This window comes from Misgurnus anguillicaudatus, chromosome 3, assembly GCF_027580225.2.
Source record: "Misgurnus anguillicaudatus chromosome 3, ASM2758022v2, whole genome shotgun sequence".
Classification (NCBI taxonomy): domain Eukaryota; kingdom Metazoa; phylum Chordata; class Actinopteri; order Cypriniformes; family Cobitidae; genus Misgurnus; species Misgurnus anguillicaudatus.
Window position 1 is genome coordinate 7,226,413 of NC_073339.2, and position 72,089 is coordinate 7,298,501.

Here is a 72,089-nt window from a genome sequence, read left to right on the forward strand (position 1 = left end):
TTGGCCCACACAGAAGTACGTGATATAAAGTTTAGAAAAGGTAAAGAGATGAAAAAAGGTAAAGAGATGAAACTCCCAGAGCTTGGGCCAGAATTATATGTGAATGGTATTTGAAGTTATTGAGGACAGTGACTTTCGACAAAATAGATGACCTACATAGATTTTTTTTATTGATAAAGGAAACTTTTACTACAATATTTCATGGCAACCCAATGAAAAAGTGGTCAAAAACTTTATGGAAGAGTATCCACCAAAATGCTAAATGTACAGAAAATAAATAAATAAATAATGTGCTCGATAAAGCCATCTTTACATCAAGCCTGTCAGGTCCAGTGTACGACAAACCATTCACGGATTTACTTAACAAGATAAAGTACAGGTAAACAAACACAATGCTCCTGACAATACTGTCTAGTAATAGACATAAATAATCAGTTCCTGTAAAGAGGTCATTTCCGAACAAATACTGATGTATTATAAATCAAAACATTAAAAAACATTGATTGAAATCTCTATTAACAATCAAATGGTCCTAGTTTTCTGTTTACACGACTGGCCCTTGAGGTCTATATGACCACAAAATTGAAAGCATAATTGTAAGAAAAATATACATTTTCAATAAATACAAATAATATATCTTTTTTTTTGTTTACTTCTCATCTATACAATAAAGCTGTGTTTTGAGAGATTTGAACTACTTTTGTACCCATTTAACATAAAAATCCTTAACTACACCATTAGCTTGCATTTTTTTAAATAAAAAAAATCACTTAAATGATTATCCAAATTTAATTTAAATTGTTTCTGGATATTGATCTATGTGTTAGGTGTACCTTTTGCTGGTTAGAGATAAACCTAAAAGAATTACCGTTTAAGAAAAAAATAACTTTGACCAGCAGAGGGCCATAGAAAGCCATTCATTTTACTGGATATGGCCAACTGCTCACATCACTACTTTAGTGATACATTTTGTAAATATAAACATTAGAAAGGACATTAAAAATAAATGTTATTTCAAATAGTAGATTTTTTTGTAGTTATTTTATGCATTTTGAAATGTCTGTTTTTACAAAATGCTATGTGTGAGATGGAGCATGTGTGTGTGTGTGTGCGAGTGTACATGTGCATGCATTTGGTCACACCCCTTTATATCTTTTTTGACTGACTTTATTTGCCAAATTCTATACAAATACTCTCTGTAGCAGTCATACCTGTGTGTGTGTTTGTATGTGTTTGTGTGAGCATGTGTTCTCTACATTGCATTTGTGCACAAGTACCAGGGCATTTCTGTTTGGAAATTTTCTGATTTATGCTGGATTTATTTATATTTTTTTGACAAATTAAAAAATATTTTAAAAAAATAGCATTTCCCATTCAATTTTCAATTGGGTTAATGTTGCAAAAACCAGATTAATAATTTTTTACATTCCTTCAAAACAACTGAATCAAGCCGAGTTTTTTTTTTGTATGTTTGTTTAGATAAATTATTTAGGAAAAGTTACAAAATTTTATATCTCTGAGATGAAGGGAACCTTTTTTTTAACTAATGAAATGTCGTTTGGGGTCAAATAGACCCCAAGGACCAATAGAGGGTTAAGTCATTGCCCATTTCATGCTAAAAAGCTTGTGAGCTCACCTCATTGTTTCCAAATAAAAAGTCTCTAAGGGTCAAAAGAGGATGTTGTGTTTTTGATGCAAAAAAAGCAGCTCCGGAAATTAAGAATTAAAGGAAGTATAAACTACGGAAGTATGACCCCTTTAATAAACTGACATTAAACAGGACAGGCAGTGACCAATAAACCGACATTGTCATATTGTTTGTGCCATGTCTGAATCAGAGCGATAACATTAGAGAGCAAATATTGTGCCTATTTTTACAAGATTTAATATAAGTCTCAGGTGTGCCTTGAATGTGTCTGTGAAGTTTCAACTCAAAATACCCCACAGATCATTTATTATAGGATGTCCAAAATGCCATTATTTGGGAGCTATTCAAGAGCAAAAAAGCTCATGTGTGTACCTTTAAATGCAAATAAACTACAGCTCCTCACTCCCTTAAAAGCAGACAATTGTTACAATCTGTTACAATCTGAGACAGTAGTATATTTATATTATATTTATTATATAATATATAAATATTACACACATTTACTTTCTTACCTAGTATTTTTGTCTTGTTTTCAGTACATAAAAGTATAAAAACAATTCTTAAATCAAGATGCATTTTCTTGATAAGCAAAATTACCTAAGAAAATAAATCTAGTTTTTAGACAAAAAATATAAAATTTAATTGAATTTGTGCCTAAAACAAGCAAAAAATTAAAAATCTGCCAATGGGGTAAGAAAAAAATCTTGAAATAAGTTTTTTTTTCTTAAACACTTAATTCAAGAAAAATGGAAGAAAAATGTTCTTACCCCATTGGCAGATTTTTTGCTGTTTGTTTTAAGCTAAAAATTAATTGTATTTTCAAGAAAATTTATCTTTTTAGATATTTATACTAAAAACAAGACAAAATACTAGGTAAAGAAGTCATTTTTTGCAATGTAGAAAAGCTTTTGGGTAAAATTAACCAGTCAGTCAGTGGCAGTGGGTGGGGCTTTATTTGTGTGTCATCACATTAAAAAGAAAATCAAAATAGCATGTCTAATGAGACTGATTTGGTTTAACTCTTTCCCCGCCATTGACGAGTTAACTCGTCAATTAAGAGAAAACGCTTCCCTACCACTATTATCCTTCCCCAATTTATAAAACCCGGAAGTATCACCCTAGGGCAAACAGCATATGTCCGTGTAAGTTTTGAGGATCGCTCTGCATCTGATCTCTATCAAAAGTCCTTCACAAAAATATAATTATCTCAGCTTTTTGCTCAAAATGTAGTATTTTTAAAGAAACCTACCCATATTTGAGAGGTGATAAAATGAAGATAGGATGAAACAGGTTTTTTGTTTGAAAGCAGAGGGTCTGTTCTTTCATTTGATATATTGTATGTTTAAAGAAGAACATTTTCTGAAAGGCATTAAACCTTTGTGAAAATCATGAAAAATGATGCCACTGGCTGGCAACTTAAAAAAAGAAAACGCTGGCAGGGAAATAGTTAATGGGGATTAAAAAATAAGGAGAGGGTGGATTTCTTTTCCATTGTAGTGTTGTTGTGTTCACACACTGCCATACACATTTATGTCCAAACATCTTGTAAAAATTGATTTTGCATAATATGTGCCCTTCAAGCTGTGCTTCACACCTAGATGGTCTAGATAGATACAGTGACCAATAAACTCACATTGTTTATGCCATGTCTGAATCCTGGTACTTCTGCACCCTCCCCAAAAGATTTTAGATGTCTCATTTTTAAAACACCTGATTCATTTCATCAGCCTCCTTCCAGAATGGTTAACATGTCTCCATAACAAGCTGATAAGGTAAATCCGGTTATTCAAATAAGGAGACGTCCAAAGCATTCCGGGAGGGGGTACATCAGGACCAAGATTGGAAAACACTGCATTAAGGGATAGTTTACCCAAAAATGAAAATTCTGTCACTATCTACACACCCTCAAGTTGTTTAAAACCTGTAAACATTTCTTTGTTCTGATTTTTAACCGAGCACGAAGCATAAGCATCATTGACTTCAACAGTAGGAAAACAAAATACTCAATGGTGTTTTAGTTGCAAACATTGCTTCAAACATCTTCATTTGTGTTCAGCAAAAAGAAATGTATACAGGTATGAAACAACTTGAGGGTGAGTAAATGATGAAATGATTTTCATTTTTGGGTGAACCATCCCTTAATACAGTAAGTTCAAAATCATCAAATCTTTTTAAAGGGTACATTTCACAAGACTTTTTTAAAGATGTAAACTAAGTCTTTGGTGTCCCCAGAGTGTGTAAGTTTTAGCTCAAAATATCCCATAGATAATTTATTATATCATGTTAAAATGGCTACTTTGTCGGTGTGAGCAAAACTGTGACGTTTTGGGTGTGTCCTTTAAAATGCAAATGAGCTGATGAAATGCAAACACTGATCACCATAATGGTGGTTTGTTGAAATTTAAACTCAATTGTGCTGTCAATTATTCTCTCTTTCTCTCTCTCTGCACAATGGCAGTGCCGTGATTGGATAGTGCAGATTAAGGGGCGGTATTACTATAAGATGATCCCCTTCTGACATCACAAGGGGAGCCAAATTTTAATGACCTATTTCTCACATGCTTGCAGAAAATGATATGAAAGGGATAATCCACGGCCATGCATTAAAGGGTTTTAATGCACGACGTAGAGGCGAAGAACCACCCGATGCGTAGTTCTGCACACCTTCCAGCCAATCAGAATCGAGTATTTAAACAGACCATCAGGTATAAGTCACCTTTAAACAAGTTTTATACATGCCAGACACTTACACTCAAATAAATCTGCAAACGTGTGCTTTTTTTGGCTGAAATGTTTAAAATAACACGGCACAAGCTTTGCACATCAAACATTATTTATATTAGGATCACAAACCCCAGCATCATCCTTCGTGACTCAACAGTATACAGACTAAACCGAAAAGCATTCTGCATACTTTTACATCCATTAAGATAAATACTTAAATTAAGAGTAGGCATAAAGAATTATCTTATACACTTAAATGTGTAACTTAAAATATGCAAGTTTGCCTAACGTCCAAAATATTTTGCAATGTGTAAATAATGCAAATAATAAATAAAACACTTAAGCTTTGGTTTACTGTATTAAACATTCTCTTGTGTCCACGACAGTTTGCAGAAACTGAGACCGTGTATACTCCTTATCACAAAAACAGGTCAATGAAATGGAAATAAATATTTAAAAAGGCCTGTATGTTTAATCTATATATCTTACTTTATGTCATCTGTTAATTTTTCTAGAAAAATAAATCCATTTATATTAAAATAGTTATTTAGCAGACACTTTCCATTAGGCGAAATACAAAGCTAACAACCATTTACTCTTTAAAAATATCAGTGTGCTTAAACTTTCAGACAAATTTCAATCTAATAATCTTCTGAGCAAGCAAAATGCATTATGGGTAAATCAAAGAGCTAAACACGTTTACCATACGCCATAATAAGTCCGCCAACATGTTGTTTCCAAACCAAGGCTGTGAGGGATGGATGTCCAATGCATGCATTTTAAACCCATTATTTTGTATCAGGATGCTGGTCATTCAGCCACCAAAACACAGAAAATACATCATTTTACACATTTCCACCGGACAAAGAACCTCAGAAGTCATGGATTGTTAAAATTAGAAGGGACATATCACCTAATTTAAGATGATAATAGCGCATTGTGTACATAATATGATATCTGTTTTAGATATTAGCCTGTTAGCTAATCGCTAATTTTTCATGTTGTAAGCATAATTACTTTTCTTTAAAACACTAATATAGTGCAACAATACAATATTTTATAGTATACATCTCCAGTTTGTATACAGTAGAACATAAGAGTATGTCTATGTTTTTTCAAGACATAAACATTGACTTAATGACATGTCATGTGATTGACTTGATAACAAGCTCGTGGTACAAGTATTGTTAGAGGTAAAACCCCATATGAACCCATAAAGTTGTGTACAAATGTTATTTAGTTAGAAATCAATCCTGCTTCCGTTTATTCAACACTGAAAAAATGATTCTGTGCCTTAGTAAATTGAACTTAAAAGAAATGATTAAATTCTATAAAAAATGTAAAAAGTTAAAATAACACAAATTTACGAAGCAGCCGAAAATAGTCCCCTGCCATTGAAAGTTACTAAGGGGACTATTTTTGGGTAGTGCGTAATATCATTGCGCCTCCTGCAGCCATGTTACAATTAAAGGCTCTCTAAGCGAATAATGTGCGATATCACTTCCTGTTGATGTTTAAACTGTTTTCAAACAAACTGAGCGTAGCTAATGCCTCCCCCTCCCTCGACCGTCCGTGCTTTCATGAACGCGCCCCACCCCCAAATCCTTCTTGTCGTTTATTGGCTGGAACACTTTGTTATGTTTTGTTGTGCTAGGTTTGGCCACTATGTTGATATTGCCGTTTGTCGAGCCTGAGCTGTCTACAGAGATTGTGTTTTTTTACAGTTTGATCAGCGGACAGGCAGCAAGCAGATAGTGAGGAGATGTTTGCTGTATGTAACAAAAAATGTTTTATGGTCTAAAACGCGTCAATTCGCTTAGAGCGCCTTTAAGTCCTTGATTATTACACCAGAATGAGAGTATAGTTCCTAGCCATATCAGCCTAGAAAATCACAACTTTTAATTTTCCGTCTGTCTCAGTACACGGTGTAACTACAGAAGAGTCAAGTTTTAAATAGGAAAAATATTGAAACTCTTTGGTTATTTTTAGCACGACGCTAATGGTCTAATCAGATTCAATGGATTATGCTAAGCTATGCTAAAATTGGTATCGCCAGATCCGGAGATCAGCTGGATGGTTTCCAAAACAGTAAAATCAAATGTTAAACTCTAGGGAAGCTGGAAAATGAGTATATTTTCAAAAAAAGTGGAGTGTCCATTTAACAATCCATGATTTCTGAGGTTCCTGTCCTGTGGAAACCTGCAAAACGATGCACCTGTTATGCTTTCATGGCTAAATGACCAGCATCCCGGTACAAAACAACAGGTTCAAAGCGTACACTCCATCCCTCACAGCATCGGCACGAAACCAACACAGCGGCGGACTGAATAAGGCAAGAATATTATTAATACACTTCAAATTGCAACACCCAAGCCTAACATTTTCTCTTTGTTATGCCTCGGATAATAAAAACATCAAGTTTTAGGAGTGACTGCCTGGCTGATGTGATTTCTTCACTTTGGAAATGGAAGGTCAAATTGGTTGCAATGCATTATGGGATATAAACTTTTGCACAGTCACAGTTAGTAGTAGTATTGTAGTATCCCATTCCAAGCCAAAAGCAATAACCGTAAACAAATAACACCGATGCCAAAAGTTTCTCAGTTTGATACTTTGGACCAAAGAAACACCATGCAACCACACCACGTGGCATAAACATCCGATGCTATTAAATATCAAGCTGTCTCTAGAGCCCCTGAATGTTTCCTATGGTTTCAACAACACGGCATTGTTCTTCAGCGTGCTTCTGTTTACAGTATGTACTGCCCTCATGCCACGCAAGATAAAGTTTATAACAGAAATGTGCAGTTTTGTTTAATAAAAGTTTGCTTATATAATGTGCTTGGCATTTATAGTAACATATTTGTGTGTACAAACAGGATAAAGCACTCAGAGGAGGAATGCAAACTTTGGCAAACATACTCCACACAAGTATGTATCCAGCTAATTGAATGATAACATATTAACAGACTCTACCGTCCCATCCAATGCTGAGGTTTGACAAAAATACTGGGTTGTTTGTAACCCAGCGTTGGTTCAAAAAGGGACAAACCCAGCCGTTGGGTTATATTAACGCAAAAATATTTATTTGCGAGTTATCAAAATCTAGGAAAAATAAACAACATTCTCTGCTCTCTAACGCTGGGGGCGTGTCCATTCTCAACGCAGAAACCACGCCCACTGCGGGAAAGCTGCCGCCTCTCTCAACTTTCAAATACACCTACAACCCGAGTGGACACTTGCGATGGTGTTAGGGGCGGGGCCATGCTCGATGGCTCCAGTGCATCATCGAGCCACTGTCTTAGCCCCGCCCAAATAATCCTGAACATGAAATGTGGAAAAACTGATTGACGGTGTAACTCCACAATTTAGTACTACATAGTTCACAGTCTTTGTAATGTGTTTTAGCAATACATTTCTAACAATGTGTTTAGAAACAATGACTTTAATCACAGTTATTTCTATCTACTCATGTCAACTTTTGAAAAAACTGGCACCACTTTCTCCTACCCGTGAGACAACACTGTATGATAACCTAGGACTTTCACAAAAGCTGGTTCTAGTTCACACCATTTAAAGCACAAGTAGTTGGCCGCATAAATCTACGAGTTACGTATCTGTATATAAATTCATTGTGAAATATCCTGTGCGTATTGGCAGTGGTCCCATAGGGAAGCTGAAACCGTCGAAATTTCCATAATACAAACATACAAATAGGGACAGGCTTTTCCATCAACATGAGCTCAAAGATAACAGAGGTAACAGAGCAAAATACAAGGGCTCATGGTGTGAGAAGATGTCACACACCTATGCTGCTATTGCTCTTGTGTGCTTTCAATATTTTTTGCTCCAGACCCGTTCCATTTATGGCACAGAGTTTATTTGCGTGGAGGCGACCCCTCAAGACTTCACGTCTTCGAGTTCTGGTTCAGACTGAAGGTCCACGTCGGACAGGATCATCTCCACAGGCATAATGAGGGAAGTGTCTGAATGGTGACTCACAGAGGGCTGCTGTTCACCTGAGGAACCAACGGAGAGCAAACGTCAGTAGATAGGTAAAGCAAATTATTACATTTTGATAAGATTACACAGGCAGTTTTTCTGCGAAACGACATGAAAGATGAACTTTGACATGTAATAAGAACGTTTACAGGGTCTAATTAGATATCGTGTTGACTTGACATCATCATGTGATTTAAGCTGACACAGCACAAACCAAAACATTTTAATGACCCCATAGTTTACTGACCTTAATGCCCTCCCAGGTGTACAGACGAGTTCAGCAGTAACAACATAAACAAACGGCTTTCGTGAAACGAACGTAACTTCTGGTAAACTTCCGCAAAGAATCAATAACAATAGAGTCATTTTTGAGTAGTATATTTCTGATAACAAGCAAAATAAACAACAAGTAGATTACCTTAGTTCATATTTCATAGCTTAAGCATATCAAAAACTACACTGAGCTAACCCTACTGTAAATGTGTGCACTTTATAATGTATACAATGTTAAAGGAATAGTCTACTCATTTTCAATATTAAACTATGTTATTACCCCAACCAAGAATTGGTGACACATCCCTCCATCATCTGTGTGCGCGCACGCAAGCGCTGGAGCGCGCCGCGACACCTCGACAGCATCCAGCCCAGCCCCATCCATTCAACGGTACCAATAGCACTTTTGGGAGTACTTCGACTCGCCTGAAAAGTCTGCTCCCCTTCTCACTCTCATAATGGGAGAGGGAGGGTGTTACTGCGCCGAGTCGAAGTACTACCAAAAGTGCAATTACGCCATAAAATATAGTTCCTATTTTAAATCCGCTTAGAAAAGCGCTACGTTTTATTTTGTACCACCAAACTTGATCGAATAACTACTCGTCTTAAATAGGAAAAAAGTTGATGTGTTTGGTCACTTCTAACTTTATCTCTGATTGGTACCATTGAATGACTGGGGCTAAGCTAAATGCTATCGAAGTGTCGCAGCGCGCTCCAGCGCTTACGTGCACGCACACAGATGATAGAGGGATGTATCAACTCTTCTTAGTTAAGGTAATAACATAGTTTAATATTGAAAATGAGTAGACTATTCCTTTAACTACAGATCGGTTGCCAAACCTCCCTTCAGATAGCGATGATCCATGATTGCCGTCCCCCTTCGTCTTTAGGAAACCAAAACATTTGTTATTTTTAACGAGGTATTTTTTTCAGAGTTCAATTTAACCACTAGTAGTCAAGACCATTAAACAGAGACCGGAAGTTAAGTTCTGTCCAATGACGGACGTGCGTCCGATGAAGCGTTTATGAGCGTCTATTACTGTAAATAATATCTTGTCTTTTTCCTTTGTAATGGCATTGAATAGAACACCTTTTTTAAGCTCACCCATTGTTTCACAAAAGTTTTATTAATGTGTGTTTTGTCATGATCCAAATGGCAACTAGTCACGAGACTCACGAGAAGCAATGATCGACATGGAGATGGCATGCCGCCATATTTGAGCTAGATGTGTTCACATTCAAACACAATGTAACGATCCTTAAAGCTAGAAGTATAGTTCCTTTTAAACACATACATGAGGGTCCACCTACAGTGTGCATGATGCAAATATCGTCAATAAAAAAGTATGCACACAATGTACACACACCGTCAGATTTTTGTAACTGTGTAGGTCATGCATGCACATACAGGAGAATGTAGTATGCAGCCCAGGAGATGCAGTGCATTTTGTCGCAACGCACATGTGTTGAATGTCTGCGTACACGTACAAGTCAAACATACTATGCTTTGCAAGGCTGTGCGTTGGACCTTGCGCATAAGTTTGCGTACACGTAAAAAAACATTCTATACCCCGGGCATAAATAAGCTTAAAATACAAATCGCTTTCTCTCACAAACGTATTGTTTTGTTTTATAATGTGCCAAAGAATGTATTGAAATAATCTGTTAAATTGTTTTCTGATATCTACACAAAAGATATGTGACTTAATTAAGTACAAACATTTTCCATAAATGTTCATTTACAACCATTGGATTTGCCCTTAGAATGAAATGGGCTGTGACGATTTTACGATGAATTACGGTGAAATCCCAGCACATCCAAAAGCCAGAGGGCGCTCTCGTGCAGAAACTCCAAGTGTGCCACAGAAGAAGTGGCATTACAAACATTATTCCAGGAAATGTCTATAAGAATATATATATTGCTGTTCTTCAAATTGTTTCATGATAATAAAGAATATTTTAAATGTTTTTGTTTAACGAGTGTTGCTTTTTTAAATGCACGTTATAAACGACTCAGACTCATAATGATGTTAGATTTTTAAGGACTTCTTACAGACCAAAACGCCGTAGTGCATGCACAAGCTGGGCATGAAACACAGAATTCAGATTCAGAATCGATGTCAGACAGGTCTTTTTAATGGGACACGCGATTTATCATCACAGCCCTAATTATTACCTTATTTGAAAGGATCATGAATAATAATGTTGAGCTCTGCTCTGATTGGCTGTTTCTCAGACGAGCTCCTTCAGTAGCTCTGTGTGTGTGTGTGTGAACAGACCTTATGTTTGAGTCTGTATCAGATGAAGATACAGAATTTGAGGAATAATTAACTGTTTGGAGATTGTTAATGGAAGTTTCTGAGTGGTAAGTTTTTTTTTCAGTATGGACCTGCAAAACGTAACTGTAACGTCAAAAGTAGAACTTCAGCCTAAACGCTAGCATGTAGCATTAACTAGCATATAGGGCTAACTCAACAGTCACAACTCTTAGCATTGTAACAACATTGTAATTATTTTCATGTGTAATTAAGGCTATGTCCACACGAAGCCGGTGCATTCCCTATCCGATCATTTTTTTTTCTTGCTCTAAAAAAATAATCCATAAACACGAAACCACTGAAACCGACTGAAAGCGGTGTAGTATATATGCCGGACCAGTATGGGGCGCTGTAATTCTGCCACAGATATACACTATACACGGAGAAGAAGACTTTGAGCATGCGCATAACCAACGTATGGTGTTGTCCATTATCGCTTGTTGGTCAACACAATTGCATAGAAGCAATAGATTTTGCTGTAATAAAGCTAGCAGGCTTTAGTAGCTTCTGTAGCACGAACACAATCACGTAGTCTGCCGTTATTGTTGTTGCTGTTACGTGTGACGCTTCCGACACGTGATGTGATGACGTTTTCGCTTCACAAAATATACGGATTGGGTGTACAGACGAAACCGCAAGGGTGTCGGTTTCAGATTTATCCACTTTAGGACCCGGTTTCAAAAAATAGCGGATTTAGTCTCTCAAAACGTCGGATCTGTATGGATGAAACGCCAATACGATAACAAATTTATACGTATACATTGATACACGTCTCCGTGTGGACAGCCCCTTAATGTTGGGGGCCTGAGGTTTAAATAAGAAGAAGCAAACAATCGTGTTTGAGGCTGATGATATGTCATTACCGTGTACAGAACTCTTATTATTCATCTGTGCCTACATAAATACAGTTTTACATTCTATGGCACCTTTAAAACACATATTTTAATCCACTAGAGTCGAATGGATTGCTTATTCTGCTTCAAAAATTGGTTACTATTCAATGCCAACGCTAGGAAGAGCCAGGATATTATTTAACACAACTCTAAATGTGTTTGGCTAAAGAAGTCATATACACTTAGGATGACATTCATTTTTGTGAAGCCCTGCAAGTGTACACAACCAGAACAGCTGAAACCGAGAACAAGAACAAATTGTGCTCTCTGTTTCTTTGTGAAACAGACTGTATTAATCAAATGTAGATCCAAGGAGGCCCATACCCACAGCACACTGGGCATACAAAGATTCCTATAATATCTCTCTGTAACCAAACTAAGATGTTGTTTACTCATTTTGGTAACACATTCATATTTGGATACTCACTGCTCTCTCCCATCTGCGGAAAGGAGTCAATCTCATGGTACATGTGTGAAAGGCCTATTGTTCGGACAGCTGGATCCAAGACCACTGAATTCTCACCTACTGTGACCTCACTGGCCTCCGTCACCGGATTGGTGGGCGGACCACCGAATGACTCATAGTCCTGGGGGATGTCATCATAACAGTCTGTATCGGGCTGTTTAGATGTAAATAACAAAAACACTCACAGAATGTTACGCAAGGTCTCATGCCAAGGTCTACAGCAAGTATCCGGTTCTTACCTGGATGCCCAAGGCCTTGAGGATGTTCATTTTGCACATGGGGCAGGTTCTGTGGTCTTGTAGCCAAGGGTCGACACAGTTCTTATGAAACACATGGCTGGCAGAAACATTGCAGAGCAGTTAAAATAACATTGAATGGAAACAATTTTATATTGTTGGATGGCTGTCTGAAATCTCACCGACATGGCAGTGTCCTCACAACATCATTAGGCTTGTAGTCTTCAATACACACGGCACAATTGTCAAAGTCAGACTCGGTTTCCTAGAAAAGGCCGAAGTGTTGTATTATAAAACTAGATGATAACATTTAATGAATGTGAGGTTTAACACCAGGCACATTGTGTTGACTTCCGAGTCAAACTAATACAGGTACACACCTTGTCTCCCTTCCTGATGGTCCGCACTTGTAACTTGCTTATGGCCTTTTTTGCCGCGTCTCCTAATCGTCTCTGGAAAAGACATCAAATGAGCTACATCAGGTCTCTACGCGAACAATAGAAAGACAATCACCTGCAGTATATTTATAAAAGAAATGACAGGCAATGTATATCAGACACAACCGGTCAACCGGCCCAGAGAGACGTCACCTGGTTGCGGTCTCGCGCGCTGGCGTATCTGAATCTCTGGATGTAGTAGAAGACCAGCCAGGCCAGCGAGATGATCATGAGGACGATAAAGGAGATGGAGACGAACACCACGGAGGTGCGACTGACGTACTTCTGCAGGTTCCGTGTCCCGATGCTGATGTGCATCAACACAGTGATGTTCTTCTCCAGCAGAGCCATGATCTCACGACCTTTGGACTCAGGGATCATGATAGCCACCACATCACCGCTACCTGAAGGTACAAGGACGTCTCAGATGAAGTCAAGATGAACTCAAATGAAGTCTTGTCTAATGAGCTTGTTACTATGGTGATTTGAATGGTGGCTAGGGGATAGATAGGGCTGGATAGATAGAGAGATCAATAGATTGACATATAGATAGATAGACAGTAAACAAACAGACAGAAAGTTAGTTAGTTAAACAAACAGACAGACAGACAGTTACAGACAGACAGATAGTCAAATACACAGACAGACAGTCAAACAGACAGACAGTTACAGACAGACAGATAAATACTTAAACAGACAAACAGATAGATAGTCAAATAGACAGACAGACAGATAGCTAGTTAGTTAAACACACACACACACACACACACACACACACACACACACACACACACACACACACACACACACACACACACACACACACACACACACACACACACACACACACACACACAGATAGCTAGTTAAAGACACAGACAAACAAATAACTAGTTAAACACACAGACAGTCAAACAAACAGACAGACTGTTACAGAAAGACAGATAGATACTCAGACAGATAGATAGTTAAACAGACAGATAGTGTATAGACAGACAGACAGACAGACTGACTGACTGACTGACAGACAGACTGACAGATAGATAGTCAAACAGACAGACTGTTACAGACAGACAGATAGTGTAGATATACAGACAGACAGGCAGGCAGTGTAGATAGACAGACCGACAGATAGATAGATAGTCAAACAAACGGACGGACAGACAGACAGACATACAGACTGATGAACAGACAGACAGTTACAGACAGACAGATAGTGTAGATATACAGACAGACAGTCAAACAAACAGACAGTGTCAACAGACAGACAGACAGACAGTATCAACAGACAGAGACAGACAGACAGTCTAGAGAGTAGAGACAGACAGATAGTCAAACAGAGAGACAGTCAAACACACAGACAGACGGACAGACAGACAGACAGACAGACTGACTGATGAACAGATAGACAGTTACAGAAAGACAGGCAGAGTCAACAGACAGAGACAGACAGACAGTCAAAAAGACAGACAGACAGACAGACAGACAGACAGACAGTCAAACACACAGACAGACAGATTGATGAACAGACAGACAGTTACAGACAGACAGATAGTGTTGTTATACAGACAGACAGTCAAACAGACAGACTGTTACAGACAGACAGACAGTGTCAACAGACAGAGACAGACAGACAGTCAAACTGTTACAGACAGTGTCAATAGACAGACAGACAGACAGACAGAAATAGATAGAAAGACAGACAGACCAACAGATACAAATAGACCGACAGACACACATAGACAGACAGACAGACAGACAGTCAGATAGTGTAGAGACAGACAGATAGTCAAACAGACAGACTGTTACAGACAGTCAGACAGTGTCAATAGACAGACTGTTACAGACAGACAGACAGTCAGATAGTGTAGAGAAAGACAGATAGTCACACACACAGACAGACACAGACAGACAGACAGACAGACAGACAGACAGACAGACAGACAGACAGTGTAGAGAAAGACAGATAGTCAAACAAACAGACAGACAGTCAGTCAAACAGACAGACTGTTACAGACAGACAGACAGACAGACAGACAGTCAGATAGTGTAGAGATAGACAGATAGTCAAACAGACAGACTGTTACAGACAAACAGATTTTGTGGATAGACAGACAGAGATATAGACAGTCCAACCATAGACAGATAGACAAACAAACAAACAAACACATAGAGAGACAGATAGTCAGACACACAGACAGAAGGGTAGTCAAATAGACAGACAGACAGTCAAACAGACAGATTGTTACAGAGAAACTGTAGATAGCCAAACATGCATACACACAGAGAAACAGACAGATCAATCGATAGACAAACAGACAGATGAACCGATAGACAAACAGACAGATGGATGCTGTAGGTAAAGATATACAGACAGACGGCATTACTGTAATTTCACTAGATTCCCATCATTTGTTTATGTTATGTGATCTCTTGTTCATGTGTATATCATTAAATCAGTTGGAGTGATGAAATGTAATGTCACAGACATTCAGTGTATCTGTGTCTTAAAGATCCTCTCATGATTCACTGTGACTGCACTGCTTCAGCTAATATTAAAAATAGAGCTGCTACCCTCTCACAGTGTGCAACCTGAAGACATCCGGAGCTGTGACCAAAGCCTTGCGTTACATCATCACCATAACATTAAATATATCACATCATGTATGATCATCCCTTAAATACCTTTACAACTCAAGGTCATGGGTTTGAACCTAGCAAACACATATTGTGTATACCTTATATTGCACAACGTCGCTTTGGATAAAAGCGTCTCGACAAGGTTCTATTCATACATTCATACACTTTGTGTTCACCCGCTTTATTTCCCGACCTGACGGGTCCGCAAAACTTAACGTCACGTTTCCAGAATCTCACATTCAAATGTCTCTAACGAAAAGAGACAGATAATTTTAAATGTTATACAAAAATTGTGTTCGTGCCAATAAAAATATTATTTTAACATTGTATTCATTGTATTTATAATGAAATATAAATAATAAATTAAATAGGACAAAGCCTCTCACTCAAATTTCTCACCATCATAAACCGAGTTGGTTGCGGAGTTGCTGTTCAAATTGCTGAACATCCTCCTTTGACAAATTTATAACGTTTTAAACGGAGGTAAAGATCAAAGAACTATGCGTTAGGAAAATTAATAATGGCTTTATTTTAATAGACGTGTAAAACCATATTTTGGCGGATTACTTTCATTTTTTTAACGAATTTACCTGCCCCATTTAGTCTTAATAATTAACGGTAAACGAACTTGACATGCTGTTTTTCGAAGGTAGGTCGAACCTTAGGTCGGGCTCGAGCCCCAAGTTCAAGTAGCAGAACACAACAGTATTCCTTTCAAATCTACTTTAAAAGTGTATTAGTTAAAATATTACTGCAGTAAAAGAGTTTATTTTTATCATATTTTGTAGTGGTTTCTAAAAGCCAGCAATTACTTTTCAGTAATTTGCAATGTCACAGAGTTTAACGTCTTCACGCGTGATGAATTGACATGATTTACGAGGTAAATTTGCAAATGATTCATGAAGTCATACCTCTGCAATTATTTGATCGATTGTGTTTTAGAAGTATGCTCAAACTCTAATGACAGTTATGATCGCGGATGCGCTGGTAGAGAAAGAAAACGAGAAAAAGCGGCCCGTTAAGATAGCTATTATACGCATTTTTTTCAGGACATTCTTGCTATTTGTCAGTGTGTTATACGCGAATAAATAATAATGAAAAAAGTTCAAAAGTCGGACTGTAAGCGAATGAGACTTACAGGAAAGCATGGTTGCTATTCAAACCCTTATTAAAATGTAATCTGTTAGTACCTGATCTGTTTAAATTTATTTCATTGGTATATGTCTGCTAAGGTGTTCAATTAAACTTTGTCCGCACCCGTTTTCATTCCTTTTTTTTTTTTTGTTTGATCTGAGCGCACATTCAGAAAACGAGTCGTTTGATTTTAGTTCAGGAAATAAATAATAGAAAAACAAGTCGTTTTTCTTTATTTTCTTTTTGGTTTTGATTTGAAAAAACGAATGAAGGAATGATACACGGGGCCATTTTTGTAAACTGTTATTGTAAAATAAAAAAGTCTGATTAAAAAAAAAATTAAAAAGCGGACTTCAAATTAATCCGGCGGGCCAGAAAATATTGCTGGCGGGCCACTTTTGGCCCGCGGGCCGCCTGTTGCCGACCCCTGCTATACACTATAACACACCATAGCATATGCCTAGCAACCACTTAGAGTACCATAGCAACCACCTAGCAGACCTGTTAACCCTGCTATCCATTTACATGATCTTATACCTGCTGCCACATTAGCCAAAACTAACTCAAGCCAACTTAAGCAATATGGATAAATGTATAAGCATTTTTTTTGCTTAAATGTTAACTTTACTAAGGCATAATTTGTTTGTTTTAAGAGAAGCATTTTTCTGTGTACCGCCTCTATGATGATATTGGCAATGTACGGTTCTGTTTAATGTGTTAGTGGGTAAACACACGAGAGGAGGTAATAATGTTTTATCATATCAAACCAAAGCCTCACACAACGTAGCTAACCTCAGGCTTCGTGGACTCTGGACTTTCTGTTTGTACCTAGAAACCCAGTCACTGCACAATCAATTGCTGCCAGCTGGATTGAGCTGAAATACAGCCAGGTTTGTGCGTACAGATGATCAAATGTGTTAAACCCTTTCAAAGGAAGTTAAACATTAACATGAGGACTCTAGAGAGTTACATGCATTTGTATCAGTGCCACAATAGCAAATAAACAAATCTTCAAGCTGGGCTCTCGACCTACATGCCCACAAAAGAAACAACACTTTCTGGATTTTGGTAAGTCATAATATGATACAGTCATAACATACTAATATTTTATTTAATTCACCCACCTGGATATTTATTCAATGATCTAATTTTGTGTTCAGAAGAAGAAAGAGAGTGAATATATATAATATATATAAATAATCCTTACCATGAAAAAGAGTTTTTAAACTACTGATATCTAAGCGGGTCATAGCGTAAAAATCGGATTTTTTTCCATGTTTAAGTGTTATAATTGGGTCCCCAGTGCTTCTATCAACCTAAAAACTTGAGTAACTTAGTTTTGGTAAACCCTTCTCTGCAAGCATGTGAAAAATCATTCCTATTTTATAAGGTGAATTACAATAATACCGCCCCTTAATCTAACCACAGCACTGGCATTTAGTGCAGATAGAAAGAAAGAGAGAAAAAAATAATTGACAGCACAATTGAGTTTCAATTGTAAAAAAAAGAGTTTCAATTGCAACAAACCACCATTGTTGCGATCAGTGTTTTCAGTTCATCAGCTCATTTGCATTTTAAAGGAAACACCCAAAAAGGGCACTTTGCTAAGGCATACAAAGTGGCAATTTAACATGCTATAATTCATTATCTGTTGGGTATTTTGAGATAAAACTTCACATATGCACTCTGGGGACACCAAATACTTATTTTACATCTTAAAAAAAATCTCACAATATGACCCCTTTACAGTTTTTTACAGACCCTAGGACACATTTCTCAATACTTAGGTCACTTTTGCAAACACTTTCTGCTTACATACTGTTTTCAAAACTGTTAAACATATGTTCAAAACAATTACATAATACACAACTGAATAACACACAAATTTGCTACATTTCTACAGTAATATTTTGATGAAATATATTTAAAATTTTAAAAATAAATGCTATAAAACAATTGGCCAAATGGAGAAGACAGTGTAGATTAGCATTACTATTGTATCTGTATCAGTGGATGGTGTGTATACAAATTCTTGTATTTTGGAATTACTTGGAGTGCAAAAAACTAAAAATAAACTACATAAAATATTAAAGAATTCTGCATCATGTCTGATTCATTCCAGTAACATTGCAGTGAATTATAAACAGAGAAAACATTGTATAATGCTACATGTTGTTAGTGTTTTTAGGTCATTGTTTTGACAAAGTATGTTTGTCGGCTGTCAGCATTTGCTAGTGTTTTGGAAGAATGAGTTGATTTGAGACCTGAATAAAGTGTTTTGGTAGTTGTAGTGCATTTTGAATGTGAAATGAACTGCTTTTCCAATCTGAAAGTTTGTTAGGATAACTATGTGAAGAGTTTTGCAAAAGTGACCTAAGTATTGAGAAATGTGTCCTAGCGTCTGTAAATAAAACTGTAAGTACCAATGCGATGTCTCGGTTTAAGTTTTTCAAACATTTTTTAAAAATAAATTTCCATAGGAAAGGTTAAGTACCAGGCTGATCTCACGAGAATTCATACGTATTTTACGAGTTGGCTAAAGTGACTGAAAGTTTTCTGATGTTTGGACTCTATCATCACCAAAGGTTTAAGAAAATGCATAGGAAAATACAAACAGCTGGTTTAATATATTTGTAATAAAAACATTCTCTTAGAAATAGTTTTTAATGTTTGACTAAAAATGTCACATCCAAAACGCTGGAATTGATCTTAAAGAAAAACACCACCGTTTTTCAGTATTTTACTTTGTTCTTACCTCAACTTAGTTGAATTAATAAATACCTCTCTTTTTTTCAATGTGTGCACTTTTAATCTTTGTACAGCGCTTCTTGAAGGTGTTAGCATTTAGCCTAGCCCCATTCATTCATATGGCTCCAAACAAAAGTTTTATTTTGTGCCACCATACTTACTTGTATAACTACTCATGTAACAGTCTTTAAATAGGGAAAACATGGAAGTATTTGGTGGCTTCTAAATTCATCTTTGTTTGGAGCCATAGGAATGAATGGGGCTAGGCTAAATGCTAACACATTCACAAGGCGCTGTACAAAGATTAAAAGTGCACGCATTGAAAAAAAGATAGGTATGTATCTTCTAAGTTGAGGTAAGAACATAGTAAAGTATTGAAAAACGGTGGTGTTTTCCTTTAAGTTTACCTCACAGCCTTGAATCTAATAAAGTGACCGCCTGTAAGTTTTAAATACATTATTATGCATATTTATGCTAATTGTCAAACTATTAAAGCTATTATTTTATATAAAACTGGATGTGGTGTAAGTTTTCTTTGAGCAAACTAACAAAAATGTACCAAAAACATCTGTGTGCATACATCAGCAACTGTGTACACCTGGGTGCATTGGTATAGAAAATCACTGCAATAAATCACATTGTGACAACTTTGTGGTACATTAAGAAGAAACAGTTCAACCAAAACTTAACAAATTACCCTTTTTGTATTTATGCCTTAAAGAAAAAGTTCACCCAAGAAAGAAAATTACTTCATAATTTACTCTCCCTCATCCCAGAAGTATATGACTTTCTTTCTGTCTTGAATAATACGTGACTTTGTAATGCTATTGAATGGCCTCCAACTTGTTGAAGCTCCAGAGCTCCAAAGCAAAGAAACTCTATTATTTACAGTTTTAAAGAAAAGTCATCTACACCTAGTATGACACAAGGGTGTGTATTTTTAGTTTATTCACATGTTGTCCTCTTACCTTGATGTGGCATAGTGATGGTTTCATTGGAGCCCACATTGAATATGACCACAGCAGATGCATTGAGAATGGCTGCATGTCTGATTTTATCTCTGTATGTACAGTTTCCTCCAGCTATCAGTGCTATCCATTGACTGCTGGGATGGGACAGGGGAAATTTAGTATTGCTGTCACACCCCTGTCTGTCCTGCAGAAGAGCAGGCATGAACACAAATCCCCTGGCATCCTTTTTAGGAGAATGTTCCCCGTATCTCCCGCACTCAGTCTTCTCTGTCCGGATCTCAGATGTTACAGGGTCCAGGTAAGTAATGTTGACAAACGCGGTGTACCACTCCTCTTTCTCCGCCACCGTGAAGTCCAAACACAACAAATGCACGAAACAAAACGACAGCAGCCATGTAGACAGGGCAAGACTTTGGCAAGCTTGTGTTATGGACATTGTCATGTTTTAAGAGCTGGAAAACGTCCTTGTCCCTGCTGCTCTTTAATGCGTGTCGGGCATCTATTAACGCATTACTTGGCAACCAATGCAAATACCGCGCAATGCGATGAAGACATCTCAACGTCAAACTCTTGTGTCCATTTAAAGCCGCTTATAGACGCGGTCCACCATCACGTCAACTCCCCCGATCAGCGACTGCGCTTCTACTGACGGCACAGAGTTGCCAGTTACTGCGAAATAAACGCTGGGGAAATATAATGTTTCGGTTCCCAAGGTAACAAGATACAAGTTTATGATTTAAAAAACATTAATAGTAATAAAAAGTATTAACAATATTTTAATAATAATGAGATCGATGAAATGTCGCTGACATTACAAAACCGTTGCTATGCAACATAACGTTAGCTCTATGCTTTACGGGTATAAGTCCTCGCGATTATGCAAAATAATAATTAAAAATATGACACAGATTAAGCTTTTATTTATTATTAATAATTATTTATTTATTTATCTTTTTCCTACTATTTTTTACGGATATAAATTAACTAGCAAATATATTAACTATATATATAATATATTTATGTTTAATTATATGAAATGATAAATAACTATATAAAATTAGTAACAATGGTTTAACAAATGTAACCACATGTAGGCTACAGTGCAACCAACGGTTACTTTTAATAAATGCACCTTTTTATATACTGACTGATTTGGATATTAAATGCATTAAATTAAGGTTTGGATACTACATTTGTTTTAAATATGAAAATAGTCAAATAACGTAAATTGATAAAAAGCATAACGTCTGAAACTTAAAAAATGCAAGTAACTGGCAACCCGCTCTGACATCGACAACAAAGTACCATGTGTGTTGCCCTCCTTCCTCTGTGATGGGGTGGGACTACATTTCCCCTAATTCTGCTAGATAAATCTACCTGACCTGTTGATAATATCACACCACACATATAATGTAATACCGCCACATACATAATTTAAACAACCTGCAAACACACTCAAAAGACCGGGTTGTGAATGCAAGCGGAACTAATAACAGCGCCTGGAAGTTTACGTACGGAACTATTTGTCGATGCACACACACCCTGTGATCAGCTGTGATCCCATCTGCCCGTGTTCTGCGCGATTATACATTTTCCTTGGTATGTTTACTATTACAGAAACAATCGATTACATGGTTTTGTGTCACATAAGTGTGTTTGTTAAAATAACTAAACTGAGATGTTTACATTAAGATAATTTATATCACGAGGCCGGCTCACTCATGTACGCTAACTTACGTGATGAGAATCTGAGTCACATGGGTAGAATCTTGACATTTATTGTGTAAATGTGTCACCGCATATTAATGTTTGTTTGTTATATTGGAGGTGAACGATGCCTAAGAAGAAGACTGGCGCTCGTAAGAAGGCTGAAAGCCGAAAGGTGCGAGAGAAACAGATTCGAGCCAACAAAGATAATGTCGATGTGGCCAAACATCCGTGTAACTCAGCCATGGAATGCATCCATTTTGCATTTGAAAATTACAAGAATGCCATCCTAACAGTATTTTTTTACTATCAAACTTAATTGCCTTTAATTGCATTTTGTATTTTTTTAAATAATTATTCTTGGAATTAATATGGATGGTTTTAATAATAGTACACCAATGTACTAAACTACTTTCTGCTCTCCTTTCAGGAATGTGATAAGTGCCAAAGGTAAACATGCATCTTCATTTATATATGTTTGTCTTGCTGTGTGTGGTTGCATATGTGATAAATAAATTGCAAACTTTTTCATTTTTTTCTTTTCTGCCATGCAGGCGCCAAAAGAACAGAGCATTTTGCTATTTTTGTGCCAACGTGCAAAAACTTCCCATGTGTGCACAGTGTGGTAAGCTTGACTTTGTTAGAGACTGTTATTTGATCATGTATCATTTACATTGCATCAGCTCATTTACATTTTCCATTTTAAAAGACACACCCCACAAACGGCACGTTTTAAACATGTTATCATAAATGATCAGGGATGTGGATCGAGTCACATGACTCAAGTTCCAAATTTGATGACTTGCGTTTCGACTTAGACTTCAACAGCAGTGACTTGAGTTGGACTTGAGCCCTGTGACTCGGAAAGACTTCATAATCAGATCAGAGTCCTTATCACTCTAGACGGGTCCCTGCAGCGTGCACTTGACATCTCTGCTCCTGACAGCACTGCCATTTTTTGTTTGATCACCACCCAGAAGACACACAGGACGCGGGCATGAGAAACGAGTGGCGTGGTCACGATCAGTGGTGCTCGCCTTATCCACACAATTACTGCTGCTGTTAAATGTTAAACATATTCCTCACTTCTTTTGTTTGTTCGACATTCGCATTCCAGGAATCTCACTGCAACCTTCACACTTTGACAGCACAATGTGCTTTTTATTTAAATTTTTAAACACCTCGCTAAGGCCTGTTTTTGTCAGACCTCTACACATATTATAATTGCATGTGCATTTCATTTTATTTAAAATCCTATTAAATTAATCCATAATAGAGATTTAAATCTGAGTTTAAAGTTATGGTGCAGCAGGACTAAAGTTATTCTTAAATATAACTTATATCCATGGTCAAAATGATGGGTTAAATGTAAACCTCCTTTTTTAAAACAAGGTTTAAAGTTTGGTGCAAGAATTATTAGATAAATCCTTACAAAGTAGGAATCTTAAAATTGCACATTAGGCAAGCAGTTTGATTCTTTAAAATACTTTGAATTTAATTATTTCGGAATCTGAATATAGAATATTTTGCTTTTTTTCTTGTTTAAAACTTTAAGCTTAAAGTTGATGACTTGCAACTCGGGACTTGACTTGAGACTTACTTGTGACTTTCAAAACAATGACTTGGTCCCACCACTGTAAAAATTATCTGTGGGGTATTTTGAGCTAAAACTTCACATACGCACTCTGGGGACACCAAAGACCATTTTTACATTTTAAAGTCTCATAAAAACTAGAACTGAGTGGCTCTTTACATAAGTAAATGGTATATGTATTTAAAAAAAAATTAGAGATCAACTTTTTTATATCAGTTTCGCGATAATTTTCGGATTGACCGATAAACGCCGCCATCTTGTGGCCGTTTTGAGAATTGCGCACTGGACATGATTTGAGGAGAGGAGATGACACAGTTCAGAAGTGTTGTAGTAACTGCGTCAAAAACAGTAGTATAACAGTAAATAAAAATTGGTTTAGCATATCGGTTATCGAGTACATAAGCAGCCAAATATTTGGTATCGGTTTGGAAAAAAAATCAATCGGTCGCTCTCTTATTTATTTCTCGTAGTTTAAATGTACTTATTTAACAACACCTGAATAAATCATGATCAATGTTGTTGGGATTAAAGGACATACAGATCACATGACGATAAAAACATGGTGGATGAAGTATTTCCAAAATATATTCATACTTCACTGTATAGTATAAATTCACACATACTGTTTTAGCGAAAAAGCAGGAAGTACGCCATCTAATTCAGTACGAACTGTCACAGTATGCAATTTCGGATGTTTGTTGAAATGAGCCACAATTTAATATATTGCTCTTTTTTTTCAAGGAAAAACTAAATGTATGAAGTCTTCAGATTGCGTCATCAAACACCCTGGCGTCTACAGCACTGGGATGGGGATGGTGGTAAGCAGAAACAACAACTCAAACTGTTTATTGTAAAGTTTGTCAGGTAAGATAAACAAATCCTTACTGGGTAATGAATGCAGTACTGTTTGTGACCATTAGGGGGCCATATGTGATTTCTGTGAAGCCTGGGTGTGCCACGGCAGGAAATGTTTAAGTACCCACGCCTGCTCCTGTCCCCTTTCAGATGCAGACTGCATTGAATGTGACCGTAATGTTTGGGAACATGGTAAAGTGCCAACTGATAGAGTCTTGTCTATTGTACATGGAATTTTTTTTTATAATTGATAAAATCTGCATAAATATTGCTGGACAAAGCAGTGCAATACTGTTTTCTTGTATAAACACTTTTTGTTCAGGCGGTCGAATTTTCCGTTGCTCCTTTTGCCAAAATTTCCTGTGTGAGGACGATCAGTTTGAACACCAGGCGAGCTGTCAGATCCTGGAGGCAGAGACTTTCAAATGTACAACTTTAATTTTGAAAGGTTTTAATAATACACTTTTTTTTCTTTCCATGACTTTTAATCTCTCTCGCCCCAATTACAGGTTTGTCTTGTAATCGACTTGGTCAGCATTCTTGTCTTCGATGCAAGGTAAGGTTTTTTTATTCCCATCTGATATCAGATTTTTAAAAAATAAATATATTTGTAATAATAATACTTCTTTGCAAGGCGTGTTTCTGCGACGATCATGCCCGCAGCAAAGTCTTCAAGCAAGAGAAAGGCAAAGCTCCACCGTGCCCGAAGTGTGGCCATGAAACTCAGGAGACCAAAGATCTGAGCATGTCCAGTGAGTGCTGCCTCTTATCTAAAATTGCAGATTGTTCGGTTCACTTATTGCTATCTGAAAGGTGTGGAGATGTGATAGTGACATTTTTTTATTTGTTTAATAGCTCGAACCCATAAATTTGGACGTCAGAGTGGCGCTGATGATGATGATGGCTATGGTGCATCAGGTTACAGCTCTTACTGGAAAACTGAAGAAAGTGGAGCGGGATATGATGACGATGATATCGAGGAGGACTATGACTTTGATGACGATGAGGAAGAAGAAGAGGATGATGACGATGATGAAGAGGAAGATGATACTGAAGTTGAAAAAGGGCTCTCAGATCTGAGCTTGGGAGCCAGTAAGGCCCAGTAAAAAAATTGGATTATAAACCGTGTCAGTGTCAGATATAGACCTAAACAAAAAGTCAGACAAAAATAGTGAGGTTAAAGTGATAGTTCACCAAAAAAAATTCTGTCATTATTTACTTAACCTCAAGTTTTTTATTTAGCTGAATACAAAGGAAGATATGTGTAGCGAAGCATGACACAGAACACCATTGACTTCCATAGTAGGAAAGAAAAATACTATGGAAGTCAATGATGCTCAAAAACGATTTGGTTACAAACATTGTTTAAAATATCTTCCTGTGTGTTCATCAGAACAAAGAAATGTATACAGGTTTGTAACAACATGAGGGTGAGTAAATGACAGAATGTATTTTTTAATGAACTATCCCTTAAACAATGTCAAAAATCTGGGTTTTCGCTCTTACATTTTGTTTAAGACCTTATTGAATTTCAAATATATCTTAAGTAATATTTTCAAATGTCAATTGTTTGTGTCATTTTTTCTAAGGGCTTTGACGGTTGCAAAATTTCCAGAAATCGAGATAAAAAACCTTGAAGTCGTTTAAAGGGGCCATAACATGACCATGTTTAAGTGCTATAATTGGGTCAAAGCACATGAACAAATAGGTCGTTAAAATGTGGCTCTCCTTTTGATCTCATAAGGAGCTCTTATTATAATAATACCACCCCTTAATCTGCACTATCCAACCACAGCACTGCCATTTAGTGCAGAGAAAAGCACAATTGAGTTTTAATTGCAACAAACCTAGGGTGACCATACGTGCCATTCTTCCCGGACACATCCCGTCCAGGATTTCGGGGCGTCTTCCGGAAGTCGTATTTGTTGACCGCATATGCCATTCAGTTAAAAACATAAGATATACAATTGTTGTTTCATTCTTACCTTAAAATGTAACACTTGCTTTTCTGTAATAATAATAATCCTCTATGACGTATGCGGTCGACAAATACGACTTCCGGGAGAGGAACACAAAAAATGGTCACCCTAACAAACCACCATCATTGTGATCAGTGTTTGAATTTCATCAGCTCATTTGCATGTTAAAGGACACACCCAAACCGGCACATTTTTGCACACACCTACAACGTGGCAATTTAAACATGCTATAATAAATTATTCATATGGTGTTTTGAGCGAAAACTTCACATATGTGCTCTGGGGACACCTAAGATTTATTTGACATCTTAAAAAAGTCTTGTAGCCATGGCCACTTTAAACAAAGGCTTTCAATGACGTCAGTTGTGGGCGTGGTTTCCTGATTAATTGCATATAATGGTAAACTTTGGTAGATAAAAGTAGATAAGAAAAAAATACAAATCTATTAATATTATAATATTACAAGATATGACTATAGATTAAGTCATGTAATTATAATAAATATAATAATAATAATAATAAATGGAAATGCCAAATTTACATGCGTATATTTTTATTTATTACATATATTTAAAAGTCCATGAGCTATCAATATCCGATTATCTACAGAAATGACATATTTGTAAATAAAGTAGAGATGGTTTAAACAGTAACAAAATAAACAAACGGCTTTTATGGAACAAACATAACTTCCGGTAAAATCTGCAAAGAATGAATAAAGATCACCGTCTCCCCTCGTATTTAAGAAACCAAAACATTTTGTTATTTTCGGCAAATTATAAAAAATTATACATGGTTTTGCTAATATTAATCAATACGCCAAAATACATGCTTACCACACTTTTACCACACAAAAAAACCATGGTTAATTTTCGTAAGGGCAAAGTTCAGATTAGCCACTAGCCAGACCATTAAACATCCAGAGACCGAATTAAGTTCAGTCCAGAAGCTAACCATGACAGTCTGATAAATGTGTCTGAAGTACTTTAGTATGCACTAAGTAAACTAATAAAATACTCAGACACCTATGGGATAAAGCTCACTCGCAAAACTTGGTTTTATTACACACATGAACGTTTGTGTTACCATAAATCAAAGTAATGACTCACTCCCACGCTGAGCTGCGTTACATCGCACCCAGCACGAGAGTCAACCAATAGAAATCCACGTTGATCACTTCCTGTCCAATCATCTTTCAATGCGATTATTCATCTATTCTTCATCGCCCGTCGGAGACGCATAACCCTGTTGCGTATAAAAGTTATAGAAAATTAAGAAACCTAAATAAAAAATCTTTCTATTTTTAGTTTATTTCAGTTAGTCTACAAACAATAGAATTTCAAGGAGTTATGTTTTTTTTGTAAATCATCTTTCCATAAAATAAACTGAGGTGACACTTTTCTTATCTGAGGAGGCAATGTCCCCCTTTGAACCCTCGTGGTGCCGGGCAGCTCACTATCGTAAACATAACGTGTATTACGTTATTTTCCCATGCGAGTTATTTATTATCTCAGGCGTTTGCATTTAAGACTTTAACTCCCGAATAAACACGTCGGAATGGAAAGTGTTTAAGGGAAAGTGTTTACATAGGATAGTCAAGAGATCAGTCATACAAATATCAAAGTGAAAGAGACGCTGTCGATGGGCAGGGCGCTGTGCGCGCGGATCTCACTAGCAGATCTGATCTGTAGAAGACAACACGCGTTCAGTGCGCGCTCTCGGAGAAATAATGTGCAGCAGAAGATCAAGTTGGACTGATATATAGAATCCGTCACACTCCACGAAACTCTTCAAGGATCTTTACATAACGAGATCATGTGAATTTTACGCGTCTTTCGCGGTTGGCCTACCAACGATCCCGGCTCCGATGATCCTGATGACCCTCCTACTCGCTATAATCATTGGATTAAGGAATAAACCAACTAAGCTAAAAACAATGGTAGGAAACTTAGCGTGCTTACTTTTCAACCATTGACTGGCTTGTAAAGCGATGCATGGGTTGAACGCAACGAATCAGAAACGGGCATTGGTCAGTGGGTCAGTAAGTGCGTGCAATTTGACTGTTTTTCTGGTGATTGACATCCCGTTTAGACAGCATACATTGTGAATTGTGAAGGAGTGTTTGCATGTAAAATAAAGTGTTTAGTATGCAAAGCCTGTTTTGTTCTATACAAATAATGGCAGCATGCTATAGTGATCATTGCGCGTGCGATCCATGTCAGATGTGTAAAACTTTAAAAATAAAATACTATGGGTTCGTTGCAGTGATGTCATAGTTTTTTTGCAGAATCGCTTTTTGGTTCCTAAGTCAAGAACCATGAAATTTTTAATTATCTGTACGACATTTTCTATACGAACCTTTTGTGCAAATAGTCTATAGAAAAATATGCTTTACGATGCCGTAGAAGAACCATTTCTGCCTGAATGGTTCCATAGGAACCTTAAACTATCTGACACAAAGAGATAAAAAGTTCTTTAAATTATAAAAATGTAAGAAAGGAATGATTATTCAAGGAACCAAAAATGGTTCCTCTATGGAACCGCTGTGAAGAACCCTTTATTTCTAAGAGTGTGCACGTTTGCCTAGTGATTTATTAACTTTTGGAAGCAATTATTCACTAAATTACGATTTCAGTTTCGCTATTGAGTATTTCCCATTCATTGAAATCGCATATATTTACATAGGCTTGCATTATTTCTTTTTAAATAATTGTTAACAATCGTGTCGTGCATGTATTGTTCATATAATAATTTTACTGTCTGCAGTATTCAACCCGTTTTGTAGACGGAGCGTCTTTGCAACGTGTTTTATGCCATCTTGCAAGTGTTCGAATTGAGGGGGGGCTAGGGTGGTCCCGCGCACCTCCTATAAAACACAAAAATATAAAAAAATTAGGAGAATTAGGTCCCCTGGTTTATATTCAAATTAAAATACTACATGAAATTTAAAATTCTCGTGGGACAAAGCGATACGGCGATACAATTTCGCAATAAACTAATCCAAAAGTTAGGATACACCCATAATCTCTGACATAATTTGAACACCACTTTCAACCAATTACCGATGTAGTCAGATGTCTATAATTAGTTACACACAGCTTTCAGTTTCACCAGACTTTGTTCCAGGAATTGCTTTACTTTCAAAGAATAATGTCTGAGCAAGAGGGATTTTAGTCGTATTAAAGGGACACTTGATGTTTTACAGAGATCTGGAAGATGTGCTTGTAACCACTGGTGCATTGAAAATCACCTGGAATGCCCTTTGAACTCCGAGGTTTGGAATTCTTTCTTAATATTGAGGTACATCTGAGAAACTGCTCATCTATATTTGTTAAATAGCTCTTTATATATAAGCAATCTGTCTATACAGCCGGGTCCAAAATTCAATCCATAACCATTTAAAAAATATGAAATGGGACTTTTGGACTTCACTGTATAGTTACAACCTGACTGTGTACACGTAGTGATATCTGACACCTGTCCTCAGATAATCATGTTGTTGTTGTTGTTGTTGTCTGTTTGCTCTATATGTTCCTGTTTCTAATTTGATAAAGCATTAAGTAAGTTCCCAAAAATCTTGCGGGTTTGTTTTCAGGCAACTGGCATAAAAAGTCACTTTGGATGAAAGCATAAATGTAAAATCCATATCAGTCTGTCCATTTTCATAGCTTGATAAAGTGGATCGATACGGTGATACAGTCTGCTTAATGCACTGTGGTAAAATAACTTCATGTGAACCTGCCATAAGGACACTTTCAGTCTCCGTGTGCCTGGAGCAAACGGCATACCCATGACGCATATGAATGTTTTGAAGGAAATATATTATTTAACTGTTGCACAAGACAAGCGCAAAAGGTTGTTGTGGCAATGATCATCTAAAAGCTATTTGAGATCACGATTTGTCTTTTTTATGACAAGACAATAATAAAAGTCTATATAATAATTACGATCGGAATTTTTCTTGCTTTTTGAGTGTTTAATGATGTTAATTTATATACGAAGAGCTCATGCGAAAGTGTTTTCTTGTAAATGATCAGGCTCTTATATGTTTAAGTTCAGTTATTATACTTTAATGGCAAGGAAAATGTTAGTAGTCAGTAATTAAAAATGCAAAAATCTCCACTTCTAAAAAACGTCTCCAGGCACTCCAGTAAAATGCAGTCCTAAAATCCTAATACATTCAGCATTTTAAAACACAAGAAGCACGCTTCTGACCTGATCCTAAGACAGCATTTATCAATTTAAATAGTTAAGACTAAAGCCACTGGAGAAGTGTAGATAGATGTCATTAGGGTAAAGGTTACATTTCATCGGATTAGTTTATGGCTTCCTGCTGGCTTGAAATGGATGGAGGCCTAATGGAGACGGAGTGAACATAATAGTTTGCGGTTAGAGGATAATTGTGAGAAGATGTATCGACTGCTGAAGCGTAACATTATTGTTATAGAGATGCTTGTTGTGGGGCAATGGCATGTTGATATTGAGTGAATCTGTCATACTGCTTTTGTGGAGCTTGTGATGACTTAAATGTAAAGTGGTTGTGAGCATAACAACATCAAGACAAATGGGAGAGCAACCACTGTGTTTGCCAAAACTGTCACGCTTATAAACTTTCATGCAAGTTGTAGGCCTGTTTCACACCACATGAAAGAAATAAAGTTAATAAAGTGATTTCTTGGCTTTTCTTTCATATTAAATCACATAAATGATTCAATGTGGATTGAGAACTATTATTACAAGCCGATTAAAGATGGGGATCAAATTGACATGCACTGTAAAAATATGCAGCATTTTTTTAATGTAATTTTTTTAGGGCTGTCAATCGATTAAAATATTTAGTCTAGATTAATTGCATGATTGTCATGAGTTAATTTGTGATTAAATGCAACTTAATCACACATTTTTATATATAAATATGGATGCTTTATGCAAATTTATTAGTTTATTAGTGGAAGAGTCCACAGATATTAAGACATAACAGATTATATCTGTGTGAATTCTTGTCAAAACAGATATTTTTAAAACTGTAATTTTGTCTATGTGTGCATATATCGGCGTTGTGCGCCTGCGTGCATGCTTCAGATGTGTCAGTCAGCACGAGGAAGATCGTTTTCGAGTCTTATCGCTCTTAATAACTCTTTAAACATTAATCAGGTACTAAACTTTAATAGCTTTTTATCATTAAGTCCTGCACTTTATTTTCTAATTCCTGCATGTTTTAAAACCGAAACAAAAAGATTTGGCTGTCACTTTTAATACTTAATCCTGTTCTGTACACACGCAGTTCAGTATTTACGGGATTGACTGATCCGCAACCGTATTAACTCCTGCAAAATGCAGGTAGTGACAACTGGATTTACAGAAACCCTGCATTGTGTGTACATAACCCAACTGAACAACTAGTAGTTAATAAAAAATAAATGCCTAGAAGGGGGAAAAGTCTTCTGTATGCGCGGTGCAGAAAATAACAGAGGCACAGAGTTTGTTAACTAGTGTTGCCAGATCTAGCCAGCGGACAAGAAAAATCCAATAATAAACTGAAATAAATCCAAATGCTTTACTTCAAAGATTCTTTCAAAGAACTTGATCGCTTCATGAGCCAAAAGCCATAAACATTAAGCGCCAAAACGGTATGTAAGTACAAAAAAGAAGAGGACCTGGCAACACTGCAAGACAGCGCACTGTGGAGCAGCCTCACAAAAGCGTACAATACACAACGCCAAGACGGAGGTTTATTACAAAACATAATGCTGTTAAATTATTTAGGTCAAAGCTGTAAGTGATCATAGATATTATGTACACTAGATGTCGCCTTGGCTACGGCAGTTCATTGGACCGAATGCGTCAAACAGAGCCGCCATCTTGAAACAGGGAAATCCCGCATCAGCGTCATTGTAGGCAATGGTGTAAGAGAAATAAAATCACCATAAATCGTCATAAACGCGATTTTCTTGGTTTTCTTTTGGTTCGTTTCAACAGTCAGACATGTACTTAGCATTTAATACAGGAAAAAATAAAAGTTTTGATTTTATGAAAATGTACTTTTTTTAACTGTAATGCATAGTGCTAGTAGCCCTTTCATCCATGCGCAGCACAAAAGTCCGGCATCGTACATGAATTCGAAGTACAGGTGGAGATAGCAGCTTGACCTAGATACTTCCTAAGACAAGACCCCTGTTCTAGGATGGCGTCGGTTTTGACGCATGCTCAGAGCCCCAAGGCGCCATCTAGTGTATATATCTATGGTAAGTGATCAGCACGCGAGACGGCAGAACGTTGCTATGGTTATCTCTGTGTCAATCATCACATTTTCGGGAGTGAGTCTTGTTCCATACAGACATGAAACGAACATTTAGGGGATTCACTCTCGCAATTAAATGTGGTTGTCACTCCCGAAAGTTTGCAGTGTGTACGATGCCTTTATGTCTCAATATATCCAAAAACATGCTAGGCCTAGGGTCAGAAAATTGCGCGTTGCGTTAATCGCGTATTTATAAAATGAGTGCCGTTAAAATGAATTTATATTATTAACGCTTTAATTTTGACAGCCCTGGTTTCATTTGTTACTTTAACTTAAAGTAAGTTAAACAATTTCAACTTGATTTTATAAGTCAACTTTTGCAAGCCAGGACTTAAAATAGTAGGTTGAATTGACTTGCAAAACCAAGTGGTTTTAACTTCATGCTGCATTTTCTTTACAATTTGGAAACATATGAGTGTAGTTATAAAGTAATTTGTTTTTTAAACAGTGGGTTAAGGGTTTTAATGAAAGCTTTCGTTTCAAAATATGCTGAAAACAAAGAAAGCATTGGAAAAAATGGCATGGGCGGTGTGTGATATGCAGGAACCTGCTGATATTGATGCCAAAATAAATACAGACTGCCCATGACTGCAGTGTGTAACAGGCACAACAAATCTAAAGACATTTTTCTGTAAAGACGTGTTTATTTGTTTTAGCACTCTCACAAAAAAAAAAACGATTTTAAAGAATTTGTAGTGAATGCAGAATCTTCTTGAAAAACAGAAATTAAAATCTCTCTCTGTTTAAAACTGAACTATTTTAAAATGTAATTTTATTTGACTTAATTGCTCTGTTTATTTGTGTGTGTTTAGCTGTCTAAGTGCTCTGTTGCCGGTGGCCGACAGTCAAAATGTACAAGAGCTGAAAGACCTCCAGACCGCTCTAGAGAAGACAGAATATTTATTTAACGTAAGTCACTAAAATTACAAAACATAATGTATTCTGTAAGGGAAAATGTATAGAAATAATCCCTGACAGTGTGATCAGGATCTTGCGTCACACTTAAGAGGTTTATATTGCAATAACAACTGGCTGCCTGTACATTATAACACAGCTATTGACATCATAAGTAATTAAAATAAATATTGATTTGAAATAATGCAAATTTTTAATGAGTGCAGACTTTAACTAGGAAAACAGGTTTCCTTTAGTTTTAGGATATGACAGGAAGTTCAAATGGCAAGAACACACTATAATTTGGTAAATAATTTGTAAATATAATGTAATCTTTATTTTTTGTGTAGTATTAAACTGTACCTGTCAAAATGACTTGCAGCATCTGGGTTACTGTGTATTATTATTGAGCAGTTGTTATCTAGGAATAACAAACCTGCATTCAAGCAAGCAAATCAAGCATTCCAATGAGCTGTAAAAAGTACCATCAGCGCCACCTAAAGGCTAAAGCTGCATTCAGACTAGCAGCGACGCAATCTCATTGATTTCAATGAAAGCTTGGCGACTTCTGGCTACACGAGCGACAGTAACTGTTGGGGATAGGATGGGACATGTCCAGTCGCACGACAAAGTTGAGAAATGTTTAAAGGGCCAAAATTGTATTATACCCATGATTTGCTCACCCCCAAGCTGTCCGGGATGCATATGTCCATCGTTTTTCAGACGAACACATTTTCAGTTATTTTGGAGGGTGTCTTGGATCTTTCAGTTAATCAAATGTGAAGTTGTGGAGTCCACGTCCTTCAGGTCCAGGGAATGTGCATCTATTCTTTACAAAATAAATCCAAACGCTCCAGGATGATAAACAAAGGTCCTCCGAGGGCAATCCGCACGGTGTCGCTGTTGCAGAAATATACCCATTTAAAACTCTATAAACCAAAACAACCAGCTTCCGATAATGCCGCCATCCTAGACTCCTCTGTATTCAGGAGAGAGTATTAGCGTAGTGTACGCACTTTTCTTAGTGACGTATGACATATGCAGATGGGCGGAGGCACAGAGCAGCAGCAGCAGAGAAACCTCCATAAACTGTGTAAGCTCTCATCTTGAATGCGGACGCGACTAAAATGGCGGCATTACCGTAAGGTAGTTATTTTCATTTATGTGGTTTTGCATTTGGATATTTCTGCGGCAACGCCGCGCGGATTGCCCTCAGAGGACCTTTGTTTGTCGTCGTGGAGCCGTTTGGATTTGTTTTGTGAAGGATGGATGCACATTTTTATGGACCCTGTAATTTCAAATTTGATTAACTGAAAGTTCTAAAACATTTTCTAGAATAACTGAAAATGTGTTCGTCTGAAAAATGATGGACATAAGCATCTCGGACAGCTTGGGGTGAGTTAATCGTGGGTTTAATATAATTTTTGGCCAAACTATCCCTATAACTTTATGCAAATTATGAGCGACATTTAGGAGTGACAACCAATGAGAACGAAGCATGCCATCCGTCTCTCGTCACTTACTGGAGTGGACGTTACTCATTTGTTTATGACAACCACATTTAGAAACACTTCTTTTGAAAAAGACAAGCTACACAAAGTTGCTTATAATGTAAATAATGAGGACTGTTTTCATACTGTTATTCTGCCCAGTCGAGAAAGTATTTTTCACCGAACGAAAAAAAATTTATGCAAGCTGTCACTTGGGCAGAATCCTCTGAAAGGCACGACCTAATGCTGGGTACACACCAAAATATTTTTTACATTTTATACGATTTTTAAAAGTGATAGACCACAAACATGAGGATTAAAAAATCCCAGATTTAAGTGTTTTGCTCCTATAGTGTGTGGTGTTCCATGATTGGTCAAAGACAGCATACCACACACCAACAGATTTTCAAAAGTGAACACAGAAAAACTCACGGAGATCTCGGGATATCTTTTGTGGCCAAACGTGACTTCACAGTAAACAAACTTAAAATGTGCTTATGAACATCTCTGATGTCTCTCTCACTTTGGACTGTGCCTGCAGGGCTCTCCTGATTTTGCCAAGTGGTTGATGTCCTCGGGGCGGCATTGTGTTGACCCTGGGACAACATTTCAATCAACCAATCAGATTTCAGAAATAAGTTTACAGTTTTTTTTAAGTTTAAGCTTACAATCAGGATTAGCTGTTTCTAGACCATTGTTTTTCACTTATCATGTCCCTCTGGTTTTAGGGTTCACTTACGGGTAGGGTTGGGGTGGGTTTAGGTTTTATTTAAAAAAATGTTGTCCTTGGGTCAACACAATATTTTGCCCTGAGGACATCTCTCACTTGGCAAAATCAGTTCGAGCGTGCCTGCTGTGCCATGACTGTAGTTGTTATGGTTTCGTCTTCCATCAGCTCGCTTTCTGATTGGATATTGTTTCGTTTTACATGTAAATCTCAAGAGTGTGAGCGGGTTTGTCATCGGGGTTCTCCACACACATCAGGATTTCCGATCGTAAATATTAAACATGTTTAATATTTAGGATTCACAATCGGGCGGCTCCGACGTTCTTCTGATCAGGTTCGGACACTCTTAACAAATCTCAGACCAAGGGAAAATCTGATAAGATAATCTGTAGAACCATCAAGATAATCGGGACACAGCTAGGATTGTGGGAAGGGGGGAAATCAGCCCGATTATCTTTTGGTGTGTACCCAGCATTGGGTACAAATGTGCATATGTTTGGTACCAATAATATGTACCTTTGGGTTAATAAAATGCACTCTTTGGTGGCAATAAGCACTTCTGAGGGTAATATGCACTTAGATGCAAAGGTGTGCTTTTTTATTTGAATGTTTTTCTTGGGCCATTTTTGCATGTATTCGATTGTATGCTAGGACAGGAAAGGGTGGAGAGAGGGTACAAGATTGTTAAAGACCTTGATTCGAGCTCGGGTCACCAAAAGAGTGCACCATATGTCAGAGCACTGCCCACTACACCAATGGCTCTGACAAAGATGTGTTTTTTGAAAGCTCAGTGACATCTTTATAAATTTTTCTGACAGCATAGATAGTTGTCATCACAGTTTGTTTTTCCGATTGTTAATAATTATTTATCTGATAAGAAAGATTTAAGATTTAACCTCAAGTTGTTCCAAACATTTATGACTTTTTTCCCTTAAACACAGAACATATGTAGAGTTTTGTTGCAAAATGATGTTGTCAAAACATGTTTATTATTATGTTATCCTTTTGTTTTATGGTGCTATTTAGCTGTATTTTTTAAGTTATGAAGGTTTAAATTGAAACAAACCAACTGCAGTTGAATGGATATTAATTGGAATAAACGAGATTTCTGAAAAATTAAAAAAAACGAAACGTCTTGCAACGAAACTCTTCATATTTTAAAGAATTTTTTTCACAAATATATTTTGTTAAACAATAGATTTCAATGTTATGCTTCATACTTATTGTAGTATCTTTTTATTCTGTCAGAGATCCAGTGCTACCCTGTACACACCTAATCCTGACAGTATCAATGTGAGTGCAATGATCTATTTATCATCACAATAACAAACATCTTTATCTTTAATCAGTGGTTCTCAAATGGCGCTTTTCCATTGAATAGTACCCCACGGTTTGGTTTGGTTTGGGTCGGGTCAGCTTACTTTTGGGAGCTTTTCCACTGGGTGCAGTACGTAGTACCCGATACTTTTTTCGTACCACCTCGGTTGGGGTTCCAAGCGACCCGAGCTGATACCAGACATGACGCGAAAACACAGTAGATCACTGATTGGTCCGAGAAAATCGTCACTACAGCGTCATCAATGTAGATTAGCTTTACCTGTGCTAGCTTGCGCTGTCTCGAGCAAACATGTAGTCATCTGTGCTCTGCTAAGTTCCCAAACTCCCTTTTAGCGATGAAAAACATCCACAGGTTGAGAATCAGGAACACCATAACAGTTTTTTCCAAACTTGCCGTTTGTGGCGGAACATTCGCGACGAGCACGTCAGCATGAGGCTGTCGACTGACGCCACGGGTGCTTAAACAGAAACCGCCATGAGAGACAGAGGTAACGTTAGTGATAAACGCGATGTGCAAACATCTATTTTAATTTTGTGGCGGACTGAGAAATAAATAAATGTATGGGAATGTATAAGGACGCTCTCACTTGTATGATGTCACAGCTGTATGCAGCGCAAATATAACGACACGCCTATAATCCCTCCCACTGCGAAGTGATACCAAACTCGATGGAAAAGCAAGCCAAAGTGAGGTGAGCTGACCCGACCCAAACTAGATTAAACCGTGGGGTGCTATGCCATGGAAAAGCGCCAAAAGTGGGGGTCGCGATATTGTGCTGGGGGGTGAAGTTTTATGACATTTTATAAAATAAGTAAGGAAAACTTATGACAGACCTTTGAATTACTTGAAAATAATGCACACCCAAGGTGGTTATGTGAGTGCCGTTACACCACGAAAAATTATTTTCAAATAATTCAAAGGACCACAGTCAATTATTTTGCTCATACCACAATTACCACAAAAATCTGACAGGTTAAGTGTGCGTTTACAGAAAAATAATCCACACCCACAAAACATTTTTTAACCAATCAGAATAAAGCATTCAACAGCCCGTTACTTATATTGCTTTTTATGTCATGGCAAAGGGATGCACCCAACACAAAGGGGTGGGGGGCACACTCGAAAAGTTTGAGAACCACTGATCTAAATAAATCCAGTCTAATATACCTTTTTTTTCCAGGAATGTACTTATAAGTTTCTTGACTGTTATTTGTGGGAGATGAATGTTGTTTTGCACGAGGAAGGCTTCGCTGAACAAAATGATGAGGAAATGATACTAAACAAATACAAAATATCGAAAACTTTAGACGAATGCATCAAAAAAGTATGTCAAAGCACTACCACAGCATGTGTACAAACAGTGCGATATTTACATGATATGGAGATATTAATGTGCTTTCTGTGTCCATAGAACCACACAGCACCACATTTATGCGAAACACAAGACCTCACAGACTCCCCGGTCTTCTATCAAAAGATGAAAACGTTTCTCCAAAAACTCACTACACATTGCAGACGGAAAGGTCCTAATAAATCTTAAAGTAATTAGAAGCGTACTATATTAGACATAATAAGCTTATTTATCTATAATTATATAAATTATACTAACCTCTTTTTTACCCATATTTATATGTAGCATTCTTCGAACTTATCTCAGGCTAAAGTGTTTTATTTTGTAATGCTATAGACTTTTAAATGATGATATATTTTTGTAACAAATGGAGTTTGAATAAATGTCTAACTGTAAATGTCTTCTATATGTACAGAATTTATGGTGAACAAAAAACTAAATATTGTAAAATTTTCTTTGTACGGATGGGAACAAAAGGTGCTTTTGTATTTCCGTATGCGTTTTTTTTATAATCTTGTTACATTAAAACGCTTATTTTACTAAATGAATGGTGTCAATTATTGGTCTTGTGATGTACATTACTGTCCATAAGTGCTAATACCAACAATGCTGTTATTCAGTGTTCAGACCCAAAAACGTTCTCATTATTTACTCACCGTCGTGTCGTTGATGCCCAGATGTCTTCAGAACCCAAACACAGATTTTATTTAAACTCTTTCCTCGGCATTGACGAGTTATCATTGGCAATTAAGAGAAAACATATCTCTGCCAATCACGTGTTTTTACAATAATCTGAAATTCAGCTATTTTACCCATTTTATAAAAAACTGAAGCAAAAACTAATTTAACATCATTTAAACTCCGCGTATGTTTTGATCATCTTTCTGAATCTGATTTGTAACAAAATTCCTTTACAATACAATACAATAGTATGAAACGTTTTTTTTTTCTCGTTTTGTTTGTTTGTCTGAAAGCAGAGGGTCTGTTCTTTTATTTGATATATTTGAATGTTTATATAGAAGACAATTTTCCTGGAAGGCATTTTGTGAAACTTTTGTGAAAAGCACAAAAATGCTGGCGGGGAATGAGCTAATGTGTTGTTTCGGGTTTTTTTGTGATGAAAAAAGTTTGTTCAACTTAATAAAGTATTGTAAAAAATTTGCAGCATTTTTGTCAAATCAACACATATTTTAATGTTACTTTAACTAAAAATATTAAGTTAAACAATTTCAACTTGTTTTTATAAGTTATGTTCAGGTCAAAACTTAAAATAGCAGGTTGAATAAAACCAAGTTGTTTTAACTTCTTGCTGCATTTTTTTTACAGTGATGGTTACTGTAAAAAAAGTTGGTTTAACTTTTAAAAAGTATACACTGTAAAAATTAGCTGTAATTATGCAGCTGGTTGCCAGTAACTAGAAGATAAATACTGAAAATGTTTCATGTTTATTTAACTTTGAACAAACTGTTGCCAGTAAATAATAACATAAATGTAAATTCTACAGTAAGTTACTGCCAACCAGCTGCCAGTAACACTGTAATTTCTACAGATTTTTTTTACAGTGTATGTTTCCTGGTTGCCTTTAAATGCTACTTTATTTTTTACTTTATTTAACTTAAAAACACCTTTTACACAATTTGTTTGGGTTAACTTATATTTTTAAGTTGAATTAACTTAAAATTTTAGGCAACCAGTTAACTTTTTTAAGTTGAACCATCAAATCCATTTTTATAGTGTTATAGGGTTAGTGGTTGTTGACCCAAAACTTCAAAAGGACCCAAAAGCGAAACAAATAACTTCACTTGACTCATGCCGTATATTTAAAGTGTCCTGAAGGGCATGGTGAAAACGAAAGTAAAATATAATCCATTATTTGATCAAATTTGACCTGTGTCTCACTTTCAGTGCCCATTCCCTGTACCCGAACTGTTGTTTAGGGAATTTTAGGTTGTTTACTTGTAAATAATGTGTAACTGCGATACCCAGAACAAGTAGAGAAGTAAATATCTTCATGAAACAGTGTTACACAAGTCCAGTGGAGTTACAGGAGCCTATATCAGTGGTTCCCAAACTTTTTCAGCGTGCGGCCCTTCTTGTGTACGGTGCATTCCTTCGCGGCCCCCCAAAGAAAATGTGTGACAAAACTCAACATTTTAATAAAAAAAACATTAAATTATATAAAAAAGTAGTGCTTTTGGTTAGTAGCCTATTTTTTTTTTAGGTTTAATTACACAGAATTCATGATAAATTAAATTATTTCATAAAATGTTATAAAAATGGGGCCCCCCTGGCACCATCTCGCTTGAAAAAAGTTTGAAAACCACTGGCCTATATGACACATGCCAAGTGGAGCTATTTATTTAACACTTCTGAGTACGGACTCAGTCACCATCCACTTCCGTAGTAACCAGAAAAAAACAAAACTGTGTTTCGGTTCAAATTGGGGGTTCAATCGGCATCAGGGTGAACGTTTTATAGGGTGAACTACTGTTTTAAGATAAATATCTTAAATATTACACGTAAATAACATTTAACAATAGCAATCGTGCCAACTAAAAAAGAAAAATGTGTCTACCACAGCAAAACATGGTGCAAAGCTTTCCTCATATATCACCAACCGTCTATAATTCACATTGAAAGCTTAATGCTTACTTTGGCACGTTTGAGCATTTAGAGGAAGTGAAACTATTGCTGTGTTTTCATTTGAGAGGAAGTTACCAGGAAATCTTCTGTCATGTTAACCATCATAAACTCAGTGCTTTTGAGGAAATATGAGTAACATTTTGGCTTGTTTATGTTAAAATGGATGATTATTTATTTATTATTTGGCTGAAGCCTTTAATCCAAATGTACTGTAATGTCTTACCTGAAATCCTTTCGGGTTGACCAACTGTTTGGTTCTCAGAGGGACGCGGCGGTGTCCGAGGTGGCACTCTCTGTCGGAAGTCCTGAGCGACTGGGATTTAAGAGCCGGCCACCTGTACGAAACAACTATGCCACGTGCATTTGCTGCGGGAGCCCTTGATGACAAAATGTTGATGACGAAGCAGATTGAGATTGAAGTTTCTGCTTACTTCAGTGTGTGTCAGGGTCAATGATAAAATTGGCAAGGCTTTCGGTTGCACGTCACCACATGCGCTGCTTAGTAACACTGCTGTGAATTTCAGTTTACATTATTAACATTTTTCCACATCCTATCGAAATTTAAATGATCCCAGGTTTTCAGACTTTTGGACTCCGCTGCATGTGTATAGCAAATGATCCTGAACCTATCCTGGATACAAATCCACCTTCCCATAAGTCCCTTCTCATGGCCTGTAGTATTTTGGAAAGGCCATCAGCTTTAGCATGTTGAACACGTTTGCACGTTATATTCTTTTGCACATTCTCCGGCAGAAATAAATAAATGATGACACAATTTTAAAATGTGTGTGTTAATATGCGAGCATGAGGAAACGTCGATTCTGCTGTGAATTCGCAGTATGTCAATAACAAATATTCCTTAAGCTCCAAAACAAACTACCGTATGCAAGTCATTTAAAGATTAACTAAACATTGATTTTGGCTCTGGTTTAATGGGAAAATGCACCCATATCTCTTTGCAGAGAAGGAAAACACGTACACACTTGCCATACAATAAGGTTATATTAGCACATGGAGCAGATGGGAGCTTGTTAATAGCTATAGAGCCTCTCTCAGGGTCGTCCCATTGGGCTACATCTGCTTGGCCCAACCGACCGCTGACCCAAAATCAGAGAGAAAAAAGCACACACAAACAAGAAGCTGATTTATATAGGTCATATATATATATATGCAAAAGACAGGGTTATTTAAGTGGGTTAACTGGTAATGACCTCACGAGCACACACAAACAAGTAACCAAAGTCAAAACCAAAGTCAATGTGCCATAAATCGGCCATGGAGAGAGCTATGGAGTCCGGTCGTGCAGAGGCAGAGACCTGAAGGGCGAGGGCCTGGGACTTAAGGGACCGGCTGAACTTGGGGGACGGTGTGTCGTATCTTGACCAGGGAGAGAGGGCTAGAGACTAAAGCCTATTTTATAGTTGTACGTAAGGTCTATGCCATAGGTTATCTGCAATCTGAGGGTAGGCTGACGTGCACCTCTGCAAATTTTTAAAAACTGCTTCTTTGTTGATGGTCGCGCATTACTCACTCTAGATTACTCGTGGGATTTAACTTTGTGTCGAGTAGAATATTTTCAACTTGGGCGAAGACGCACTTGAGGCGAATAACGTGTGTTTTCACGGCAAACGCGGCACCCATATCGCGTCATTTGCATCGCCCCACGCGAGGACGCATCTGATCTTTGCATTGACTTTGTATGTAATCCACTCACGTAAATCGTTAAACTTGCATCTGGTGTGAACCAACAGTTATGCTGCGTTCACACCAGCTGCAGTAGAGGCGTCAAACGCGATTGATTTCAATGTAGTCAATGTAAAAACACGTTGACGCGTGTATGGAGGTCTCGTGTCTTGTGAATGAGGCGTTTAGCGCAGCGCGATTCCACCTCATTTGCGCATCTAGGTCATGCGAATGACACGAATTGAGTGTTGCCGCGGAAAACACGCAAGTTGAAAACTCTGAACTTTGGCAGAAAAAAAACGCGCTGCGTTAACTAGGGCTGGGTATCGATTCAGATGTTCCAGATCAATTCGATTTCGATTCACAAGCTATCAAATCGATTCGATTCTCGATTCAATTCCGATTCTCGGGACGATTTTTGATTCAACTCAATGAATATAGATTATGTAGAATATTATGTTATATTATATTATATTAGAATAAACACTGAATGAATGAATGATAGGCTCGCCTCTCGCTCCTTGATAACATCGTGCAAGGAAAAAAAGAGGGTGACATCTAGTGGAGAAGACTAGTAATTAGATTAACGTTAATCTTACGTTCAATGTTTGTGTAAATAAATATGGAAAAAATCGGTTTGTGGGTTTTAAGAATCGATTTTGAATTGACCACGTAAAAAACCCTAGATTCATCGAAAACGCATCTGGTGTGAATCTACAGTTAAGGCCAGCTGGTCTCTATCACACAAAGCTACTTACTTCATCTTGAGGTGGTTCATGTTTTATGTGTCCTGGTTCTTCACAATGTTGCTCCAAATGGCCAACAAAGTTTGCACAATGCAACCCACAATGCATTGTTTTAAAATAACATTATAAAAACTGTGATTTAACAAAGTACTGTTCAAAAAAGCCAAGACAAAAAGGGGCGTAATGGACTCAAAGGTCACACAAGTTCACAACAGCACTATGATTTGAATAGGTTTTGAAAGACGTAGAGGAAAATGCAAGGCTGTGCTTTGGAAAAAGCAGCTCGTATGATGCCGTGCAACCGAAAGTCTTGTCAATTTTATCTTTGATCCTGACACAGACTGACGTAGGCAGGAACATCACTCTCAATCTGCTTTGTCATCAACCCTTGTTTAGCAATGTTTTGATGGACTGTCATGTAAATATGTAGGCGCTTGTTGTTAGCAGGATTTCACAGCAAATCCACGTGGCATTGTTGTTTTGTACAGGTGACTGGTTTTAAAACACTTTCTGTTCTGGCTGATGACCAACGTTGGGTGTAACAAGTTACTGAGTAGTTCATGTAATTTTAACCCAGTCTCACGTACTTATAGTCACGTCAATTTTTGATTCTTTTTCGTGATACTGTCACGAATTTCCGCGTTTTTCGTGACCGTATCACAAATTTCTGTTTATGTGTCATTGTCACGTATTGGTTTCTCAACTGCTTTTTCCTATTTTCAAACCATTGACTCTTCGGTTTAGGGTTAGATTTGGTGTTTGCATTAGGATGCCACTTAAAGTATTGGTTTATACTTTTTTCAGATTTATTTTTTATATTTTCTGATTTTTAAACCACTGTCGCCTGGCGTTAGGGTTGAGTTTGGGTAAGGATGTCATTTTATGTAAATCTAACCCTAAACCGAAGCGACAATGGTTTGAAAATAGGACAAAACAGTTGAGTTCACACTTACAAATAAGTTGGATAGATTCAATTAGTAAACATATTTGGCATGCTGTCCAGGCAGAGGGCTCCCCTCCGGTTTAGGAATTAACCTGGTGAGTGAGAGGAGACGGGGTGGTGGAGGGATTCTGAAGACTGCAGAGGATCTTTGGAGAGTTAAGGCTAAGGCTTGCCTTTGTGCTGATTGGGTAGATATGATGATTACTAATTGAGGACAGCTGGTGGTACTAGAGTATTTGTCGATTACTGATTATAGACAGCTGGAAGTACTTAAATGAATAGTCTACTCATTTTCAATATTAAAATTACCGTAACTAAGAATTGTTGATACATCCCTCTGTCATCTGTGTGCGTGCACGTGGGTGCTGGGGCGCGCTTCGACGCTTCGGTGGCGTTTGGCTTGGCCCCGTTCATTCAGTGGTACCAATCAGAGATAGGGTTGGAGGTGACCAAACACATCAACGTTTTTCCTATTTAAGACGAGTAGTTATACGAGCAAGTTTGGTGGTACAAAATAAAACGTAGCGCTTTTCTAAGCGGATTTAAAAGAGGAACTATATTTTATGGTGTAATAGCACTTATGGGAGTACTTCGACTCGGCGCAGTAACACCCTCCCTCTCCCATTATGAGAGTAAGAAGGGGAGCGGACTTTTCAGGCGAGTCGAAGTACTCCAAAAAGTGTTATTACGCCATAAAATATAGCTCCTCTTTTAAATCCGCTTAGAAAAGTGCTACGTTTTATTTTGTACCACCAAACTTGCTCGTATAACTACTCGTCTAAAATAGGAAAAACGTTGATGTGTTTGGTCACTTCTAACTTTATCTCTAAATGGTACCATTGAATGAATGGGGCTAAGCTAAATGCTATCGAAGCGTCGCAGCGCACTCCAGCGCTTACGTGCATGCACACAGATGATAGAGGGATGTATCAACTCTTCTTAGTTAAGGTAATAACATATTTTAATATTGAAAATGAGTAGACTATTCCTTTAAGTGGTTTATTTGACGTGCTCCTCCCGAACTACGTTAATAAAACATCATTAACCAACACTTCACAATGACACGTAAACAGAAACTCATGATACGATCACGAAAAAATGTGGAAATTTGTGACAGTATCAAGAAAAAGAATAAAAAATGTATGTGACTATAGGTATAATTTCGAGAGACTGGGCTAATAATTTAATTACTTTTTCCTTGAACAAGTTAGGGATTACTTGTATTTCTACAGTAATTTAATACAGTTACGTTGATGTAATTAAACTAAATATTGTGTATGTACGCTAGAGCATTTATTTAATTTAATACAATTATAAAATGTAAAGTCTCAGGTTAAAATGCATGTTCCTTCTTACTTTAAATACTTTGGTGAGTTAATATGAAATAATGGTCACACTTGACTTTAGTGTAGTTTACAATTCTATTAACTTGTTGGTTATTAGCATTAATATTATTGATTGTTATGAACCTGGTTAGCACCATCGGAGGCATCCACTGGAAAAAAACAACTCAAAGCCATGTTTAAAAAACAACAAAAAAGTTGCAATCAGAGTCTGTAACAGAATTTAAGAAAGAAAATGTCATTTTATACAAGATGCCAATATATAGAGCACACATTATGTAAACAAAATATACATTACGTGCAAAAAGTGCATGTGTTCAATTAACAACCCCGAAGGCTGTTACAGAAAGTCATATTCATTACAGAATCCTCCTAATAAACTTAAATGATATACAATTGTGGCAAAATAAAATCCATTTTCTTTTAAATATTTAAAAAACAACACAATTGGTTTATGTTCAAACATGTATCGGATGATACAGCAAACAATTACTGAGAGATGCCCAACCATCCACGTCATATAGAAAACATGTGATATGTAAAAAGGTTACATTTCTATAGTTACATTTTTTAAATTATGTAAAAATAATGCAATGCACGATAAATTTGACATTTTTTGCACATGAAACAGTCCATAAAATAAACAGTCCATACAATGAACGCTTGGTGATTGGTGTAAGAATCTACACACACAATTAACATTTTTCCGTATCCTATCCAAGTTTAAATGATCCCAGATTTTCAGACTTTTGGACTCCGCTGCATGTGTTATATAGCAAATGATCCTGAACCTATCCTGGATAAATTTCACGAATCCACCTTCCCATAAGTCCCTTCTGGTGGCCTGTAGTATTTTGGAAAGGCCATCAGCTGTAGCATGTTGAAAGCATATTTTCTGCACTTTATATTCTTTTGCACATTCTCAATCCGGCAGCCTTCTCTGATAAAGGAAAGATGGAGACAGAAAGAAATGATGATGATGAAAACACAAATGAAAACCCTACGCGTTACTATGCGAAGCATGAGGAAACTTCGATTCTACGCAATAAAACAACACGTGATTTATCATAACATAATAGGAAAAGATAAGATGGTGAATTCGGAGTATGTCTAAAACAAATACTCCTTAAGCTCCGAAACAAACTATGCAAGTCATTTCAAATGCTGAACTAAGCATTGATTTTGGCTTTGGTTTAAAGGAAAGAGTCACCCATATCGCATTGCATACGATAAGGTTCAAGCTCAAAAAGAAACAGACGGACAAACAAAGATTGCACTGGTGGGAAACACTTTTGAGTGAATTAAGAAAGTTAGACAGAGCTCAGGTGTGACATAATCAGCAGTTTATTGGTATTTAGCAAGCAAAAAAACAAGGCTTAAAATGAGCCAGACCACCAGCAGGTGGGAGCTGACCAGCAGAAGAGCGATCGGATAGAAGTGTCGAGATGCCGGCTTGTTAATAGCTATGGAGCCTGTCTCAGGGTCGTCCCATTGGGCCACATCTCCCTGGGCCAACCGACCGCTGACCCAGAGTCAGAGAGAAAAAAAGCACACACAAACAACAAGAAGTTAGTATATAGGTCAGATATATATGCATAAAGACAGGGTAGTTTAAGTAGGTTAACCGGTAATGACGTCACAAGACACACAAACACGTTTAACAAGAATACTGCCGGTGTGTGAATGCCGGGGCATACAAACAGAGGAGTGATTTTAACATGAAGGGGAAAAATGTGTAAATGTGCAAAGAATGAATGGAAAGACTAAGAGGAGATAAAAATACAATAAAATGGATTCAATTATATGTATGTACAGTGTATATACAGTGGCAAGAAAAAGTATGTGAACCCCTAGGAATAAACAGCTTTTCTACTGTGATTTGCCATAATCTGATCCTCATCTAGGTCACAACAATAGACAAACACAATGCGCATAAGGTGACAACACAAAAATAATTCTAGTTTCTTGTGTCTTTTTTGAGAACCCCCATTAAACATTCATAGTGCTGGAGGAAAATGTATGGGAACCCTTGGATTTAACAGCTTGTTGAGCCTCATTTGGCAGCAAATACTTCAAGCAAGCGCTTTCAGTAGATCTGAATCAGACCTGCGCATTGTTCAGAAGCAATCCCCTTTACAAAACCGCTTTAACTCAGACACATTTGTAGGATGTCTGGTGTGAACCGCTCTCTTGAGGTCATTCAACAGGTTAAGGTCTGGGCTTTTGATTACGGCACTCCAAATGGCGCATTTTGTTTTTCTTAAGCCAGTCTGTAGTGGATTTACTACAATGCTTAAGGTCATTGTCCTGTTGCATCAACTAACTTCTACTGAGCTTCAACTGGTGGACAACCACCCTGACATTATCCTGTAGGATTTTTTTTAACTTAATAATTAATTTTACCCTCGATGATGGCAAGTTGTCCAGTCCATGAGGCAGCAAAGCAAGCCCAAATCATGATGTTCCCTCCACCATACTTCACTGTTGGGATGATGTTTTGATATTGGTAAGCTGTGCCCATTTTGCGCCACAACATTTTTCCCAAAAACTTCAACTTTTGTTTCATCAATCCACAAAAATATTTTCCCAGTAGCACTGGGGTTTGCCAAGGCTTCAGGCTCACAGCAATGTTTTTCGGGAGAGCAGCGGCTTCCTCCGTGGTGTACTGTCATAGACACCGTGCCTGTCCAAAGACTTGCGTATGGTAGACTCAGGAACAGAGATGTGTGCCCGTTCCAATGATGTCTTTAAGCCTTTAGCTGTTATTCGTGGGTTCTTCTTTACTTCATTGAGTATTCTGCATGGTGTCTTAGGAGTCATCTTGACTGTGCCCCCACTTCTAGGAAGGGTAGCTACAGTATTTAACGGTCTCCATTTATAGACAATTTGTCTAAGTGTAGACTGATGGAGGTCTAAATATTTTGAGATTGTTTTGTATCCCTTTTCAGCCTTATGGAGTGCAACACCTCTTTATCAGATATCTTTATAAGAGCATGCTACAGAAGAGCTGATGCTTCTTAAGGACAGCAATCTTAAAATGTGTGAGTGTCTTAATATCAATCAAAGTTTCACTAAACCACACATTTAAACTCATTTTATTAATTGGACTCCAGTTTGACAGCTTCTGACAAAAAAAGCTTTCAATAAAGTTATTAAGTTATTAGTCCATGGGCTCACTTACATTTTTCCTCCAGCACTGTGAATGTTTAATGGGTGTTTCCAAAAAAGACACAAGAAACTGGAATTATTTATGTCTTGTGAGCTTATGCACATCATGTTTGTTTATTGTTATGACCTAAATGAGGATCAGATAACAAATCACTGTAGAAAACCTAGCATATATATATACACTGTACATACATATAATTTAATCCATTTAATTTTTTTTAAAATGTACTTACAGAATTTTATATATATATATATATATATATATATATATATATATATATATATATATATATATATATAATGATTAGTAAAAAGTCACAAATCCATCACTGATCAACATGACAAAGACATCTTATTTAGTGTAGTATACAAATAATATGCATAAAAGTTATTTATAAGAGGCAACACTAGTCAGAGACGCTGTATATCACACGCCTAAAGCGGCATTGTTTTTCTAAGGCGATTGTTTTTTGAAAAGAGGGTGTTTTCTTATTGTGTTACAATGGTGAGTACATTATCTTCTTTTCCTAACGCTTCTGTCAGCGATGCGAGTCATAAAAACTAACATGTACAATTGAGCAAACGTCATGCTGGTTGACACCAATCCAAATTTAGCATCATATGAACAGATAAAATGTCTCTGCTTTGCTTTTAAACACGACCGAACCGGTTCAGCTATGCAAAATCAAACATTGGCATCAGCAAGCCTTTCTTCCAAAAAAAGAAAACTCAAATGTGATTTGTTTATATTGTCATGCCAATTGGAGCAAATGTTTTCCGTAACGTTGATTGACTTTATAAGGAAATAAACATTAAAATCCTAAAACATAAAGAGTCAGATATGTTGGCCTTTATGTTTTAAACAAAAGCATTGTTGTGTTTTGAAGCCAGTTTGTTCACATACAGCAGATTTGTTTGTCCAGTCAGAAATAAAACTGTTTATATAAAGTAGGTCAATGATCAGATTTAAATACTTCATTGTAGTTTGAGTACATCCAACATTTAATGATGTGTAGAGTCCAGAAAAGCTGGGTTGTTTTTCAACACATTACCCTAGAAAATGTTCATACTTGTATGAAATCTGATCACTGACCTACATTTTTAAATGCAGTTGGTAGGAAAGCTATTGACATGAACTTGAATATGGGCGGGTTTACAATCCACTTCTTTCTCTCTCTGTCTCTCTTCAGTTCAATATACTACCGTGCTTATGTAATAAATAACTACTAGTGTGGAAAATACTACACTATTTACATTATAGTTTAATAAAGCTAGGTTTTAAGTGTCAGTCATTCATTAGGTCTCATTCTTTCCAATAGCATAGCTGACTAGTTTTTACTACCTTGTTGAAGTCATAACATAACATAAAATAGTTTAATAATGTAACAAATACACATTAATATAGTTGTTGTTTTTTTGGTGGTTGAGCTACATCCCTCAAATTAGTTTTTGCATGGTGGGATGTCTAGTTATAATAGTTAAAGGGGACATATCATGAAAGTCTGACTTTTTCCATGTTTAAGTGATATAATTGGGTCCCCAGTGCTTGTATCAACCTACAAAATGTGAGAAAGATCAACCCAGTAACTTAGTGTTGGGTAAGTTACTCAAAAAAAGTAATTAATTGCTAGTTAGTTACTAATTACATCTTCAATCATGTAATAAGATTACTTTACAAATTACTCTCTCAAAAAAGTATTTAATTACGTATTACTATACTTTCTATATCCTATTTAGTACATGATACAAGGATAGGCTTGAAATGGCTTGAAGAAATAATATATAAAAGTACATCAATTATTCTGGTCCCACTTTAGGGTCCAATTCTCTCTATTAACTAACTATTAACTATTAACTACTGCTTATTAATACTAAAGAAGATGTGAATTTTACGTATTGGTAGAAATGGGGATGGTAAACGGTGTAGAATAAGGTTTTGCAGAATCAGGCATTAAAATGTGCTATTAAGTATTAATAAACATCCAGGATCTCATTAATATTAATGCTAATAATCAACCAGTTAATAGTGAGAATTGTAAACTAAACCCATGTTAAATTCACTATTGTATTTTAGTATACATAATTGTTTTAGAGTCCATACACAGTATTTAGTTACATCAGAAGTAACTGTAATTAGATTACAAGAAAAATAAGAGTAATCTTTTACTTTACTTTTTCATAGGAAAAGTAATTAAATTACAGTAACTAATTACTTAGTAACTAGTTACACCCAACACTGTCTGCAAGCATGTGAAAAAATACATAATTGAAATTTGGCTCCCTTGTGATGTCAGAAGGGGATCTTATTATAATAATACCGCCCCTTAATCTGCACTATCGAACCACAGCACTGCCATTTAGTACAGAGATGAGCTCATTTGCATTTAAAGGACACACCCAAAAACGGAAAATTTTTGCTCACACCTACAAAGTAACATGCTAAAATAAATTATCTATATGATATTTTGAGCGGAAACTTCACATACGTACTCTGGAGACACTAAAGATTCATTTTACATCTTAAAAAAAAAGTCTTGTGAAATGTCCCCTTTAAAGCCCAGAATTCCACTGCAGGATTTTTGCCCTTCTATAGTCTTTGTCATGCAGTGTATACTGGGCTTAAGGCAGAAAATTTGTGTACCATGCGCGTAATGCAATTTTCATCATCAGAAGAGTACGCACGTACTGTACTCGCACCACCAGATTTTTGAAATCCCACAGACATTGTATGCACACAGTAGGTCGTGCATCTGCGTACAGGAGAATGCAGTATGTGGTCCAAGAGATGCATTGCATTTGCTCGAAATGCATATGCGTCAATGTCTGTGTACACATACGAGTCAGATAAACTATACTTTGCAAGGCTGTGCATTCGACCGTGATAGTCCACTTTAGACGCTCTACTAACTATAAATAAACATCATCAGCATCTACCTTTAAGGACCTGTAAAGAGTCCCAATCACCTAACAATTGCTTACTTCCAATTCAGAAACAGAAAAGACCTTCAAACAGGATTTTAGCAACCTCACCCAATAAACCAATAATCATTCTTTGAGTAAATACATACTGCTTGTTTGTATGTTGTACACTTTGTGTAAACACTCCCTGCCTCTGTTCCTCTTTCATCTAGCTTTCCTTGCCAATGTTTTACCTTGACCCAAATCCTAAACTTAATGATTAATTGTGTCCACTCTTGACCCACCAAGTCCCCAGTTCATCAAAAAATGACGCGAAAGGTATACCCTCCGCGTCAACATATTGACGCATGGTCAAGTGTCGTCAAATATTGACGCCATGGGTGTGAGACCGTGTTAGACCCACCTGCAAATAATCTGAATGTTTTTTATACTTATACCTCCTCGACCCACAGAACTACAATCTTATTAGTCTTTCTATAGCTGCTTTAAATCAATACTGTGTGTTTAGTGAAAAGTACAATACAAAAGATTTTTGCAAAAACATGTTTTTCCCTTTCGCACAGCCGGTTGATCACAAAAAATAAAAGAAATAAACACCAGAATGGCTTTTTTGTGAAAGCAGACACGTCCTGCAATGGATTCTGTTCCCAATAAGGGAGACCTCCTAACATTTCGGAAAGGGGTCCTTTGTAAGTAAAAGGCAGGACAATGCCATAAAACAAACAATATTTGAAGCTGTCCACTCGCAATTTCTACCAAAAAATATACAAATAACCAAACAATAAGAAATGTGTTGGTTTTGGTTTATTTTAATGCTTGTTTTGTCTTATTTGTAATAATTTTGTGTCATCTTGAGGCCCCCTTGGAAATTCGTTGAGGGTTCCATGTGGCCCACTTATGTGTTGTAGTGAGGACGCGCGTGTTTCACAAGAACAGTAATCGTTCAGCTCTTAAAGCAGACAAGGGTATTTTAAATGCAGATCAATGTTCTTAACTGCAAACTAAAGCAGAGATCAGGGAGCTCTTCATTATCGGCGCTGAAACTGATATCGGTCGCCAGCTGGAATAGAGCGCAGCGCTACTTAATGATCGGGAAAAAAATCATGAGTGCGGTTTCACGAGAGATAAATCTCAGATACTAAGCAAAGATGCACAAAAAAAGTGTTTTTGAAGGGATAGTTAACCCAAAAAAGGAAAACTCTAGCCTTTTTCACACAGAGATGATGGAAAATGCACCTGGGATTTGTCCGGGATCATTAGATTTTTGTTTCATTCACACTGCCAATGATTTGCTGGAATCTGTGTGTGTGTGTGTGTGCACACTCATACCGGAAAGATCCAGGAAAGACACTTGACGTGTTTGTCATGTACTTGGTCATTTTTTCTCCGCCATGTCTGAAGTTTGCTTATTATCCATTATTTCTCTCTCCAAAAACCACTCACATGCATTTTGTCTATGATAAGACTATAAAAGGAGAGCGTGACGCTCCGTTTTATGCTGGTGAATGATCTCAGCCCCAGAGCGGACATTTGATGAGCTCTGTGATCTCTGCCTTAATCCAGTTTGCAGTTTCTCATCGTCATTGTAAATGTGCATTTAAAAACCCCATTTTGAGGAGCTGAATGATATATCTCCCTGATATCTGCTTCAGTCCAGTTTGCAGATCTGCATGTAAATCCTTGTTTTAAAGAGCTGAACCAAATCTTTATTATTGTGATGATATGCGCATCCTCACTACGACACGCCCATTACGGCATTGTTCTTGGGTCTTGGTCACACTGAGGGCTTTCCGTGTATCTTACTAGGGGCTCTTTCCGGAAGCGATCCCAGAAGACTTATGAGAAGCGTTTGCGTTTACACAGAAACTTGTTTGGCAATTTTACAGGTATTTTATGGGACCAAAGTGCTGTGTACAGGGGCGGAGTGGCAATCTGGAAAGTCGGGACGGGAGAGCCGGTCTGATAATAGTTATACATGGCGAGTTATATAGCAACCCCGTCTGGCGGCCTGATGTGCGTCCGCTTCCCGCTGGTCAAACTGCAGCCTCTCTGCTCAACACCATATATAAAAGTGCTCAACTCGTTCGGCAGGTCCAACCATGTCTAGGACTTTCATAAATATGAGGGGATCAGTGAGCGGCCCCTCCCCAAAGGCCTGTCTGCCTTTGACGTAAAAGCCGCCAAATTCCTGTTTATTGCAGTACGTATGCGGTCGGATCCGTCAAGCGAATAGACTTTGATAGAGTAGTAGTAAGTGTGGATTAAGGATGTTTAAAATCTCTAGCTTGGTGGTCAGGACATGAATGGATCAAATTGTGAGCAGATTTGCAAAGGATTATTTATCTCCACAAATATCATAAATAATAATTAGCATGGTAACTTTGCAGTATCACATTATATATTTTCTTACCATGTGATTTCCATATTATACATGAGAGTATTCAATGGCAATATGGCAATAAAATCCTCACAACATTATTATGTCTCAAAACTTTGACAATTTATTTTAGAGTTATTCAAAGATGCGCACATTATATTCATGTAACGTTAATGAACGTCTCATATGGGAATAAATATCCACATATAACCTAACATAACAGCATAATGAAATGAATAAACAGACAGGGAAGCAGGATTGACATGTAAATTGTATTATTATTACCGGAAAAACAGCAATATTACTGAAATAAAATCTGAGGTAAATGCGCCAAACACGTTGTTAACCGCACTAAATAAGTCTAAATAAGCAATAAAAGTGGAAAAACTTTATTATCTCTTAAAACTTTATATGACAAAAATTATATTTAAAGGAAATATTTTTTTACAGTTATTCAAATTCCATATATCATTTCCTGTTTAAGAGCACATCCGTCTCTGGCCTCGCTCTGTTACACTGTAAAAATGTCTGTAGAAATTACAGTATTACTGGGTATTACTGGCAACTAGCTGCCAGTAACTTACTGTAGATTTTACATTTCTGTTATTTACTGGCAACAGTTTGTTCAAAGTTAAATTAAAATTTTCAGTCGTTATCTTCTACAGTAAGTTACTGGCAACCAGCTGCATAATTACAGCAAATTTTTTACAGTGTATGTAATATCTGATTAACAGGTGCACATCTACGTCTTTTGTATAGTTACTCATTTTGGAAAATTAGCCATGATTTAATGATTTTATTATTATTATGAAAATGATTTTTTTTTTGGCAGATTGATTTCGATTTGTATTACCCTAGTCTTAGTAATTTTGGTGGTCTACGATTTTTTTGGTCCCACTCCGCCCCTGGCTGTGTGAATGAGGTTTCTGTTATCATTTTCTGACTCTTAAGTTGTTACAAACATGTATACATTTCTTTGTGTATACAGGGTAAAATACTAGGATAAAAGAATACTATGGAAGCCAGTGGTGCTCAAAATCGGTTTGGTTGTAAACAATGCTCAAAATATCTTATTTTGTTTTCAGCAGAGCCGAAATGTATACAGGTTTGTAACAACATGAGGGCGAGTAAATGATGACAGGATTTTCATTTTTGGGTGAACTATCCTTTTAAGGGATCTGTACAACATTGTTCATAATCTGTGTAATAATAAATGCTTCAGTGTGGCCGAGTTGTTCTGGTGTGTAATGATGTGCCATCAGTTGAGGTAATTTAAACTCCAGGAACTTATTGTATTAAAAACAGCCCAATAATAAAAAGCCAACAGAGAATACACTGAACAACATCTTACACTCCTGGCTCGGTTTCACCAAAGCATTCTCACCTCTATGTTTGGAGTGTCTGATCTTCATCTACTCCAAAACTAAACTAAAATCAGCAGCCATCTGGCATCACTTGAGAAGATTTACGGCCTGACTAACAACCACTTATCAGTGCAAAAACAAACTCATCAATGGCAGGGAAAGACACATATTGTAGCACTTCTCAAAAAATGCACTCGACTCACAATTTTAGGAGTGCGGCTTTATTGTGACGCTAAGCTAAAGATGAAATAGTATGCATAGAATAGAAATAATATAGTATAGAGCATGCATACTACATATCACACAATATTGGGTGAAATAGCCTGTTTTTGCAATCATACATCACTACTTTTATTGCTGTTGAATGAACAAAATCACAGATGTTTAGCTTCACTAAACGTGTTGCAGTGCATTATGGGATTTCTTTCTTTGCCAAAGAGACATCAGCAGGCTGCAGCAGTGGCAAGGCCAGACATTTTAAAATGAGTGAGTGAAATAGGGTGAACCTCAATGCCTAATTTTAAAGCACATCCGTTTACATCACAGTGGTTAAACAGATTACGTTACGTTTTTTGAGTCATGGATCAGCTAAAAACAGAAATAAGGACAATTAAATAAGAACAAATTAAGAAATTATAAGCATATGGACAAAAAAAAAGAAATCTTTTTAAAGCTACAGAAGTGGTTTTGTCTTCTGTGGTTTGATTAACATAAGAACACAAACATAAGCAGATTTCTCGAGGGTACACTGACACAAATCCAATTTCTATGTGTGTGCATCTTTGTCAGGGCTGGAGTGGGAATTATTTTCAGTCCTGGAGTTACATGCTTTAGACCGGACACGACTGACTAGGTTAAAATAATATCTGCCTACATAAGTCTGCAATAGTGCACTGTTCTCTGCAGCATTGCAATTCATTGTATTTTTCAAATATATCATTTCCAATTCAGTGCAAATACAGTAGCCTAAATTATGATTTTTTGCCATAATTGTGCAGCCCTACAATAAAGTTTTTTAATATTATTCAATTAAAGGTGCAGTGTATAATTTTTTTTAAGATTTTTTGACAGAAATGCTAAATAATATACAAAACTATATTATCAGGGGTGTATAAAGACCTTTTAATAATGATCCATTATGTTTTTATTACCTTACAATGAGATGTTTTTATCTACATACACCGCTGGCCCCCGTACGTGGAAGTCGCCATTTTGTGCCGCCATGTTTCTACAGACGCCCTTAACGGACAAACTTTTTTATTATATTCATTTGTCTCAGTCTATGACATGTTTTTCCGGTGGTGGCTACTGTACCTTCTCTATGCGTTTCAAATGCGAGGGAAGAGCTGCCGACTGAGCCATTGGTCGCAATTCGCAACCACACCACTAAATTTACACACTGCACCTTTAAATTTATTTAAAAACTACTCAAAGGGAACGAACACCAAACACAAGCAAGATTTAACAAGTATGCAGGGAAAACACATGGAAAAATACAAATCTTTATCTTAATTTAGTAGCCTACGTATATTGCCAAATAACGTAATGTAGGCATAATTTGTGTCGAAAAAGAACAAATGAACAGTTTGGTTCCAAAACGCGATGAACGGCAGTAAGTGTTTTTATTAATGCCATTAATGTTTATTTTTTAATCATTGTATACCACTAGTCAACTGAATGAATATAACATGGCAAAGATGAATGCACATTTTTGATTCAATAGATTTATTGCATTTTGCAGAAAAAAAGAACCAGTTTTTATAATAAATCTTTCAAAATGAAATTATGGTTTTAAATTTTTTATGTTTTTATAACCTAAAGATGCTATGTGAACGTTTGTAACAGAAAATAGTGGTTTTCATCTCCCAAATTAGTCTAAATGGATTTTTTGCGTTTTGAAACCAAACTCTTTAAATATATAATGGACTTTCAAATGTAGTTTTACTTGAGTAAACATCATATTGATATGAAACATACTTTTTCATTAGGGCTGCATGATAAATCGCATGTGTTTGTCACGCGCATCTCGTCAGTAATGCCGGTTCCTTGATTAGTATTAAATCGCCATCAGCTGTTTTCAGATGGCGCGACATTAAATGCACAGAGCCGTAGTTCACTGACAATCGGCGCAATTTCGCATTTATTATCGGGGACGCATCGCCTGCAATATGTATGCGATATGGCCCAGGTTGTCAGGGAACTACGACTTTGTGCATTCAACGTCGCGCCATCCGAAAACAGCCGACGGCGACCCAATACCAATCAAGGAACCGGCATGCACGTGGTATTGCATGCGATTTATTGTGCGTAAGTCCAAAAGTGTGCTATTCTACCAGTAGATTCTCCGTGTAAGCATGCATATATTTACAAACATTTTTACATATAACTGCAAGTAAAACTGTTCTTACGCATACATCTGCTTGAAAAATGAGCCCCCTGGAGTCCAAAGAGACACAAATGACTTCAAAATTCTGGAACTTATCATATTAAATTACACCAATAATAATAAAAAAACAATAAAGAATGAACTGGTGAAACCAAGCCAGCGGTGTAGACTGTTCAAAGCATCCTTAACTTTATGACTGAGGTGTTTATTTTAACTAAACGTGGCACATTGCATTATGTGGTTTCCTTCTTTACAAAGACACATGGGCTGCAGACTCGGACAGATTTTTGTCAATGTACCTTAACCATGCTTGCTAACTTCTAAAACAATCTGCACTTCAGGGCTGATCATCAGCCTGTGTGTTTCTACATAATAAGATGGAAACTTAATAAAGAAGGCAACCTTTACCAGCATTCCACAAGAGTTGTGGGAGTTTAAATATGTGCAGCTGCCACTACAAACTCACAGCTGTTTAACGCCGATCAAAACCTTTTACGATTAAAACAAGATCAGATTAACATGATGTTGCACTTGATTCTCTGTACTTTATTTTTTTTTACTCGTGAACAGGAAACAATGTCACATATTTAGCTTCTGTAAGATGTTATCTTCACCCATCATCTATGACTGGACTTCTGCCAAACTACATGCATATTTGAGATGTAACCTTTACAAAATCTAGCGAGCTGCATTGTTAGGCAATACTGTTGCGCATTTAAATGCATTTAAGAAAGCATTGCAGGGAGTTCAGTACAAAAGTTTTAATTTTAATACAGAAATGTAATTTAACATAGACTGTTACGTAATTTGTGTGTGATATGTGTGCTCACATGAGCAGACAGGGAACAAAACAAACAGAATGGAAATGTAGGCCAAAATCTTAAGCAGGGAGGGATGGTGAAAGTATTCGGCGACCAGTGTTGGGGAAAGTTACTTTTAAAAGTAATGCATTACAATATTAAGTTACTTCCCAAAAAAGTAACTAATTACTTTACTTAGTTACTTTTCATGGAAAGTAATGCTTATGTTACTTTTAAGTTACTTTTGCGTTACTTGTTCTTACTTGACTGAGGCAGAATTCATTAAACTGAAAAGTAACTTGCATTACTTTTTTTAAAAAGTAACTCAAATATTAATGTGTACATTTATAAAGTAATGCGTTACTTTACTCGTTACATTAGAAAAGTAATATTATTACGTAATGCACGTTACTTGTAATGCGTTACCCCCAACACTGTCGGCGACCACATGTATGAATTTTGCATTTGTATAATTATGAAAACAGCTGTTAAGGATTAATCTATGCGACCCTGTCTGTGAAATTCAGGCTGAATAAGAATAATAATGAGAGTATCAAAGTTTGATTTCACATTGATTTAATGGCCTTACTTAGCAAATATTAAATATATCAAGATTATGTTTCATTACATTATGTATGATTTCATGCAAAAAAAACGTTATAGACCTTTTGCGTGTTTGCAAACAGAGATTACGTTTTTTGTGGGCGGAGCCCAACTGGTGGCAGAAAGTGAATGCTTCTCAATAGCTGCGTGAAGTGTTTTAGCGTTAAACTGTGATTTTTATGGATCTGGTGTTCTGTAGAAGTCTGTCTCCTCTATTTTTCTCTTAAGTGTAATGTTTCTTATATCGTTTTCACCAAGCCACGTTTATTTTTTAAATAAATTAAAAGTTTAAATTGCTTGGCTACTAATTGTATGCATGTATGTAATGTATATGTATTGTTCTTTATTGGTAAATAAATTATTTTTACAGTATGAATCGCTGACGTACTTATAAGAGCAATACTATCATGTATTCTGTATAATATCATTTATTAAATATTTCATCATTTCCTGCTTTCAATTTCTTCCTTATATTTATAGTCTACGTGTTTGTTCTAAAACTATTATGTTTATATACAAATTAATTTGTGTAGGCCTGTTTATATATTATTAACACTTTACATCGTGTGTGTGTGTGTGTGTGTGTGTGTGTGTGTGTGTGTGTGCTATGTTTATATATTTATTAGTAAACATCATCATTTAGAACAAACAGGAAGAAGACATAGGCTAATATATAAGGTAAAAAGAAGTAATAGAAAACAAAAAAATACGAAAACTTTAATAAATGTTAATATTATTGATATTATGAACTCATTTAAATCTTTAATCTTTTTAAATAAATTATAAACGTAACGTGATGAAAACGCTGTTAGAAACATATAAAGGGATCAGACTTCGACAGCACACCGGATATCTTCTTTAATTATTTTCTATTCTAATTATTAAAAGATTTTCAGATGATTTCATCACTCCAGTCTGTCCGGTTGAGGGCTTAATGCAACCATAAACACCATGTTTATCTTCAAATGGTGTCTTCAATGACGGTATACTATAAAAATGAAGGTCATCTATTTTGGCATTCCTATTCTGACACTCAACAGCACAACAAAACATTTTCTAGTGAGTTTGACTCGTGTCTCATTCATTTCCACTGTTTTTCTGCCACCACATGCACGCGTGACGTAACTGTGATGTCGACTCGCAAAAGGTCTGTTGACTATAGCTGGGTTTTCACAGACTGGGTGACAAATAAATTTGTTTGTTCAAAGAAGAAGGTGGATGGTGCAGATGTGGAAAATCTTGCTCACCTGCGCATGCAGTCCAGAGCTCGCACAAAGTAGTCTTTATTGAGCTGGTGCTCGTCCCTCAGTATTGAACACTGCTCCAGCGTTACTGACATTGACGTCCTATCTTTGGCACTTTTACAGCTGGTGAAGCGGATCCCGTTTAACCGGCGACAGATCTGAGAAATCAGATGAACAGATGGGGTCTGCATTAGCGATTCGTTGCTAGGAAACGATACATACACAAACTGATGACCGGGAACAAAAAACAAGTCATTGTTTCCCCGGTGCTGGCTTCGTTGCGTTGGCTGCCCGTAACTGTTTTTAAAGCCTTGCATGATCGGAATATATTTCTGATATAATCCAGTTGTAATCCCATGAAGTCATCTCAATTTTTTTTAAATGTCCCTAAATCAAGCTTAAAGTCCAAAGGAGACCGTGCCTTTTCAATTGCGCCACAACACCTCTGGAATGACATGCAAACTTGAAATTAGATTTTGTACATCACCAGGACATTTTGTAAAACACTTTGTAACTTAATGTCAACATTTTAGCCAAAGCTAATTCTCAATGTCGTCCCTAGTGGGCCAATAACAGATCATCAGAAAACCAACCAAGTTTCTGAATCTCTCGTTGAGATTTTACAGCTCCTCGTTCTGCAGAGAACAACAAAGACTGAATCAGATCGACCACAAGTTCTGAGTTTCTGGCCTATGCACCCAATCACACCACGTTCTGAGCTTCTTGTCCAGAAAGGCAATCACAGACGTCTGCAACAAGACGTCTCAACCTATACTTCAAGGGACCTTCATCTGCATGTTCCAGATTTGTTAAGGACCTTCTGCACCAACTACGAGGGCCGCATCTGCGTGTTCCAGATCGCGAGGATCCTCTCGGTGCTTTCCGGAGATCAGCATTTTCACAGCACTTCGTGTTGAAGGCTGTTGAACTCAACCTTACTCTTTCCCCATTGCAGCACCGGAAGAGCCCGACATGTGGCAAACATAAATCAATTTGATCACTTTCTGAAACCCCGTGGAACAATCATGCACATCATGTTGCAGTAAATGTTCATCAGGTTATAATTTTGTATTGCTCTTTAGATCTAACAACTTCTTTGTATCTAGGAGAAAATCTTGGAGTGCTTGATCTCTGTTTAAGAGTCCCAGAAGGTGCTCTTTGGTTGGGTTTGAACTTGTATCTAATAAGTATGATCAAAGGCACTTCTTCCGGTTCTTAAATATAAAAAGCCTTTATTTAAACATTAAAAAACGACTAAAACACTGCACACTGATGCATTTCGCTACATAATGCATACTTTCATCCTTCTGGGCCCCATGAATCAGTTTTCCCTTAGCACTAGATAAACTGTTTTTTTAAAACTAATAATAGAAACAGACTTTAAGGGAATAGTTTACCCAAATGTGACATTTCTATTCCATTACTCACCCTTGTGCCATCCCAGATATACATGACTTCCTTTCTTAAGCCAACAAAAATTATTTAAATTAAAATACCATAATGTTATATTGTGTATTTCTGAAAGTAAAGTGGTCTGGAATAAAGCATGAAATGTCCATCAAAAGCACACTTCCACTCGTCTCGCCTACACTGTAAAAAAAATCCGTAGAAATTTGCAGCTGAGTTGCCGGTAACTTACCGTAGATTTAAATTTATGTTATTACTGGCAACATTTTGTTCAAAGTTAAATGAACATTAAACATTTATAAGTCTTTGTCTTTACAGAATAAATCTAGAAAAACAGCATCAAGCTAAACTTTCTGGGAAACAAAATCTGAAGCAAAAAACAGAAAAAGTTTGATGATGATTTCTGGTTCCCAGAATGCTTTGCATGAGGCTGTTATTGTTTAGTTTTATTCTGTAAAGATAAAGACTTGTTAATATTTAAAATTTATTCAACTTTGAATAAACTCTTGCCACTAAATAACATAAATTTAAATTTACGGTAAATTACTAGCAACCAGCTGCAATACCATTGCAATTTCTACTGATTTTTTTTACAGTGTAGTGATTTTAACGGAGCCCCTAAGGGGACATGGAGAAAAAATTAAATAAAGTTTAGTTCCGCGTGTGCACGTGAAACTATCGCACGCACGCGAAACTATCACAGGCGCACGCGAAAGCGAAAGTTTCATGTGCGCACGCGAAACTAAACTTTTCCAAAAAAAAAAATCTGCACATGAAGGTTTCGCGTGAGCACATGAAAGTAAACTTTTGATTTTTTTTACTCCAATGTCACCTTAGGGGCTCGGTAGATTTTCACGCACTATATAGTATGGAAGCAGGTGATTTCGCACACAGCGTAGCGGTCATATCCGTGTTTCATCACAAATAAATGATAAGAAAATTCATATTTGGGTGAACCATTTCTTTTCTTTCAGTGTGCGAAACAAACAGATTCGTTGTTTTTTACAAATTTGAGGTTACAAAACAAATTCCGGGACAGATTCCACAACCACTGAATTATGATAATGTCAGTCTTGTCTACATCACCAATCCCAGGAAGTAAACTGTTGCCTACAATCCGTGTGTTTGTTGTAGTCCAAGAAAAGAGATTTATTTGGAGACGATAACTCGCGTCATCGTTTACTTTGGGGTTTGTACCTTTTGAATATCGTTAACATGAACATGAATAATACACACCTACACATCAAAGGAAATTTTTTCTCGAATGTCACCTTAGGGGCTCGGTAGATTTTCACGCACTATATAGTATGGAAGCAGGAGATTTCTGACACAGCGTAGCGGTCATATCAGTGTTTCATCACAAATAAATGATAAGAAAATTCATATTACCACCGTTTCTTTTCTTTCAGTGTGCGTAACAAACAGCTTCGCGTTTTTTTTTACAAATTTGAGGTTACAAAACAAATTCCGGGACATATTCTACAACCTTACCATTCCCGCAAGCCACAGAATCTCTACATTCTTCCTCTTCTTAGTTACGACATTCTGGCCAAGGCTGTCGAGAAGTTCCTTAATGTCGGTCTGTGTCTGAAAACAGGGCAGGCCTTTATAAAAGAAGAGATCGGGACAAAAAGAAAGAGAAGATTTAAGACATCACTCATGATTAAAGATTAAAAAAGGCCTGCATCTCTTTGTATCGACAGGCATGGAGATGAAATGGCAAAGTCTTGAGACGTGAAGTTGTTTTTGAGATAAGGAGATAAAATAGGACAAGAAGTGACATGCTATGATACATCTTGGCATCCATCCGTCATCTGAAGCCGTCATGCTTCGTAGGGAAGACTGACGTTTCACAAAACAGCAAGTTACTGTATGTGCTTGCCCTTGTAAGAACTTATATGAACTTCTTATGTTTTGAGCAGACAGGTTTGAGTTCTGAGGAAGAGAATCGGTGAGATCTTGTGAACAGAGAAGCCAAATTAATGTCAATGTAGTTTAATGGGCCTGACATACGGATTATAGATCCTGGCTTTCTTCTTTTTAAAGCAATATTCCTTATTTAATCAGCTTAATTAATTTTATTAAAAAGTTTTTAACTGTTTATTGACCATTAAGCCCAGAGTTTAGTCTGTTTTTTTACGTGTATGCGAATGTACACACAGCCTTTCCAAGTATAGTTTATTTGACTCATACATTGGTCCACTTAAATCCAAAAACCCAAGGTCAGACCCAAGACCCGAGCGGGTTTGGGTCTAAAAGTTTCACATGTGCCTCGGAAACAGGTCGGTTATAAATTGTAAATGGACTGCATTTGTATACTGCTCATTTAGACCAATGGCCATCCAAAGCGCTTTACATATTGCCTCACATTCACCCATTTACTAACTCATTCATACACCGACGGTGGTGTCAGCCATGCAAGGCACCATCCAGCTTGTCGAGAGCAGCTGGAGTTAGGTGTCTTGCTCAAGGACAGCTCGATAATTGGTCAGGTCAGTATTATATTATATTACTAGCCTCTGGTAATTTAAAATGTGTTTTTGCCAATCGGACACGAGAAGACCCGAACTATCTCACGTTTGTGCTTTGAGTCCTTTTCCAACCCCTCATCTGTTTGCCAAGAGCGCTTGTGGCATCATGTGGCTGGTGGAAGGTTTATTTTCATTGAGTCGGTTATCTTGGTGTCATCATCAGATAACAAATGAAAATAAATGGAGCACGGGCCACATTGGTTGCGAGGCCACTGAGGTTTCTTTTTGTCTGACTGGTGCATGCGGGGCTGCAGACTGCACACATGGCGGTGCTGTTTACATTTAAGTGAAAAAAAATTGCCAGCGAGGTCAGGTCGGACTCGGGTCTATTTTTTTCAGGTTTGTCTTGGGTTGGGTCTTCCTTTAAAAATATTAATGCACGTCGGGTTCGGGTAAAAGTGATTCGGGTCATTTTGGGTCGGGTACATTTCTTTGTACCCGAGAAGACCTCTACTGTTTACGCAGACGTTCGACGTATGCACATTGTAACAAAATGCAGCACATCTCCTGGGACATAATGCATTTTCCTATAGACCCCTTCCTATAGGCCCACGTCACTGTAACGTCACCGCTCTAGCTGGAGGCAAAAAATAAGTAGGAACTCATAGCCGGCGAGCTAAAAGTTTGAGTTTTTGACTTTAAAATGTCATCTTGTTGTGTTTTTGGCTGCCAGATTAGAAGGAGCAGCACTTTTGGTTCAAAAACAATTTTTAACCAGATCCCGGCAGACATTTCTTCACAGAAATCAGGAAGACAATTGTGGTTGAATGCAATACGGCGTACAGACTAGACGGAGACGATCATAAATAATGCTTGTGTTTGCAGTGCACACTTCATATCAGGTAAAATAATCTATGCATATGTACTCGTGTGTTGGTTTTATCTAGTACAAAATCAGCAAGTTTCTGTTGCTATTGTAAGCTATTGTTTAGCTTAATTGTTAAACAAACATACAGCGATAGATGTGTGTGCCATTGTTTGAATGGTATCTTAAAATAATCCACATTGCTAATCATAGTTAGCCCAGCAATAGGTTACATAAGACAAGCCTAGACAAAATTACCCAAACCACCTGAAAGTAATTCATATGCCGTCTAGGAAATATCTAAAACCTGGTTAATTTACAAAAATAGCTGTCACGGTCCCGCAGAATCAGTGACTGTACATATTCGGACACTTCCAAAACTGCTTTTGCATCTATGTTTAATAAATCCCTCCTAAAACGTGCTATCTTAAGCTTGTCAACATTGCGCGACCTAAACGCACAATGTAGGTTTCAAAACCTTTCAAAAAGGTTTCAAAAATCTGGCTGTGCGCGTACCATCACATACACGTAAAAATGGAGCATACTTTGACTTTTATTGATTCTATAAACTTGAAAGCATATAATCTCAGTCTCCCAGCCTGGTTTTGTCTTGTTTAGCTGGTGTAGCAGTCTGTATTTAGATGAGTTTTGGCCACCTAACCCACCAGCTAAAACCAGCTGACCCACAAGCTTAACCAGGTTGAACTCTTGGCCAACTTGGTTCCTTTAACTCTTTCCCCGCCATTGATGAGTTAACTTGTCAATTAAGAGAAAACGATTCCCTGCCAATGACGAGTTTTACCGCAATCCATATTACCGCTATTATCCACTAGGTGGTGCTCTTACCCAACTTATAAAACACTAAAACATCCACTGATCCAAAATCAGTAGAAACTGATCCCAAAACAGTGTATGTTTTGATCAGCATTCTGAATCTGATCTCTAACAAAATTCCTTTACAAAAATTTAATGATCTTTGGTATTTTTGAAGAAAGCTACCCACATTTGAGAAAAGAAATGAAGATAGGATATGTTTTTTTTAAGCAGAGGGTTTCTTTCATTTGATATATTATATGTTTATATATTTAAAAAAGAACATTTCCTGGATAGCATTCAAATTTGTGAAAATCATAAAAAATGCTGAAACTGGCTGACAACTTAAAAAAACGCTGGCAGGGAAAGAGTTAACTGAATCTGCTAACAGTATTTTAGCTTTCATCAGATTTGATTTGTGTTGAGCTTACATTCTGACGGCACTGTGTTGGTTAAAGATTTATAATATCCTTCAAGGATCTCAAAGTTCTTCTGGTTTATTCTCTCTTGTAAAGATATGTCACCGAATCTGTAGGGGAGACAGAGAGACTCGGGTCAGACACATTATCACCAAATTCATTCCCATTCACTGAACATTTGATTCGCAGGCTTGTAACTCAATAGGCGTATAAGGATAATGTTTCATTCTTATCAGTGAGATCTTGTACCTCTCGGCGATGGTCTGCTGTTCGTTTATGCCCACATTAAACAGCACAGGAAGTACACGCAGCGGCTTGCCCTCTCGCAGCTCATCGGGTAACGTTTGGAAGGCATCATGTGGGAGTGGCACCTCAACAGTGTATCGGTCTCTAAAATAAAAACGGGCCACATTTCAAAAACCCATAAAAACCTGCATGCAGATGCTTAAATTTAAATCTACGGTAAATTACCGGCAACCCAGCTGCAATAACATTGTAATTTCTACAGATTTTTTTTACAGTGTATGATTTAAGAAGACCAGCAGTGATGGAGGTAAAGCTACTTTTGTTGCAGTTTCAGTTAAATCACTCTTTAACTTGGCCCATTTTTTCCTTACTGTCGCAAACGGAAAATGCCAAAAAAGAAATGCGTCACATTTTTTGTCTGATTGGAGGGATTCTAGTTGACCAATCATGGCGCTTGCGGTCCGCGTAGAACGGACATGATAACGCTGTTAACATTACGTTAATGTTAACGCTGTTAACATTTTGGCGAGGTGTGTGTCAGGCTACGCACTAGCCTGGTCCAACCAGACTCTCGTACATTCATTTCATTTGTACAGCGAGTCTGGCCACGCTCCATTGCAAAGCTTTACTTCCGTTAAGGAGGGTCCTCTGTTGAAATTTAAAACTATTGGATCTGCCCAGAGTCACTCAGGATCTGCCATATGCGATCGCTAACGTGTGGTCGTGACGTATATCATGCGCCAAAACCGTCCGGAAACAACAAGTAAGAATAATCAGACCAACAAAACTTAACAAACCTGGTTCTTGCTCCAGCTTTAACTTCTGTATATTCGGACCGAACAGCTTTTCTCACGTCTTTCTCCGCTGCCATTACTGAACTACAACTCAAACTTATGCACAACCTCAACGTCATCGTTCTTAGCCACCCCCATCTGTTCTCTGATTGGACCTGCAGATTTTTGCAGGAGAAAACGAAACTCTACAGAGCAGACCCAGACGTAGTACTGAAGCGAAATGAAAATTAAGCGGAAGCACGTAGGAGGGCGGAGCCAGGCTAGCTACGCACAGTCTACGGTGTAGACCTTACACACGACTAGTTGAGGCATTTATACGCGACGTGCATGCTGTTGCACTATTCTTTGAAACAACAGGGGGCGCCTCGAGTTGATCTCTTTATTGAATGTCTTTAAAATGTATTTATTAAGCCTTATCTTTTTCAAATTATATCAAGGCGGATAGGCCCAAGCTAAAATAAAAAAATAAAACCACCTCGAGATTAAAGTCATTAAAATGCGAGAATAAAGTCATTATTTAATGAGAAAAAAGTCAGAATAAATATAATTTCGAAAATAAAGTCGTTATTTAACAAGAATAAAGTCATTATTTAACGAGAATAAAGCTGAATATATACATTTTTGGCTAATTGATATGTGAACTAATTCAAGTTTATTTTGGCTAGAAGTGGGTTGCTCATAGCCGGACTATATCGGGTCTATAGTTAACCTAGAAAAGGGGTCTTCAACTACTCTTCTTCGAGGGCCAGATTTTAAAATTGTAAATATGATACGGGCCAAACTTTTACCCCTATTTTTACATTTTATATATTTTTTACTTTGACCTCATCCAAATTTTAACAAAAATTTGCACAAAAAAGTTCAAGTGTAAATAATAACTGTTTAACTTCCATAAATATATACATTTCAAGTATTCACGAAATATAGTCAGTCTTCTCCTAATGACTGAAATTGCACTTTTTTTTATATATATTTTAAAGGAACAGTATGTAGGATTGTGGCCAAAATTGGTATTGCAATCACAAAACTTGTGGCTAAAACTGGTACTGCAATCACACAACTGGTGGCCAATACACAACATGACAACATAAACATCAGTTGAGTGCTGCAACTCCACTTTTTAAATGACAATATCCTGGCCAGACCACTGTTGTGAGTGATATAAGTATTTGAAATGAAAATGATTTCTTAATGTCTAGTGACATATCAGGGCCATTTTATGATTAATTGATATACATTTCTTACATACTGTTCCTTTAAAGATATATAGGCTAAGCCGCCTTTTAATTGTACCCTACATCCAGACACGACGGTCAAGGTTCGCCCCCTAGTGCCAGTCATAATAAAATGTCAGTTTAATCACAAATCCGTCTCAAGGAAAGTGCCTTTAATCTATGTATGCATTTAAACTTATGAATTTACTTATCAGTAATCATTAGTTTTTAAAGGATTCAAGTGTTACTGATAAAGTTATAATTTTCAAATTGCACACAGTGTTTTAATTGGAACGCACTGAAATACACCACTTCCTATCAGCGTGTCACGCGGTTTTGTCGCAAGTTTCTTTTTTTATGCATCCAAAGCCCAAATTGGATCCGATAATTACATACCCGCAGATGGTTTGCATCATAGACATTATGGTTAACATCCCACCCAGCCTATTTATGACATTCTTTCCAGTTTTTTGGAAATCATTTGTCATGTACAGTGGAAAGGTAAAAGTAACCATGCTGGTTTTAAGCAGACAAAAATGCCTGCGGGCCGCCAGTTGACTAGCCCTGACCAAGACGGTAAAATTATCTCTCTTACCGTCTACCGCTGATGGTTGGCTGCAGGCTGGCCGCTTCTTCAGATGCTACTTCTGTGATCTTGAACGTCACTTTGTGCAGGTCAGATATTCCCACCTCCATGTCCTCCAGCATTCCTATTTCTTCACCTGCGTGATAAAAGTCACCATGAAAATGAAACTTACAGTGTTCTAAAATCTATACGTCAACATTTGAAGTGGATCAAAACCTCTTATAAAAGTTGTCTTAAAACCAATACACATTCTTGTCTTTGGTGAACTTTGATGAACTTTTCTGATTCACTTCAAATGTTGACTATGCTTAGATGCTTTCTTACAAACATTATGGAAAACTTGTTCATGCCAATTATTAATATCTGACCCGGTCTGTAAAATCTATGCTTCTAAGTCTTAGTTTGGGAGCAACAAAGTTTGATTTTTGAAATGACCTTACTCTGTCTTTCTTTGTTTATTCATCACACCATTCCAGCATCTATGGCTATATTCATGGCGAGAACCGGTTAATCCATACACAAGTTTATCCAAACAAGTTAATCCATACACAGGGTAGGGGAGGGGCAATTTGGCATCTCCAATTCACCTAACCTGCATGTTTTTGGCCTGTACTCCGGAAGTATCCGGAGTAAACGCACGTTGACACAGGGAGCCGGGGGTCGAACCGAGGACCTTCTTGCTGTAACAAGCACTATGGCAATATCAACATACAGTAATTTGACACTATAATTCCTTCAATGAATTGACTTCCTCAAGCGAAACGGCAAGATCTTAGTGACTGACTTATGCTTTCCGTGCCTCAAATAAAACTACAGCCTCAAGGTTTCAGTGCTAAATAACTTTAACACCACTAAAATACAAAAGATGTTAATTTGTATTGAACAGTGTTCAGTCTGCATGTCCAAGCAGATGATTGTGATGTATGCTGCATTGAGTACAGTACAGCGCGTGCTTAAACGTGTTTGTTTCAAAGTTTGGTTGCTGTGGGAAACAACTTCACCATAACACGGCATGTTTCAAATGTCACGGTAGATTAATTGTATTGTATGTAAAAGTTATGCACACATAAACAAACGTAAAAAATGCGGACGTCTGACTAAATAAACCACAGCATCACGGTGACTGACACATATTAGGTGTGTTTCGTAATTGCATTTAAACGGCTATCGTAAAAGACATCTGAATGTTTGATTTCCCTTATGATAATGTAGCATGGTTCTTCTATAGTTCATGAGTTTGCATTACCATGTAATCAGATATGATAATAAATCATATTTGGCGTGCTGTCAGAGGACCCACACTGTCAGAAAAAAAGTTTAAAGCTGTACCTTTCCTGTATAGTTACTGTAAATGTTTTGTACCCCTAACATTTAAATGGTACAAAATTGGTTTCTAAAGATACACAATACGTCCATAGGTTATAATATTCTGCCCTCCAAAGGCTAAGTGCAGTATCTACGCAAACACTGAAACTGAGAAAAATGGCTTTAAAGTTTTTTACACCAGCCAGTCAAACATGTTACTGCAATTTTGGCACACACATTTCTCTGAAATGGGACAAAATTTAACCAGGAGACTTTGTCACAGGACACAACAGATCTCACAAAGCCCATTTTAACCCTTAACTCAATTTTGACCAAATGCGTAGTTACTGCGCTTTCGCTTTGTAGGGCAGTATTGTACCCTAAAGGGTACAACATTTCAATATGTTGTATACCCATAAAGGTACAAAAATAAATCTTTGAGGGTACCACCCCAGTGCCAGAAAAGGTACAGCTTTAAACCTGTGTTTCTGGCAGTGCAGAGGACTCCGCCCTCTTTTAATGGCATGGGTACCAGCTAAGAGTGATAGAGGAATGCTCTGAAAGTTGGCTATATAACGAGACCTTTTCGTGGATTAGATTACCATGCTTCTCTGGAAACTGGTTAAATAATAAAAAAACACTAGTTAAACCTTGGTTATTACAAAATAATTAAGGCTAAAGACACGCTAAAACCAAGGCGGACAAGGCGGATTTGTTATTGGTTTAGATACCGCATGCACACTGATATACTGTGACAGTGCTGTTTCTGTAGCTCATTGGTAGAGCATTATATTAGCATTCACAAAGGTCATTTGTTCGGCCCCATCTGCCGAATGCATAAAATTTTAAAAACGTGCAAAACACTTCACTGTAAGTACTGAGCAGGCTTTCGAACTGAGCCACCAGCCCGACCGTATGCAGCTGTCTGAGAAAGCCCTTATCCTCTAAACCAGCGTATAAACGCATGACAAATCCACATGCCAATGCAGCCAGCTGCAAACAAAAACACATAACTTTAACAAA

The 72,089-nt window shown here is 37.1% G+C and overlaps 4 protein-coding genes across 14 annotated transcripts in view; 2 read left to right on the forward strand and 2 right to left on the reverse strand.

Annotated features, from left to right (window-relative positions):
- Window positions 1–7,431: 7,431 nt before the first annotated feature.
- On the reverse strand, window positions 7,432–21,296 carry rnf150a (ring finger protein 150a). 4 transcript variants are annotated; one of them, XM_055204370.2, is made up of 7 exons: window positions 20,488–21,296; window positions 13,151–13,401; window positions 12,941–13,012; window positions 12,743–12,825; window positions 12,564–12,660; window positions 12,382–12,445; window positions 7,432–8,391 (listed from the first exon to the last, which is right to left on the reverse strand). In XM_055204370.2, the coding sequence occupies exons 1-7, from the start codon at window positions 20,930–20,932 to the stop codon at window positions 8,273–8,275; spliced, it is 1,131 nt and encodes a 376-aa protein (XP_055060345.1). In that variant the 5' UTR covers window positions 20,933–21,296; the 3' UTR covers window positions 7,432–8,272. The 4 variants fall into 4 exon arrangements, with proteins under 4 accessions (XP_055060345.1, XP_055060344.1, XP_055060343.1 ...); XM_055204369.2 differs by having other exon boundaries at window positions 12,382–12,478; window positions 20,488–21,291; XM_055204368.2 differs by having other exon boundaries at window positions 12,286–12,445; window positions 20,488–21,290.
- Window positions 20,650–26,206, forward strand: znf330 (zinc finger protein 330). 2 transcript variants are annotated; one of them, XM_073860439.1, is made up of 10 exons: window positions 20,650–20,788; window positions 22,318–22,443; window positions 22,627–22,647; window positions 22,752–22,822; window positions 24,533–24,609; window positions 24,712–24,838; window positions 24,969–25,073; window positions 25,156–25,202; window positions 25,281–25,398; window positions 25,502–26,206. In XM_073860439.1, exons 2-10 carry the CDS (start codon window positions 22,325–22,327, stop codon window positions 25,750–25,752), a joined length of 936 nt encoding a protein of 311 aa, XP_073716540.1. In that variant the 5' UTR covers window positions 20,650–20,788; window positions 22,318–22,324; the 3' UTR covers window positions 25,753–26,206. The 2 variants fall into 2 exon arrangements, with proteins under 2 accessions (XP_073716540.1, XP_073716538.1); XM_073860437.1 differs by lacking the exon at window positions 20,650–20,788 and adding an exon at window positions 21,862–22,089.
- A 1,789-nt stretch (window positions 26,207–27,995) lies between these two features.
- On the forward strand, window positions 27,996–39,854 carry il15 (interleukin 15). Its single transcript, XM_055204374.2, has 6 exons — window positions 27,996–28,564; window positions 29,831–29,925; window positions 33,739–33,835; window positions 37,286–37,330; window positions 38,557–38,700; window positions 38,788–39,854. Exons 1-6 carry the CDS (start codon window positions 28,493–28,495, stop codon window positions 38,914–38,916), a joined length of 582 nt encoding a protein of 193 aa, XP_055060349.1. The 5' UTR covers window positions 27,996–28,492; the 3' UTR covers window positions 38,917–39,854.
- Window positions 39,855–46,847: 6,993 nt separating this feature from the next.
- inpp4b (inositol polyphosphate-4-phosphatase type II B) overlaps window positions 46,848–72,089 on the reverse strand; it is a 193,259-nt gene continuing 168,017 nt past the window's right edge. For 6 of the 7 annotated variants that reach the window (XM_073860318.1, XM_073860294.1, XM_073860296.1 and 3 more), the window contains 7 exons: window positions 71,936–72,056; window positions 69,771–69,897; window positions 67,171–67,311; window positions 66,934–67,031; window positions 63,845–63,957; window positions 60,950–61,104; window positions 47,414–47,607 (listed from right to left, as the gene is read on the reverse strand). In XM_073860318.1, the coding sequence (XP_073716419.1) occupies window positions 47,430–47,607; window positions 60,950–61,104; window positions 63,845–63,957; window positions 66,934–67,031; window positions 67,171–67,311; window positions 69,771–69,897; window positions 71,936–72,056 (933 nt within the window). In that variant the 3' untranslated portion in view covers window positions 47,414–47,429. Of the gene's footprint in view, window positions 47,026–47,413; window positions 47,608–60,949; window positions 61,105–63,844; window positions 63,958–66,933; window positions 67,032–67,170; window positions 67,312–69,770; window positions 69,898–71,935; window positions 72,057–72,089 lie in introns of those variants that run through there. The other variant, XM_073860299.1, reaches the window with a different exon arrangement.

What these genes read in the sequence shown, in the direction of transcription:
- rnf150a (XM_055204367.2), bottom strand. Translation starts at nt 20,932, where the DNA reads ATGACAATGTCCATAACACAAGCTTGCCAAAGTCTTGCCCTGTCTACA. An exon ending in CCATCAGGAAGGGAGACAAG is followed by an intron (nt 12,826 to 12,940) that starts GTGTGTACCTGT and finishes GGCCTTTTCTAG; the next exon opens with GAAACCGAGTCTGACTTTGA. An exon ending in TCCGCAGATGGGAGAGAGCA is followed by an intron (nt 8,392 to 12,285) that starts GTGAGTATCCAA and finishes TTGGTTCCTCAG; the next exon opens with GTGAACAGCAGCCCTCTGTG.
- znf330 (XM_073860439.1), top strand. Translation starts at nt 22,325, where the DNA reads ATGCCTAAGAAGAAGACTGGCGCTCGTAAGAAGGCTGAAAGCCGAAAG. An exon ending in GAATGTGATAAGTGCCAAAG is followed by an intron (nt 22,648 to 22,751) that starts GTAAACATGCAT and finishes TCTGCCATGCAG; the next exon opens with GCGCCAAAAGAACAGAGCAT. An exon ending in ATTCTTGTCTTCGATGCAAG is followed by an intron (nt 25,203 to 25,280) that starts GTAAGGTTTTTT and finishes CTTCTTTGCAAG; the next exon opens with GCGTGTTTCTGCGACGATCA.
- il15 (XM_055204374.2), top strand. Translation starts at nt 28,493, where the DNA reads ATGATCCTGATGACCCTCCTACTCGCTATAATCATTGGATTAAGGAAT. An exon ending in AATTCTTTCTTAATATTGAG is followed by an intron (nt 29,926 to 33,738) that starts GTACATCTGAGA and finishes GTGTGTGTTTAG; the next exon opens with CTGTCTAAGTGCTCTGTTGC. An exon ending in CTAATCCTGACAGTATCAAT is followed by an intron (nt 37,331 to 38,556) that starts GTGAGTGCAATG and finishes TTTTTTTTCCAG; the next exon opens with GAATGTACTTATAAGTTTCT.